The sequence below is a fragment of the Mytilus galloprovincialis genome, chromosome 12 (genome assembly GCF_965363235.1).
Source record: "Mytilus galloprovincialis chromosome 12, xbMytGall1.hap1.1, whole genome shotgun sequence".
NCBI lineage: Eukaryota > Metazoa > Mollusca > Bivalvia > Mytilida > Mytilidae > Mytilus > Mytilus galloprovincialis.
The window spans coordinates 24,219,087-24,291,175 of NC_134849.1; the positions used below are offsets into that span (position 1 = coordinate 24,219,087).

General features: G+C 31.6%; 1 protein-coding gene and 1 non-coding gene across 2 annotated transcripts; both read right to left on the reverse strand.

Moving 5' to 3' along the window:
* Nucleotides 1-6,321: 6,321 nt before the first annotated feature.
* On the reverse strand, nt 6,322-9,434 carry LOC143054159 (uncharacterized). The gene is made up of 2 exons (XM_076227074.1): nt 9,073-9,434; nt 6,322-8,379 (listed from the first exon to the last, which is right to left on the reverse strand). The coding sequence occupies exons 1-2, from the start codon at nt 9,413-9,415 to the stop codon at nt 6,374-6,376; spliced, it is 2,349 nt and encodes a 782-aa protein (XP_076083189.1). The 5' UTR covers nt 9,416-9,434; the 3' UTR covers nt 6,322-6,373.
* Nucleotides 9,435-25,600: 16,166 nt separating this feature from the next.
* Nucleotides 25,601-25,674, reverse strand: Trnaw-cca (transfer RNA tryptophan (anticodon CCA)). Its single transcript has one exon. It is a non-coding gene; the product is annotated as a tRNA-Trp (tRNA).
* Nucleotides 25,675-72,089: the final 46,415 nt, after the last annotated feature.

Sequence of the window (72,089 nt, forward strand, 5' to 3'; positions counted from 1 at the left end):
GACCTTTGGTTAAGTATAGTTTAGACTCGAAAAATAGGTCGAGTACATGTCAAGAATGGGTTAAGACTGTTTCAGACTGGTCGAGTAATAGTTCAGACTATTTTTATTGGCAAAGATAAGGGTCAAGTACGATTCAGTTCAGTCAAGTATGGTTCAGACTGGGGTCGAGTAATGTCAAGTAAAAGTCAGACCAATTCAGACTGGTCGAGTAAAAATCAGTACAGGCGAGTACAGATATAGGCCATTTCAGACTTTAATGGTTTGTATATAGTGTTATTTGGCACAACTTTTTGGAATTTTGGATCCTAATGCTCTTCAACTTTTTACTTGTTTGGCTTTATAAATATTTTGATATGAGCGTCACTGATGAGTCTTATGTAGACGAAAGGCGCGTCTGGCGTACTAAATTATAATTCTGGTACCTTTGATAACTATTCCTGCCATTGACATCTCGATCCAACCTGTTATTAATATTGTGGCGGGTACCAATTTACTAAATGTACTTATAAAACTTACTTTTTCTTAAGTAGTAGTTATTGTTTGTATGCTGTTCATTCGTAAACTTCATCTACTAAAATCATTGTGTTTCTGTTAATGACTATTAATATGATAGCTTTAAATAACAAATAATTGGAAGATTAAACTAAAATGCTGTCATTTTTATCACGGGGTAATATCTACTGTTTACTATTTAGAGTTTTGGGATTATACTTGTTATTGATTAAATGTTGAGACGATCCCCGTATTTATTACTTTAATTGAACGAAGGATGTTTTTGATTATATGTATATTTTTGATTGTGTCATGTGAACTTACTTATCTGTACAGCCTCCTCAAGTTATTTCGGTAAAGGGAATTACAAGATTTTTGTAAGAATATTTTGTTCGAATACGTAACTTGTCGAAATTCGTTGACAGGCGAGCACCTGGCCTTCATTCAGCCCAATTTTCAGCATTGGTTTGTTTGAACAGTTATGGAAGGTCACGATTATTTTTAGCTTATCGTGAAGAACTTTAATTATTATATTCTATTTACGGAGCAAACATTTTAGCAAATATCAAGTTAATTGAGTGTGATTTGGTATAATTATTTAAAAAAAAAACCAAACATTTCATAACGGCCGAAGTTAGTATACCGAAAATAATTTCAATTGGTTTACTGCAAACTCTAACAGTTGCGCGGTTAAAGATCGCACGAAACTTGCATTAACTTTTTTAAGTGCATGTATAAAACCTCAAAACGTGAGTCTGTCGTCATACTGGCCAAAGACGTCAAACACTAAGAGAAAATATTCTTAAAAAGTAAGAATAATAGTATTTAAAATAAAGAAAGCGCTTCGGACGCAATAAATTATTTAACGTGTTGTTTTCTATTTTTTACTTAACTATTTGGTTTTAACATTTCAAAGAAAAAATAATTGTTCTCAGAACAATTTACACAAATTCTACCCAAATTCACGGATGGCTTGAGAAAACTAGCAATATTATGGAAATCCTACATTGTTTAATAATAATGATTTATATATACATGTAACTACCATAGAGATAACGTATACACGTTTTTTCTTGTTGAGAAATAACCTACTTTGGAAATACGTTGCTAAATCACTTTGTGGATTTTTTCAGTACTTGAACCATTTTTAATCCAGTTTCGCGACAATATTCGATATACACAACCACACAAATTTGACATAAGCTTTTATTGTTTATTTAAATGGTAAAGAATGGTCCAGTAAATTAAAGGCAAACACTTTTTGCAGACTATGAGCAACACATAAACAATAGAACACAACATGTCAATCAATTGGTATATTGACAACCTATAAAAGTAATTGTCAGTAAACAAAATGATAGAATCCGGGGTTTTAATTGGTTAATAGCCAGTTTATTTTTCACCAATTTATTATTATCAAATGAATATCGTTCATTTTTAACGCCGCCGGGGTATTTGCTAAAAGGATATGCCTTTTTTACCCTCTCTGCCGTGGTATTTGCCAAAAAAATACTCTATCCGACTGGACGCTTGTAACGTCACGATCATCAATGCGTTTTAGTACATTAACATTCGGTGTAATTAAACAGATATATCATGTTATTGAGGGGTATTTGCGAAAAATACCAGTCTTGAGAATGAATTTCCCTCGCCTTACGGCTCGTGAAATTTAACATTCACTCGACTGGTATTTTTCGCAAATACCCCTCCTTAACATGATATATCTGTTCACAATTTGATACAACCGTTTAAAGCCAAAAGAAACTAAAACATAGGTTCCACAAAGAAGTATGTAATAGAATTTTACTTTGTGTTTTTAGCTTCACTGAAATTCACTTTTAATCGTAGAGGTCAGGTTTGAAAATGATGAGACATACGTTTTTAGTGAGAGGAAACTTATAAAAAAGTCTAAACTAAATTCATATCAAAACTTTTGCTGAATCATTGAACTTTAAATTAGTAAACGTTATAATTACCGAGCTTTGGAAAATTTGGAGAAATTTTAAGCCTGTGGAAGCCATTACACTGTTTTAAAAAATAACCCCTTTTAGTTCTTAAAACCTTAGTATCGTATATATATCCTTAAATTACGTTATTCTATAATTAGTGTGAGGTCAGATGTACTTTCAATACATGAATATTCAATATGTTTATCTGTGAGGTCAGATGTACTTTGGTACATGAGTATATGTTATATTTTTGTCCATGTCTGCTCGTAATCTCAACAAACGAGAGAACATTATATCAGTTAGTGTTTTACTCTTAATGAGTATTTAAATCATCTTCTTTGAGGATACCCTTTGCAACAGTCTAGAAATTCACTGACCTTAGTATTGATAAATTTGCAAGATGTTTTAATTGGTCTTGAGCTTGACTAAATTGAGTTTTCAAATATTTGCCACTGTAATATATATAGTACAAAGATACCAGGATTATAATTTAATACGCCAGACGCGCGTTTCGTCTACGTAAGACTCATCAGTGACGCTCAGATCAAAATAGTTCTATAGCCAAACATGTACAAAGTTGAAGAGCATTGAGGACCAAAAATTCCGAAAAAAAAATGTGCCAAATACGGCTAAGGTAATCTATTCCTGGGATAGGAAAATCCTTTGTTTTTAGAAAATTCAAAGTTTTGTAACAGGAAATTTATAAAATGACCATATAATTGATATTTATGTCAACACTGATATGCTGACTACTGTGCTGGTAATACCCCCGAGGACAAAACGTTCACCAGGAGTGGCATCGACCAAGTGGTGTAAATTGTTTTCAAAGGTACCAGGATTATAATTTAATACGCCAAATGTCTGAAATAAAGTATTTGCAACTGATGAATATTTCATGGTTTGCTGTCAGTAAAAGAAATTCCCTTTTAGTTTGTTATAGAGTTTTAACAGGAGTGTAGGTTTGGTCCTATGACTAAATAAAGAGGTTTGTCATTAGTTTTGCCTATAGATCTAGTTTTAGAATAAGAGGTTTAAGTTACGTCGGAAATTTATATCTGAGGTTTCGGTGTATGTATTTCTGCCTTTTTCTTCATTGACCCATTGCAATATATTGAGCTTATCGTGATTTTTGTATGAAGTATATAAAGTAAGTAGTTACAAATTTCATTGTGCTCTGCAAGTTTTTTTTATAATTTTATTTCTACTTCTGATATTCAGCTCATTTAAAAATGAATAAGAAAAATAAAGGCAACAGTAGTATACCGCTGTTCAAAACTCATAAATCCATGGACAAAAAACAAAATCGGGATAACAAACTAAAACCGAGGGAAACGCATTAAATATAAGAGGAGAACAACGACATAACACTAAAATGTAACACATATAGACAAAATCCCACGAGAATAACAAATATAACATATATATATAACATCAAAACCAAATACATGAATTTGGGATAGACAAGTACCGTGACACGTCTTATCGCAATGTGAATTTACACTAAAAAATAAGAGAAAACAAACGACACAATCAGAAAAGATGTAAAGAAATCAGTTGCCACCACAGCAGTCTGTTCTCATTCCAGACATTACGTTATTATGTCAAAAAGCAATCGAGTTATTTCAAATTCAGTCATTGTCTTCAGCTTTGTCATATTTATTATATATTTTATTTTGAAATTTTGTATTCATGATAAATCTTTAAAAAATGGTATAAGTGAGCCGCAGTTATGAAGCTAAAAGCATAAACTTAGATATTTAAGTGAACAATCGTGTGTTTGTTCTTATTGTAAATGTCATCTTGACATTAAATCTATTGGATTAAAATTAATGGATATGTACTAATTAAAAAAATTTTAAAGTTGTTATTGGCTTTGAACTAACTGTCATTTTCGGCGAGTAGCTTTATATCTTAACTTCAATCTTGTTTTTTTTTTTTAGCTTTGTATCATTCTTATGAGCTATTTTTTAGTGATTTTTATAGTTTCTTCTGATGTATATGTGGAATCCTGAAATTCAATGACTGTCGGTTGCCTGTACCAAGTCAAGAATATGACAGTTCTTGTCCATTCGTTTTTGATGTGTTTTGTGATTTTTGTGATTTTACTTTTTGCTGCTTTATATCTCTGTTCTTTTGTTATTGCATTATATAGATATAGGAAAAAGTGCTATGAGTGCAAATAAGACAACTCTCCATCCAAGTAACAATGTATAAAAGTAAACAATTATAGAACTAACTGTCATTTTCGGCGAGTAGCTTTATATCTTAACTTCAATCTTGTTTTTTTAGCTTTGTATCATTCTTATGAGCTATTTTTTAGGGATTTTTATAGTTTCTTCTGATGTATATGTGGAATCCTGAAATTCAATGACTGTCGGTTGCCTGTACCAAGTCAAGAATATGACAGTTCTTGTCCATTCGTTTTTGATGTGTTTTGTGATTTTTGTGATTTTACTTTTTGCTGCTTTATATCTCTGTTCTTTTGTTATTGCATTATATAGATATAGGAAAAAGTGCTATGAGTGCAAATAAGACAACTCTCCATCCAAGTAACAATGTATAAAAGTAAACCATTATAGGCCAAGGTACGGCCTTCAACATGGAGCGTTTGCTAATACCAAACAGCAAGCTATAAAGGGCTCAACAATTACTAGTGTAAAACCATTTAAACGGGAAAACCAACGGTCTAATCTATATCAAAACGAAAAACACTTATGAACCACCTAAACAGACGACAACCACCGAAAATCAGATAATAGGTGCAAACAACTGCAGCGTAATTAAACGTTTAAATGGTACCAAAATTTCTCCCTTTTCTGAAACAATAGTATAACATAACAACATAGACATTAATAGTATAAAAGGGTCAAGTATAAAAAGCTTTGCGGGATGGGATTTATTTGCTCATTGATGAAGATCGTACGTCGACCTATAATCACTAATTTCTACGTCGTTTGGTCTATAGTGAAGAGTTGCCTTATTGGTCATTATACCCACACTTGTATTAACCATTATAATGATAAGCAAAAGACGTTTTGGTTAATTAAATAGCATGTTTGTGAGAGACAAAATATACCAACAGGGTTACTTAAACTAATCAGTTGAAAACAAACTTAAAATGCCATGACAAAAAAAAAACGAAAAAACGATGAAAACATCAACAAGTTTTCTAAATATAACACAGAAAATCACAGACTGAGCAATATGAACCCGACTAAAACCGGAAGTGATTTCATGTGCTCAAGATGGTTAGACAGATCATGTTCCATATGGGGCACATATCGTGCTTCTCGTTCTAGTACAAATTTGGTAAAATGTCAAATTGTGCAAATACAAATTCGGTAAAATGTCAAATTAGACGATGAGCAATATGAACCCGACTAAAACCGGAAGTGATTTCATGTGCTCAAGATGGTTAGACAGATCATGTTCCATATGGGGCACATATCGTGCTTCTCGTTCTGGTACAAATTTGGTAAAATGTCAAATTGTGCAAATACAAATTCGGTAAAATGTCAAATTAGACGAAATGAAAAACATACTCGTCGTAGTCTGTGAACATACAACTTCCGATTTCCCCAACATGCAAAAAAAAAAAAATCAACCCGAAAATTACAACAAAATTAACAACTAAATCATTTGCAGACATTTTGCTTATTTTGTTAGTAAAAAGTTTTGACAACTTGCAAGACATACTTTAATCGTTGGGTTCGTGTTGTTTATTCTTTAGTTTTCTATGTTGTGTCGTGTGTGCTGTTGTTTGTTTGTCCTTTTCATTTTTAGCCATGGCATTGTCAGTTTGTTTTAGATTTATGAGTTTGACTGTCCCTTCGGTATCTTTCGTCCTTCTTTTAATGTAATAAGATAGTTTTGACGGATTTACCAGACCTTTATTTGTACTTGAAAAATAAGCAATGTACACCTTTGTTGTATTATGCTGTTAAATTATCGACTAAAAATACCTCTACAGGTACCCCATGAATTCGTGATGATATTAATTTTTCTAATCTGAACTTTGCACTTTTGCATAACTCTCCCTCACAACGAACTGCGTTTATATAACTACGGTAAGCTAAATCTGTATTATTTGCTATTTCATAACAAACTCCGAGAAGAGTATAGCAAACAGACATTTCATTTTTAGCTAGGAAATACTCATCTTGTATTGTACGACGCAAGTCCTGTAACGATAGCTTTCTTTTGTAAAAATCATTGAGATGATAATGACACAAGAACTGGAGACAATGACACATAACAACAGGTGGAACTCTCAATTTAAAATCCTGAGCTTCAAACTGCAGTTCTCTCGGTATCAATGGTGAACCCTTTATAAAAATTATATCGCCCATTGTTGCGAGTCTTATCCTGTTCATAAGAGTAATTTGTTGACAGTGCGCTAGACGCTGATACGTGCAAAATGTTTTAGACAGGTAGAATGCACAACCCAAGTACAGCATGTCCGGCGAACAACGAGATAATATATAATCCACGATCCGCAATGATACGTTATAGTTCTTCATTGTGTAAAAGAAGCAAGCACTCAACAACCAGCCCGAACTAGCGTCTGCCATTGTGCCATCGCGTAATATTTTACGATTCAGATAATAGCGGTGTTTGTTCTTACTAAATGATAAAAACAACATTTGTGTCACTTGTTGGTTGAAAAATCCATGATAGAATTTGAATACATCTCTCAAAAACGGTGATGATTCAGACAATGATATATTTTTTAATAGAGCTAATGTAAAGAAATATTTCTTCATATTTGAGCTTGCAATACATGCAATTGCAGTGGAAAAAATCTTGTAAAATAATAATTCAAGTTTGAAAGGCTCATCTCTTTCTACATGGTTAATAAAAGGAGAGAACGTTACAATGTCATTTGAGCTCAACACTTTGTGAACTAAAGCTTCAATTCCGTGATATTTCATATCAGATAGTACAGACAATAAAGTTTTGTTATTAGATAAGTTAATCTTACCTTTAAATAAGTTTTGTTCTGGAATGAAATAGTTCGGTAAATAGCATGCATCAATGCAGTTTGTAAGTTTATCGAGGCACAATTCAAAACATGCAATTAAATTTGAAATTTGAAACTGGTCTATTGAAATCTCTTCGGAAACCCAAAACAAAGAAGTTTTCAGGAAATATGAGCATAGAAGGTCTTTAACGTGATCGTTCTTGTTAATAACGTTTTTCAAGGTCATTTTCAGAAGTGCATAACACAAAAACTGCGTGTAATTAAATGAATGGCATAGCTTTTTTTCTGCCACAGAAAATGATAATCTCCACCACAATTCATCGTTCTCGTTATATTTTGGACCTATTGGTACAAGTAAAATGCCGTATCTTGTAATACTTTCTACTAATCCTCCATATGGCCATTGCCATCGCCTTTGACGATATATCCAGTTCTGAGCTTCATCAGGCCAATCACGTGACCTAAGACAAAATGCTATATCTTCATGTTGATAAGGGTCTGAGAGACACGGACCGTGAATTTGCCCATAATGTTTAGTTCCTCGCAAAAATTGCATAAATCTCTGACTTGAAAAATAAATACCTGTTTTTGTTTGGACTATAAATGAAACACAATCTTTATGCTTTGTTAACAGTTTTAATTTGGCGAATCCGGGATATTTATTGCATTTTTCCATTAGAAAAATGGCATGTCCTGGTCTGTAAACTTCTTTCACATCTTGAACAATATCTACGTTGTGAACTATGAACATGATGTCAATGTCACTTCCTGGTAAATCGAGCCCTTCCGATAGACTTCCACTTGATAACTTTGTGGTACTAAGACCAGCATATTTGTCAACAAAATCATTTAACTTAAACAATCGTTGTCGTAACCTGACTGTTTTCTCTGTACCCACTATTTTTTGTAAACGTTGGTAGCAGCATTTTTCTATTACACAAAATTTAGATATGTGTTCTATAAATAAAGAAAGTACAATTACATGTATTAATGAATTTATACACTGTATAATATTAAAAACTTTTCTGAATTCCTAACAACATTAATGTATTCTTTTAAAAGAAATAACTGCTGTGGATTGTTGTAACTAGTTCTCATTTTGTGTTCTTTTTTCCGTTTTCGATTACAAGGATAATAAATGTTTATTCTCTAATCAGTAAAATATGTCGATTTGTTTGATGTGTTTTATCATTTGATTAGGGACTTTCCGTTTTGAATTTTCCTCGGAGTTCACTATTTTTATGATTTTACTTTTTACATTAGCCAATGAAAAAAAATGTTTTCAAATTTTCAAAGGTATGTATTAATTTGACAAAAACAGAGGATCGTTCTGGGTCTTTTTCGTCATAGATTGGACACAGGGTCGGTATTTTAATAAAGATCTGATAAATATGTAAAACTGAAAATAAAAGGGAGTACATAATAACAAATCAATTTTATCAAAGCCCGCACCAAAATGATTGACGGCATTAAGATCTAATTCTAAGTTTGGAAGTGTATATCACTGCCCTGAACAGATAAAAGTCGATAAATATCTCAAATTGGAATTTCCAAATAACTTTAGATTTTACAGATTTAAGACGTTAAGATCTTATATATAATTTGGAAATTTATATTACTAATTTGGACAATAAACAGCTGTATATTTACCTTCTGATTTAAATTCACGATTCGCTAAATATTCCAGGTACTCATTGCTGGTTTTATCAGGGAATCTAATATTTAAGATCGACTGATCATGTTTCATCCTTCGTTGCAAACAGGATCGGAATTCTCTTTCAAACTGATGAATGGTTAGACCAAAAATATCATTTTTTATAGTTAGGTCGTCGTCATAACCATTGTGTAACCGGCTATCATCACCGTGATCACCATTAAACAGCTCAGCATCTTCACGATCATCGTTTAGGAGTCTATCTGAATCGTGATTATCATTTAGACAACTTTCCATATCGTGATCTTTTGACCATGTATTATCTTTTTTCGTATTCATGTAATGCAATAATTGTTGAATGAACGTATTTCTGAAATAAAATGGTATATGGCTGTACAGTGTCATTCAACCAGCTTTTCCAAATATTTGTATTAAGTTGCTCGTGTTTAAAATAGCAATGAATGTGTTTTCATAATCTAATAAAGAAAGGCGAAAGATAACAAACATGACTAAGGGATAGTCGAACTCAAAAAACAAATTGAATTTTTATTAATACATAATCTTTTAGTCAGTTAACTGCTAGTAGTCTGTTGTTATTTATGTATTATTGTCATTTTGTTTATTTTCTTTGGTTACAATGTACATCTTCTGACATCAGACTCGGACTTCTCTTGAACTGAATTTTAATGTTCGTATTGTTATGCGTTTACTTTTCTACATTGGTTAGAGGTATAGGGGGAGGGTTGAGATCTCACAAACATGTTTCACCCCGCCGCATTTTTGCGCCTGTCCCAAGTCAGGAGCCTCTGGCCTTTGTTAGTCTTGTATTATTTTAATTTTAGTTTCTTGTGTACAATTTGGAAATTAGTATGGCGTTCATTATCACTGGACTAGTATGTATTTGTTTAGGGGCCAGCTGAAGGACGCCTCCGGGTGCGGGAATTTCTCGCTACATTGAAGACCTGTTGGTGACCCTCTGCTGTTGTTTTTTATTTGGTCGGGTTGTTGTCTCTTTGACACATTCCCCATTTCCATTCTCAATTTTATTTGTGATGTTTTTTTCTTATTTCTTAATGTTTTTAAACTTGCCATGATTAACTTTTGCACTAAAATGAAAAACTAAGAATAAATATTCAAATAGAAACTTCTGTAAAAATGCACAAATAAATATTAAATTACACTTACTTTAAGAGAAAAGTAAATTATCATATAATTGAAAAACTTGAAATTTGTGATAAAATTTTACTGGAAAATAGTAAAATCACAAATATACTGAACTCACAGGAAAATTCAAACGGAAAGTCCCCAACCAAATCTCAAAATTAGAAGCTCAAACACATCAAACAAATGGATAACAACTGTCATATTCCTGACTTGACAAACACCATGTGGACATGATAGTATTTGTGTTTTGCGTACTGGTGTTCATCTTTGCGAAAGATACTGGCGAGGCATTCAAACTTGTAGATCGAAAACAAACGTACAACGACATGGCAAAATAGGAACACGTAAAAGAAGACAAATAATTTTTTATTATGGCCTTGTCAGTTTTTTTTTTTTTTTTTAATTTTATGAGTTTGAATATCACTTTGCTATCTCTCTTTGACAAACATTTTGTATTGCTTTATACTTATTTGCTTTACATTATACAACAAAAACATTTTATAACAGTTTTTTTACTCAGCTTTTACCAGAAAAAATTTAATGATTCTATCATGTGTATCATTAGCAGTAGATGACAAGTTTTGTTTCCTATTCCTTAAAATAATTAAATCCACGTCGTTCAATCAATTTTCTATATTGTTGTAACACTAAATACTAAAGCACGTAATACGTCTTTTCTAAACGAATAAATATTCATGGTTAATTGAACTTTTAAAATTGAGGATGGAAATGTGTTGTCTACGATATATTGCGTTCGAATAAAATTTCTTTTGGAAATAATAGAAATCAACTATTTAGTATATTAACTTAAAAAAATGAATGTAATCCTCAGAACTTACATTTATTTTAAAGTTTACTTGTCGACACACGTCCATTAAAATGATATTCCTCTATATTATTCCAAAAGCTAGTTTAATTTATTGATATAGTCTCATACAAGGAAATACATAACGGGTATTTATATTGATTAGAATGTAACTGTGTCGTTATCATATGGTTAACACTGATCAAATAAATTTACATGTAAAAGTTTAAATTGATTTAGGTCATATATGATAATTGTATCTCGATTAAAGTCTTCCTGTTCCTCGTGGAAGTTTTCACCCAGGGTTTTATATTATATTGTTTCATATTCTTCAGTTCCTCGTCTTTGTCTTCCTTATTTAAAGCACACCTGCCCTCATCGTGTATCGTCCGTCGTCTGTTAACTTTATAGAAATCTTCTCTGAAACTAATATGCCAATTGAAACCAAACTTTGCGACAATCATCTTTATTGGATATAGTTTTAAAATTGTTTCCATTGGTCTTGTATTCCACTCAACTGCGTAAACATGGCTAGAAACAGATCATATGGTTGGAATTAATACAAGTTTCGTCCCTCATCATGAAAACTTTTTCAATCTAAAAGTCAGTATGGTGTAAACGACCATGTTCGTTTGTTTCTCTGTCCTATATTTTCTATGTGTGTAACATTTTAAAGTGGTGTTACTGTTGTGTCCTAGTTCTCTTATATTTTTTTTTATATCAGTTTTTGTTTTTACTCTGACATTTCGAAGAGTGGTATACTACTGTTGCCTTTATTTAACATTAAAACTTTCATACAACTTCTTGAAAAACAAATTATTCTTTTATATTTAATTTTAACATTTACAAACGGAAAAACTAAGAAAGGTCTGTGTTTTTCATGTAAGTACCGGAATACTGACCACTGTGTTGATGTTATCCTAATATTGCGAATATTCAGAACGCTTGCATTCAATTTTGCCGAAAGATGATACTAAGATGTACACGAATAAGTAAAAAATGTTAATTTTAAAACGGATATTATTCGGCAAATCTCATTTATCTTTACAATCGTTTTTGTCACGTAAGATCGTTTATGGCAAGTTCAAAGCTTTTCATTTCTCATAAATAGACCGTTTTGACTTTCTATTTCCGACCCCATTTTTACTGATGAAAAGACACCTCTGTTAATTGACGAACGATTACTCTTTCAAAGTACAATAACATAATATGGAATCGTATAAACGTTGTTACTTCTAAACGCTGATATGAGCGATTATTAGATATGAAGTTTATTTTTTATACTCCCATGTAAAGCTGCCAATACTTTGTTTAATAAAAAAAAAGTCAGAAAAAAACCACTTTACAAGCGAAAACCCTTTTATAAATCAGATTCAACAAAGGCCAGTTACATAATGCCCTGTTTTAATCAGCTCAGATTACTTATTTCAGAAAAATAGAGCAGTATAGGATTATCAGTTATAAATAAATAAACTATACGAATCAACCATTAAGTAGCAGTACATTTTTATTTGCAATTTTTCACTCAAAGGATTGGGTTTACTTTCTCCTTATAAAAAAATGAGAACAACACGTTTAATAATTTCATGCGTCGGAAGCGCTTTTCTGTATTTACCTTTATCGGGAACGCTCAAGGCCAAACACTTGAAATCCGACACCCTATATGTTACAGCTTTACTAATGGATTAACTATTTGTGTACTTTGAGTTTTAAAATCACAGAGTGTTTAAATTTATTTCAGCTACTATTTTTTATTGGAACTGTATGATGAAAATAAGGTTAATACCAATACAACATGATATATATATTTAATATGTAGAATCTTTCGTTTGATGTGTTTTATCATTTGATTTTGCCATTGATTTAGGTACTTTCGTTTTGAATTTTCCTCGGAGTTCAGTACTTTTGTGATTTTACTTTTCACTTATAAAATGAATTGTGTTTACACATAACATGTATTTTTCATATTTGATCATTCAGTGCTGTTCTTTCCATTATAAAGTCACAAAACCTTGAAAACGGTAAAATATGTAAGTTAATTCCTTCTATTCATCAGTACATGCATAATTAAAGTCTTTAAAATAATTTTAAACATGCAACCATAAAATTTAAACAAACAACAAGAACAGCAAAAAAAAAAAACATCACCACAACGCTCACTGACTATAAATTATGTGCCTTTCAGATAATTCTCTTCCTTCTTCCTCACATTTTTTACATCAATTAATCAGTTATTTAAAGTTCAATTTTTAATAGTTTTAAAGTTTTAAGGCAAATCAATGAATAACACTGAAACATTATACCGTAATAAAGAATATAAAGTCCAGTCTAACAGTAATTCTTTTCTGTGTGGTAAATTGTGATTTGTCTCATATTGTTTTGCTTACCATTTTTTACCTCATATAACAGACATAACACCTTCCGTTATTGTTCAAAGTTGTAGGCATATATATTTGAACTAATCTCTAGTCAGGGGCAAGTAACGGATTCCTTTCTGTATCCCATCAAAAAATCCATTGATCAGTCCTTTCACGAAGAAACAAAAAAAAACCTGAACAAATGTGAGGTTGGATGAATGGTTTTGACTTGGTTAATAATAATGCCTTAATGTAATAATCTACAGGCACTACATTCAACCATCTTAAGTAGACTTCGGTCAACTTAACACTTTCCCCCTTTCTTCCATTTTGTTTAATTGCACCGTCTCCTCGAGCATTTTGGTTGAAAACGTCGCATTTTCGCACGCTATATTTAATTGGCACGTTTTGACGTCGGGCACTTTCAACTAATTGATTCCCATGTCTCGGCATCTGCCTCGACTAGAAAAACCTCATTATGGACAGAAAAAATAAGTTCCATGCATAGAGATACGAATAACATTTATTTAAACTATATTTGCATACCTTGTGGGCTTAAATACGGCGGATAATCGTGGTGTAAAGTTGTTTTCTGTATCATTTTTTTGGTCAATTTTGACGAATGTCGATTGCGTCGGTGTTTTGTTTGGAAATGTATGTTACCGAATTTATTAGACAACATGGCTGTCTTAATTGAAAACTTTTGATATAAAATCGTACTTTATGTCAATTGATCAAATAACTATACGTGTTCTACGGCTAATTTAAAGAGAAATCAGATTTGTGATAACGTCTTGAAAATGCCGTTGTCATAGTGAACAAAGGGGAATAATCAAAAGAACTTCCTAAAAAAAGGTCGGTCTATTTCGATCCCACACATGCAATGAAATATTACCAGCACTTTGAAAAAACCTAAATCAATTGCAAATTTAACCAAGTAGTTAAATCATGGTTACTGTTGAAGGCTGTATGTTGACCTATAATTGTTTTATTTTATTCATTGTGACTTGGATTGAGACTTGTTTCATTGGCAATCAAACCACATGCTTATATTTAAAATATTTATTGGTTTGTAAGTCTCAATCCAAGTCACAATGAATAAAATAAAACAATTATAGGTCAACATACAGCCTTCAACATAGAGCCAAGGCTTACATTTTGTACACCAAACAGCAAGCTATTTAAAGGAACCAAAAATGTTTAAAAAAAAGTCTTATCTACAACATGAGAAAGGAGAAACACCTATGAACCGCATCTACAAACGACAACCACTGAATAACAGGCCTGTACATAAACAGTGCATAAAAATGCATACATCACATGTACATGTATATACAAATGTATATCAGTTTAATAAAGGGAATTTACTATGCATTTCAATTTAATTTTCTTACTATCAACCAAGCTTACAATAAATCGTACACGTATAACCATTGTTAGTTTGTACAGATATTGTTTTCACTTACCTAAATATGCAGACATTTCAGCAAAATCTGTCTCCGTCCAGTTTGTGTCATTTCGTCCGGCTAGCTGCTGTTTGCGTGTTGCATTTTGGTTGGTCTCTTGGGCATGTTTACTAATCATGTCTGTGCCAGTTCACTAACATCCGCATTCAATAATACTTGAGGTCCGGTACGTTCGTTAAACTGTCGAACATTTATATCTTGATTGGCCTCGCTCCATATTATCTCATTCATGTCAGCATGTCAGTATCATCATTTCCATCCTCCTGATCCTACACGATTTCATCATCAATATCATCTTCCTCCTCGCTAACCAACGGTTCATCTATATCAGATACATTCCCGTTATCCTCACCTTCAATACTTTCGTCGTCTGATATATTTTGAAGGGCTGGTCCAGACACAATTTGTTCCTAAACATCCTACACACTCGGCCTGCCGGAGGCCGCCATATTTGTTATTGTTGTCTGTTATAAAATACATTTGTGTACATGTGAGAATCTCATGAATATTCATCGATTAAGTGTATAATGACCGCCCATTTCCTACGATAAGCACTGTCACTTGTCACATTTATTGATTTTTAAATGGCACAACATTTATTTGTACGTTAAATTTTTACATTAACGTTTTAAAGACAAGATACATGAAAAGCGTAGGAAAGCGTAGTTGCGGGGGAAGGGGATAAGCGTAAAAAGCGTATACGCGGTGTAAAGGGGTAAGCGTAAAAAGCGTATATGCGTGGTAAAGTATTAAAGGTTTTCTGATAACAACCATAATACTGTATGTATTGATCAGTTTTGTCAACACCACCTATATTCTAGGTGTAGTCACAATAGAAGAGGGACATTTCTTGCAAACTGACCATCAATATTCACTGCACTTGTAACTTGACCATATCTTTCATTATGTATAGTTTACAAGGCTGATACATTGTTTGTCCCTCTATGACACGGCCAATAAAGCTCCTTTTTGTCTAAATCAATAGTGTCTACGACTAGATATATTTACTGGCTTTGTTGACACATGCTATCTTTTTGCAGACCCGCATAATTTGTAAATTTGCTCCCTGTACGAACTTTTGTGCCTGGGTGAACATCTATATATTGAATATAGCTGTTGTCGGATTCTGCTAGCATCCAGGTCTTGACGCCTTATTTAAGGGGTTTACATCGTTTACAATGTTTAAGAAATGTTCTTCCTTCAAAAGGTACCATGCACTCGTTAATTGTGATATCATTGTTTTTAATATATTTCAAACAACATTTGTCATTTAAATGGTTTACCACAGGTTTTATCTTGTAGAACGGATCATAAATGGTCAGAGAAATGGAGGTTACGTCATATTTGGGTGTCTTTTGTCTTTATCGATGAAAATATGGGAATGGCCATTATTTAATCTGTTGACCAATACAACTTTATAATTGGTTTACGACTTATTCCCATTGGGTATGTAAAAACAATTTTTTTATAACACAAATCCGTATTTCCATGCTAGTACTGAAGTACTGGGATGGTGATGCCATCGGGGGATATCAGCCCACCAGCAGAGGCATCAAATCATTGGTAGTAATAATATTAACGGTACCAATTTTTCTGCACCATATACGCAATCTCACCTCCTGCTCTCCTTCATCCTCATAATAATCCCAATTATTTCCTTTCCTTTGGTTATGTAAAATAATTCTTTATCTTTCCTCAACGTCTAAGACTATTTATTCAGAATTAAATATATCTGATTCAATAAAAACTTCAAAATGGACGACATTTTTAGACTGTGGTAAAAGCAGACAAGTTTTACTTCCTTAATTAATTTTGTATATTTTCCTGAACATTTCAAACCCGATTATCTTTTCCCCTCGAAATTGGGGGCACAATTGTTCAACCTAGCGAAAAAATTACATGCCCTGTGCCTATTTGTGGGAAAAAAAGAACTAAACAATGATTGCTATTATAATTCTGGAATATATATTGAATCTTTTATTATTATTTTTTTTTCTGTGCCACTGATGCAGCATACCTCACATGTAGACTATGATCCGCTATAAAAATGTGCCTTAGGAGCTTTTGACGCAACACTCTTATTTATTTAAAGAACCACTGCACTGAGTAGTTGGACAACTATTTGCTCTGTTTTTATACCCTTTCATTAGGTCCATAAAAGCGTCTGTTAATGGCTTTTTTATATTTTGATTAAGAGATTTTCTAAGTCTTGCCAGTGTAGTTGTATCATCAGCTGCTATAATTGTACCAACATTGGTTTCTTTGTTTTTTATGCTTTTAACCATTTCTACTACCATGTCCTGCTTCATCGCTTTTGAACTGCCATCCCAGTTTATTCTGCAGTCATGTTATTTTGACTTCACTCTTTTTCTGGTTACTTCAGCAAACATTTTGCAGATGTTGCTTCGATCACTTAACTTTCCCTGTTTCTTTGCAATGAAAAAATAAAACCTTCTGCATTGTACCCATGATTTTGTGTTCTAATATAAGAGGAGTATTTGCTTAGATACTAATTAGATTTGTCTACAACACATGTATGCCTTGTAATTCCTTATTATTAATGGCTGCTTTGTCAAAGTTTTTTCTAAATTTTACATGATAGGCATGTGGTATGCAGGTGTTACAGCTGATCCTTGATAAATAAGTGGAACGTGTGTAACAGTTTAACAGTCCTTCCAATGGACATATACAATTCGTCCATTTCTGTGCTATCTAAAATTCTCCCTCCCTAATATTTTTTTCCCTGTGTGGTGTAAAATGAGTCAACGTGTAGCAATGCCCTTGTATAGACCGACACAGCACATCCTTTCTGTTAGTCAATTATTTCAGTTCATTTCATAGCCATGTAAACAAAAAAAACAAAGATATAAATTAAACAGTTATAAAACAAGTTTATTCCAAAATCTAATTGGTTTATCCATATCAAATTGTCTTATCCCTGAAAATTTATGCTTTGAAGCCACCATTCTTTCATCAGCAAATATTTATCTACTAGGTGGCGGGAAAAACCCAATATTGTCTAGCAGCCACCTTATTCAGGGGAGTTTGTCATCTGTGAAGAAAGTTAATAAAAACAGTTTACTTTTAACATGAAATTTCAGGTATAATAATCAAATAAGGGAATTCATATTAAACTATCTATCAGACAAAGTTTGAACAATTTCTTTCTTCCTGTTACATTGACATTATTGATCGCCTAGTGATAGATGAAATTCAGCGACTCTTTTCACAAAAAATCTTTCGATAGGTTTTACTCTTAATGGCAAATATAAGATTTTATGACTTTCATGAATTTCATAAAAAAAATCTTACGAAAAAGATTGTCGTTACTTTACGTGTGCCATCGCCCTCTCGGAGGTAAAGATTTAACTCTTCAGTGTTTTTAATGAATTATAATTCAGTATCTCTGTAGAAACAAAATGCCTGAATTTATTTAATAGGTTACAATTATTCTCCACATAAAAAAGGAATTTAAATTCTAGTCCGAACTGGGTGAATGTAGAAACAAATTACTGTAGAATATCATTATGTTTAAGCATATTGCCTTAATGTTTAACGGCTGCATCGCATCATAATTATGGAAAATCAAATCAGAAAATTGTCGAAATTATAAGATAATGTGCATCCACTAATCCAATCAATTCTAATTGTGCCAGGTAGGGATGACAATAACCTTCACATGGGCCCCTGTTGATGTGTGCGATTCCAAAGCCTTCTTCAGTAAGATCTTGGTTCTTGATGAAGTATGGTGACATAATCTAGATCTTGTCTTTTGATGATTGTTATTAATTCAGAATAATTTTAATGTAGTATTTGAATCTCAATTTTTTGTTTATGCTTCGATGGATTTTGAAAAGCTTTGTTATTGTACAGCCTTCAACATTGATCCTTAGCTAGAAATGCAACGTAAGCTGAAAATTACCAATATAAAAATATTCAGACAAAAAAAAAACAATGGCCAGGTTATTAAACCAAACAAAGGACAAAATACAAATATGAAATACTGATTTCACGGGACATTCACAAAAATTCCAGTTTCCCTCAAAGACAATATTCTTACAGCACAATATAAGAGCAAACAATAAGACTGTTTAAAATGCTTGCAGATAAATACCGTATAAAATATCAAGTTCTCAATACACAAATAAAAAGGTCTCGTGGCACACAGCATAATTATATTAAATTATAAAACTTTGTTATCAATGAGTATATAGTTCTTCAATTGCTGGAAACTTTTGATTTATGATTCATTATTTTTTATGAGTTATGCCCCATTAAACATATAGTTTGCCCCAAATAATAATAATAGTGATACAATTGTAACTCATTTAAAACAATACAACAGAATTTAATGAAGCTAATAAATAATGAGAACATACAAATGTGCACATAAACAAGATTTGTTGGTGTTAAGAGTCCAGAAATAGGAATCTGGTAATATTGTGAATGCCAGATGACTATTTGGAGACTAGAGTATGTTTTCTTGCTTACAAAGGATTTTTCATTAATTAAAAACATCGGTTATATCAATGGTGTTTTTTTTTTCTTTTCAGCCAGGAGAGAAAAAGTATTATAAACATTGTGCTAAAAGTAGAAAGGAGTCAAACACATACATGTCCATTATATTAGATGGAATGGACCAGCAGAAGACATTTATTCCGTTTTTCATATCTGATTTTTAAAAAAATATTAAAGGATTTAACTCATGTTTTCAAGAGGTTACTGATGTGTAAACCCAGTCAGTTAACTCACAAACTGTAGAGAAGGACTTTTAAAATAAGTTTGTGACTAAGCGACCCAGTTCACACATCAATAATCTGTAGAAAAACATGTGTTTAATCCTTATAATTCTTTTTTTGAACATTATTTATTATTTCTTTTTATTATAACTTTCTTAAAGCCCCCGATTCGATTTATTTGTCGCGCATGAATACTCGTAACGACTCAATCACATTCAAGTATTTGTTGATACAAAACATATAGGAACTATATTTATATAATTTTAGATTTTCTGTCTGGTTGTCCATGTATTCAACTATGACCATGGACCAACTTCTAGAGGAATTTGAAAGCTGTTGAACTTGTCCATGTTTTCAATTTTACAAATTGGTTAGAAAAACATATAGAAAAAAATGAGGAACATCCCAAGCCACACTGCTTTAAGATTAGTTAAGACAAAGATTTAAAAAACAAACTTAACTTTTGCCTATTTAAAATGTAAACTTTGTGTTAAATTAAAAATATGTTAAACATTATCTTCAGCAATTTTGAACAAGACGTTCATCACGAAGAACTCCTCACTAACAAATATGAAAAGAGACCATAACATATAAAATACCAAAGGTCTTTATACAGAAGGAAAAAAACCTCACGAATTAGCGCAAAAAAATTAACACTGGATATACCACCAATGGAGGCCACAACGAAAATTGATTCGAAAAATACACCAATGTTCCGTGTATTACCTTCATCAGACCTTACCAATAAGAGCATATTTGTATATAAGAAGTGATTAAGAAAAGACAAATTCCAACCACAACAGCTACAACACCGGTACCAGAATATACATATACAGTGACAACGTTAGAAACAGCCTTAAAATATCTAAATATTCCAACTATGAGCCAGGAATGATTTCGGCACATTCCAGAACATTCAAACATCGAGATGAATGGCAAAGACACTAACCATATAATTAATTGTTATAAGACAAGGAAACACGAACATTTCCATTTTACAATAACGTCGTCATGAAAACAAGTATTATGACATTTGATTCTGCGACCTATACAAACGCACAATCTGTAATTTACCTATTTTTTTATATTGTAACTGTCCCGAAGACTTGTTGACGAAACATGTAGACCAAATTCAAATCTCTCCATGCGGTAATTGATGGGTGTTGTTGTCTTTATCATCGATTATATCATCAAATGTTTGAATGGAGCATGTTTTAATTAAATTGATATGTGTTTTAAGTCTATCCCAACAGATTAAAAGACTTTTTTGCCGTTCAATGATGAGTGAGAAAAAGAATGTTTTGTGGTGATTATCCTTAGAGAAAAGTATCACTCTTCAATTTCCAAGGATAGAAAGAAACATATTCTAGATGAGTTAAAAAGACTGATAGCAAAATAAGATGTGAAATAACAACCATTGGTTTACGTATGGGTAACGATAACCCGACATTCTTAATGTGGTTCACCGAGAAGTCAGAGGTGCACTAAAATCTAGTTAAAGTAGGTCGTTGTGCACGTGAGGGAAAATTTGGCGAGTCTGTCCATTATGCAGATGCAAAATGTTTGCTACATGACATAATGTCATCAGATGTTTTGGGTGAGAACATGAGCTCTATTACGGGCTTCTTTTTCCAAAAACTGAAGTCACCTCAGTAAATAATATCGTATATTCACGATACTGTTTCACCTGTGACATGGATATCTGGAAACATTGATCAAGTGTAAAAATTGGTTTTATGGGAGGATAAATAGTCATCCCTTATGAGTTTGTGCATTACATTTTCCAAGGAAACTTGTTTGAACAATTATATGTTGGCATCACAACTGCGGTTTCAATTATATTTTCATTTTGATATGACCTTCAAACATCATTTTATAATAATAACTTTCTTTATTGACGCATTTCTTGTAGCACATTCATCGATCATCTTGCGCAATGTGGCCAACTTGTTAAAAGTTTTAAAAAAAAACAGTAAACACACAGAATATAGAGACATTTTTTTATAACTCCCATCATGCATGTTGATTTAACTAAGGCAGTACTATCATCGATATAATTAACTATTAAAATAAACATGTTCCTAAATAACTGGAATAAATTTAATTGAATGTCAAACATAATAGAGCAGAAAAAACTAACTGAAAATTTGATAAAATAAAAAACTAATAATCCAATTTATTTTAAATTGTCAGTACAAGTGAATGTATCAAAAAATATATAACAGTTTTTATAGACTTGATAAATAAAGGCAACAGTAGTATACCGCTGTTCGAAACTTATAACTTATAAATCGATTGAGATAAAAACCAAATCCGGGTTACAAACTGAAAGTTAGGAAAACGCATCAACTATAAGAGAACAACGACACAACATTAAAATGTAACACACACACAGAAACGAACTATAATATAACAACGGCCATTTTCCTGACTTGGTACAGGACATTTTGAGAACAAAATGGTGGGTTTTGTGGCATGCCAAACCTCCTGCTTTTATGGCAATGTTAAATATAAATGATAATATTACATGACAGGACTACAATACAAATAAACGGGAGAATATATAGGACAAAAAAACACACGATCAAAAGGTGCCAGGTTTAAAATTTAAACGCCAGACGTGCGTTTCGTCCACACAAGACTAACAAGTGACGCTCAGATGAAAAAAAAATCGAAAACAACAAGTACAAAGCTAAAGAGCACCGAGGACCAAAAATGCCAAAAGTTGTGCCTGGGATCAGAACATCCTTATTATTTAATAATAATTCATACTTTTGCAAACAGTAAATTTTATACTGGTACCTTTGATACTTTTATAAAACAACTATATAATAGATAAACATGATAAAACCGAAGTGATGACTTGTTCTCCTCTTATATTTAATGCGTTTCCCTCAGTTTTAGTTTGTAACCCGGGTTTGTTTTTTACTATCGATTTTTGAGTTTCGAACAGCGGTATACTACTGTTGCCGTTATTTGCTACAGAAAAAACGGATACATAAAATAAAACACCCTAATCCAGCACATAAAATTACACAGCCGAGCTAGCCAAAGCCTGATCGCAAAAAGTGATGTCACATTTGCAATTCTAAAAAAAAAGCACACTAAGTGACTTCACATTTGAATTTTTAAAATGTTCCCCAAAAATAAAATAGAATTAGGATTGCTCTGGCTATGTCGGTGTTTCTTCGGAATCACTTAAACCAAATATATCGTATAAATTTTGTTGAACCAGCCTAAAATCTAATAAATGAAAGGGGGAATTAATTATCTTTACCATAACACACGAATATAACAGAAAAGACGTTAATAGTGCGGTGACAGAAGTGTAAAAAGTCGTCTAGATCGCGAGTTTAATCTCCCCAAATAACACACGGCTAAAAATGGTCTTAACTTAAAGACAAATATGTCTTCCTTAGTTTTTGCCCTGTCGTCAGAGTTTCGTACGGTCACTTTTTTATAAAAAGTCGTTTTAATGACTGGTAGTATAATGGAGAGTTTCAACCCCCTTTTTCAAAATGAAAAAATGTGTATGTTTGCTTACATTTAATTGAAATAGTTTGTCCTGAAGTTATTTTTATATGTCAAAATATTCCATTCAGTATTTTATTTTCTTCTAATCTATAAAATTTGCGAACTTTAGACTATTTAAAATTGAGGTAATTTTAATTGCAAATTCAGATTCAAACTTTAGTTTTCTCTTCATAGTAGTAATAAAATTATCCCATAACATTTTAAGCATATAATATTTAATAAAACTAATTAGTGATAAAAATTTCGGAGCCAAAATATGAAAAAAACCTTAAGAAATGAAGGAAAAGAATGGAGTTAATATCTTCCATTTCAACACGGAACTCAATCACTTGCCTTCCGTCACATTTTGTGTATAAGTCAATAATTTGCTCTCAAATGATAAATGAAATTACACCTTTTTCGCTATTATATACACATATTTTCAATTAAAGTGCACTGATATATATTATATATATATGTTATATTTGTTATTCTCGTGGGATTTTGTCTATGTGTGTTACATTTTAGTGTTATATCGTTGTTCTCCTCTTATATTTAATGCGTTTCCCTCGGTTTTAGTTTGTTACCCCGATTTGTTTTTTGTCCATGGATTTATGAGTTTTGAACAGCGGTATACTACTGTTGCCTTTATTTATATGCCACATACTTTGTTTGTATATGTTTATATTCGATGTTTTTTCGTTATAAAACATCAAATATACTTTTGTCAGAAAAGTCTTATTGTAAAATCAAAATAATTGACGGATAGTAAATATTCCGTGATATGTCAAGTCCTTTGCAACTTGCTCCATTAAGTTCAAAGAAAAGAAAAAAGTCGTTACATTTATTCAGTGCATAATATGCACACAAAAAAAACAACCTCGATTGAAATTTTGAGTCAATTTACTAGTTTAGGGAAGTCAATTTTTGTATATGCATTGCATAGAAGATTGGATGAGGTGAACATCAAGCTGTTTCATGCAATAGCTGTTAATTTGAAGAACTCCGTGCAGGCAGTTTATCATCGTTCATGCTACAAAACTTACACAAGTAAACATATTTCTTCCCTCTTTTAGAGCGAGGAAGCTTCTAGTCTAATATTTAATGACGACATACAATTACCTGACTGCTGTCCCTCAGTGTCGAGTATTTGTAAACGTTCTAGAATGCAGTCGTTAAACTGGAGCGCTTAATTTAATGGTCATTCCTCATGACACCGTTACTCAATGAATATAGACCATTTCTTCCGGCTGATTCTAATTTAAAATATTCTACATGTAAAATGCAGTCTAAACTAATTTATGTCTATAGAAATTCAGTTGTCAAACAACTTCAACAAGTTCAAGGCAAATATAACATAATATTTAGTAGCAAAATAACTATTTAAGATGCCATATAAGCTTCTAGTAAATTGAAAACTGACCTCAAAATCTCAATGTCAACTGCATAATAGACACAAATAACGGACAGATATTTCATTCCGCTGCAAGTTTACTTAGAAAAGACATCGAAACTCTTAAGAAGACTACCCAACTTCGGATGAATTGTCTCTTCCTTCTTAATTCAGCCAATGCCTTCGTATTTATTGCAATTCATTCTATGTTTACTCAATGAAAATGAATACAGCCAAGACTATTCTCAGGAAATGGCATCAGAGAAATTGTGGAAATGCTAAGCAATTGTTGAGACAATCGTTTTTGTTTTACTCCTTTTCATTTAGGATTGGCTTTACAAATGTACCATGAGTTTGGTTCAAATCACCTTGTTGAAACATTGAATGCCAAGTGATTTTATGCTACTTAAAGTAAAGTGCGACGCTATCTAATGTGTTGCCAACCAAGAAATTGAGCGAATTCAAGATAGTGTGTACGTCTCGTATAATGTTTCCCCAGCATCTTTGCAGACAAGCATATGGATGTCATCACACCTTCCGAAACCCCCCTTTAGATCTCTTTTAAAATCTTGGATGAATTGATAGGGATGGTTTGAAGCTGGTATTTTTTTTAGGAACAAATGTCTTCGGACTTCCTACAATACCTTGTCTGTACTTGTAAAGAAAAACTCAAAATAACGTGTTTGCTTTGAGGAGAACCTTTCATGTGCAGACCTGTGGCCATGAGTGAAATGTGTAGAACTATTAAAACATGTCTTGTGACGGTTGATGAAAATGAAGATGATGGAGATAACGGTTGATTTGGTATAAAGCTTGTTGCACTGGTACACACGGTTAAGTAATAGTACCTGACTATGTCTTCCAAACGGAAGTTACGACTGCGCATGAGCGCAGTCGTTATTCCTTGTTTGGAAGACATAGCTCAGGTACTATTACTTAATAAGAGGGGTGTGGAAAAAAAGGGGGGTCAATTATTTTATTTATAGATATATTTATTTATTTTCACTCTGCATTAGGAACTTGTGACCCGTAATGTTAAATATAACATTAGTTGCATAAAAAAATTTCTTTTTTTTTTTTTTTAAAAGGACTCTGACGTGATTCGAACACGTAACCTTCTGATTTGGAATCAGACGCGCTAGCCAATTGCGCCACAGAGTCTTTTTTTTTTTTTTTTTTTTTATTTAATCTTTTTTTCTTTTTTCTTTTTTTTATTTAATCTTTTTTTCTTTTTTTCTTTTTTTATCATTTTTTTTTTCTTTTTTTGTTATTTCTTTTTTTTTTTAAACAAAATAATAAATAATTAATATTTACAAAAATATAATAACTTTACATACACAATAAAATAATAAAATAATTAATATTTACAAAAATATAATAACTTTACATACACAATAAAATAATAATATTAAAAAAGGTGGAGAGTATACTGCACCAAATGGTTTTAAAATTAAAAAATTTAAAAAGGAAGAATTAATTAATTCTAATATAGCTCTTATTCCTTGTACAGGATATTGTTCTAGAATTAATTTTAGTCAAATTAGTATACAATATTTAGAATGGATACAATATACAACTAAAAAAACAATAAAACATGCTTTAAATAATTTAGGTGAATTTAAAGTAGGGAAATATAGTGTAGATGGTTACTGTGAACAAACTAAGGAAATTTATGAATTTTTTGGTTGTTTTTTCATTCATGTACAATTTGTTATCCTCAAGCTAGAGATAAAATAAAAATTAATAAATTAACTTTTAATCAAAACTACGCAATGACTTTGAATAGAATAAAATATATTGAAAAAAGTGGCTATAAAGTAATTATTAAATGGGAACTGGGTTTCCGCTGAAAAATAATAGTTGTGGCGATAAAAATTCGTCATTTGCGAAAGAATTTGGCGAAAGAAATATATAAACCGATTTTCCTCCATCTTGTTTATTTACTTTTTTTCGAGTTTCTCGGACTTTACCCGATCAGACAATACTCGGAATTCACCTTGACCTCATTAAGACTTAGACAGAAAATCAATAATCAGCTGATTGCATTTTATAGCTATCGACAACAAAGGACTAATTAATAAAGGTGTTGATTAAATTGTTTCAAAACATGATATGGTCAAATGGCTTCCGCTATAAATGTCACATACAGAATTTATTTACATCTTTGCGACGCACGTGTTTGAAGCAAACTTTTGACATCTCTCTCTTTAAAGATAGTTTTGAAAAGAAAGCTGTTGTTGTGACGAAAATTGTTCAAAAGCAAGAAAAATCTCCGATTGAAAACTTTAATTCTTTTATCCTTTGACTTTAATAAAGTCGTTTGAGTGACACATGCACGTGTTTCAAGCATAGTTGTACGTCTCAACTTTTTCATTTACGATGGTCAAGAAAAGAAAACTGTCGTTATGAAAAAATCTATCCAAAAGGCTGGGAACAACACCTCGAATGAGAGTAACCCTTCAATGTAATGACTACACATGAAATGAGGGATCAATTTCATGTGATAAAAGCTTTTGTTTTGTTGTAAAAATTACTTCTTAGTACAAAAGGGCACAACAGGAAAAATATATATTTATTTTACTTGGCGAAAAAAATAATAAAGTGGCGAAAAATATATTGTTTTGGCGAAAGAGGTGGCGAAAAAAATAATTGACCCAGGGGAAACCCTGAATGGGAACATGATTTTTTAAAAGAGAAAGAAAATAACCCTGAAATGCAAGAATTTATAAATAAATTAGAAATATCTACTAGACTTAATATAAGAGATAGTTTTTTTGGAGGTAGAACAGATGCCTTGTGGGATTATAAAGAAGTTAATGATTTTGAGCAAATTCATTATGTGGATTTTACTAGCTTATATCCTTGGGTTATGAAATATATGAAATACCCTATAGGACATCCTAAAATTATTACTGAAAATTTTGATTGTATAACTAATTATTTTGGTTTAGCAAAAATATCTATATTACCTCCTCGTAAATTATTTATACCTGTATTACCTGTAAAATATGATGATGATAAATTAAAATTCCCTCTATGTAATTTTTGTGCTAAAAATGAAATAACTGAAGAAGATTGTAAATGTTCAGATAAAAATAGAATGTTACATGGTACCTGGTGTACTCCTGAAATTGTAAAAGCTGTAGAAAAAGGTTATAAAATTAATAAAATATATGAAATATATCATTTTGAAGAAACAAAACAATATGATACAAATACTAAAACAGGAGGATTATTTACAGAATTTATTAATACTTTTTTAAAACTAAAACAAGAAAGTTCAGGTTGGCCTGAAAATTGTATAACAGATGAAGAAAAAAATAAATATATTGATGATTATTATAAAAATGAAGGAATATTATTAGATAAAGAAAAAATATGTAAAAATCCAGGATTAAGATCAATATGTAAAATAATATTAAATAGTTTATGGGGAAAATTTGGTCAAAAAATGGATTATAATAAAAACATTTTTTTTAATTCTTATGAATTAGATAATATTTTTAATTTAATAAATAATTCCTTATTTGAAATTAGAAATTGGTTTCTAATAAATGAAGATTTATTAATGGTACAATATCATCAAAATTTATTAACCTTAGATATAGATCACATTTCTAATATTTTTATAGCTTCATTTACAACTTCATGGGCTAGATTAAAATTATATAATGAAATGGACAAATTAAAAGAAAGAGTTTTATATCATGATACAGATAGTATAATTTATATCCATAAACCTTTAGAAGAAAATTTAGTTTTAGGAAGTTATTTAGGAGAATTCACAAATGAATTAAATTCTAATGATTACATAACAGAATTTATAGGTTGTGGTCCGAAAAATTATTCTTATAAAACAAAAAAAAATCAAGTTATTACTAAAATAAGAGGTTTTAGTTTAAATTACAGAAACAGTCAAATATTAAACCATATAAAACTGAAAGATATGGTGTTAAATGATTATAATTCTAAAGTTGCAACAAAACATTTTAAAATTTGTAGAGATTTAAATTCTACTAATTTATTTAATTTGAATAAAAAAAAAACATATCAAATTACCTTTACAAAAAGAATATTAAAAAATCATATATCCTACCCTTATACAATATTCTACAATTTCTTTATTAAAATCAAAAATATTATCTTTTTGTTCAGCATACCATTTATAAAAGTCATTTCTATTATCTTCATACATTTCATCAGGACAATAAAATTTTGCCTCTGGATATTTTCCTACATAATTTGAATTTTCAGGAATATTAAATAAATGTGGAAAGTAACCTTTTTTCAAGTTTTCTATTTCAAAAGATTTAGGTAATTTAGAAAGACCCATAGGCAAATAATTATATGAATCTTGAAATTTAATATTTACACTACCTATATGTAAATAAAGACATTTAGTACCATGTATTATTGTATCAGTAGGAGATATACCTTGATTTGCTAAATATTCTAACAAAAAATAAATGTCATAACCTTTCATGTTATGAGCAATAAAAATGAAATCTTTATATCTATCATTTAAAAAATAGCTGAAAAAATTTTCTAAACAATTTAAACCACTAAAAATTATTTCTTTAGAAAAAGTACAATTATTACAGGAAATATGATTAATGTCACAAATTTTTCCACAAGAATTACATTTTTTATCTTTTATATTGCAATTATTACAAATGGTATTAGCCACAACTAAATTTGGTTTATGAAAAAATTTTCCTCATGAAATATTATCACAATGTTTACATTTTGAACAATTTGAACATAAATCTTCTTTAGTACAATAATTGCAACCATTTTCATTTTTTGGTTCATAACCTATATTACAATTTTTTTTAATATTTTGTGTAGCTTCAAAATCATAAAAAACAAAACTTTTTTGATAACATAAATGATTAGGCTCTTGTATTTTATTACAATTTTTACATAATATTTTATAACATTCATGTATTTTTTTTTCCTTTCTTTCCATTAAATAATTACATTTTATACAACGATAAAATGCTTCACATACATTTTCTTTTTTATAAATTGATTTTTTATGTTTTTCTAAGCAAATTTCATTTTTACACATTTGATTATAATTATCACATTTTATTTTATTTATAATTTCACCACATTTTGTTAAACATATGTTACAATTTTCTTTACAATTATGTTTTGTTTTGTGATTATAAGGTTGTAAACAATAATTACAAAAATAATTTGATTTAAAAAATCCTGTTATTGAAATTATTGTATCATAATGGTCATCATGTAAATATAAAAACATGGATTGTAAATAATCATTTCTTGTATATATAAATTTATTTCCAATATTATAAATTGTAAATAATCATTTCTTGTATATATAAATTTATTTCCAATATTATTTATTATAACATTAATTTTTAAAAAATCTTCAAATTTAGATATATCTCCAACATTTAAAGGTTTTTTAAAAGCATGAGATACTTTTTCACATAAACTAATTATAGTATATCTTAATTCATTTCTGGTTCTGGTTTTTGAATTTTGATTTAATAAATTTTTATAAAATCTATAACTACATATTTTATTTACTAATAAATTAACTATCATTGTTAAATTTTCGTTTTTTTTGGAATTATAATCTTCTAAAGACATTTGACATATTTTTGCTAACCCTATTACAATACTTCTATAACCACAAGTATTATCTTTATTAAGGATTTGAATTATTGATTTCTTATTAGGTAAATCTCTTTTTAAATTTATTATATTTTTATATTTATTACCTTCAGGTATATTTACTATACCTATGGTTATATCCATATCTTTGCTTATTTGCATTTCTTGATAAGAGTTTAACTCTTTCAATTTCATTAAAAATAAAATCCGAAGAAATTGAAGAAAGAGGTTGTGGTACTATTACAATATCGTTATTTAAATCTGGATGTCTCAGAATAATTCTAATTAAATCATGTTTTTTTGTGGTTTTTTTTTCATTATTTATAATATTGTCAAATACATTTTTCATTTTTTCATCTGCTTTTAAAATTGTATTATTATTCCAGCTATCCCCGAATTTCAAATTATAATTTGTTTCAATTATAGTTCCTTTTCCGAAATTTGTTTCATCTTTTTTTTTCAAATATGTACTATAAATAAAAATAATAAATTAAATATATAAACTTACACTCAGTTCATCTAAATCATTATCACTATCTTCTGCTTCTTCTCTATTTATCCTACTTGAAGTTGAAGGTATCTATAAAAAATATTTTTTAACTTTTAATTCTTTCAATTTTTTTTTAAGTAATTATAAATTAAAAAATAGGTAATAAAATATTTTTTTTACTTACATCATCTTCATCTATTTCTTCCATGGTATCATTTCTTTTCCTTTTTGCTTTTGCTTTTCCTTTTCCTACTTCTGGCATCTTTAAATCTTGTGTATTATTCTAAAAAATATATATAAATTCATTTAATATATATAAAAAGAAAGAGTTTTTTTAATCTTTAAAATAAAATAAAATATAATCTCTAAATAAAACAAAATACTTACATTCTTAGGTGTTATTTCATCTCCCCATTCATCAAATAAGCCTTCAAGCATCATAATATCCTCATCAGCTTCTTTATCATTATCATTATCCAATATTATAATTTCCTCCAACTCATTATTAGCTATATAGGGTATTAATGATTTTTTTAAATATTCTTTTGTAATAATAGCCTCATCAGCTTCTTCATCATTCTCCAACATTATAATTTCCTCCAATTCATAGGGTATTTGGTCTTCTTTTACCATTACTTCTTCTTTTACTTCTTCTTTTACCATTACTTTTTCTTTTGCTTCTTCTTTTACTTCTTCCAGTACTTTTTTAAATTCCTCACTAAAACTATCCATACTTTCAAAACTACATATAATTTACATTATTATTTGTTAATAATTGTTTATAGTCTTCTAAAAACTAAATATTTATTTTGGTTAAATTTCTTAAATAAGTCTTCACATAAACATACAACTGTTATTTGTTTTCCATAGGAAAAATCGTTGTTTTCATGAATAACGGCCACAACTCTTAAAAAAGTAATATAATCATGAATTTCATTAATTGAATTTTGATAACTTGGCTTGCATCGTATCCAAGCTTTTGTAATAATTTCCATTTCCTGTAAAAAATTAAAAAAAATGAATTATAAAGAATATTTAAAAAAATATGGTATGATCCTAAAAATGTTGTTGCTTTTTCAGGGTTATATGATTTAAATAAATATGTTTTAAAAGATAATAAATTTAAAATAGGTAAAAAAAAAATTCAAGCATGGCTTCAAGATCAAGATTCTTATAGTGTGAGAAGAAAAGTTAGACGTAAAGTTAAAAAAAATAAAATAATTGTGAAAGGTATAAATTATATGTGGGATGGAGATTTAATTGATGTATCTAAAAGAAGAAAATGATGATATTACTTTTATATTAATAATAATAGATGTTTTTTCAAGATATGTATTTGTCAAACCTTTAAAAAATAAAACAGCTTACAAAAGCTTTTAAAGAAATTTTAAATGATTATGGTGATTCTCCTATAATATTAAGAACAGATAGAGGTTCTGAATTTTTAAATGCCTCTTTTCAAAAATTATGTAAAGACAAAAATATCATTTCAATAGGTACAACTAGTAATTATAAAGCTCCTTTTGCAGAATCTTTTATTAGTAAATTAAAAAATATATTATTTCGTTATTTTCATTCAAAATTAAATTACAAATATTTACATGTATTAGATGATATAATTAAAGCTTATAACAGTAGAATACATCCTTCTTTATATGGATTTGCACCTAAAGATTTAACTAAAGAAAATGAAATTGAATTTTTTATTAGAAAATATAATAGAGAAAGAAATACTGCAATAAAAAGAAAAATAAAAAAAAAAATTAAAAAGAGATTTAAAAAACTTAAATAAAAAAAATAAAAAACCATACAAAAAACAAATTTTTAAATTTAAAATTGGAGATAAAGTACGTATTTCATTTAAAAAAAAAAACATTTTTAAGAGGTTATTAACAAAAATGGACTGAATAAATTTTTGTAATTAGTCATAGATATTTAAGAAATAAAATTCCTGTATATAAAGTTAAAGATTGGGATGGAGAACAAATTGAAGGAGGCTTAAGAAATAATGAATTACAAAAAATAAATAAAACTGATGATGATCTTTTTAGAATAGAAAAAATTTTGAAAAAAAAAAGACTTTTACGTAAACAAAAACAAGTTTTTGTACGTTGGTTAGGTTGGCCTAAAAAATTTGATTCTTGGATAGCTGAAGAATATGTCAATGATATGCAAGATAAAAATCTATAAATAGCCTTATACATTTTATTTTTTTTAAATTAATAAAATAAAAAAAATGTTATTTAAAGTCGATAATTTTGTATATGTTACACAATACTTAAAAGAATACAAGGAATATATAAAAGAATATATTTCTAAATATACCTTTACAAAACCTATAACAAGTAATAGTTATCATAGATTAGCCTGAAGAGAATTTTATAAATAATTAATATTTACAAAAATATAATAACTTTATATCACATAGATGTCAAAGTCATAGGTAAGTTTTCTTTTCAACCCCAAATATCTTCTTTTTCTGATTTGTTGTTTCTGTAATTTTTATTTTATATACATTTTATCAATAAAATTATAATTGTGGAAGACATAGTCAGGTACTATTACTTACGGTTCCAGTCCCGAGGTTAGGGGAGTGTTGGCGTGCCCTTAAAAAAGTTAAGCCCCGCCAATATCTGTATTTGTCTGTTTCAAGTCACGAGACGGTAATGCAGTGTTTGTCGTTTGTTTCTATATACTATATTTGTTTGTTTCTTATTTTAGTATGTACATTAATCAGGTCGTTATATTTTTTGTTTGTTTTACATTATTCATTTCGGGAATTGAAGACTATGCAGTATGAATTTTACTCATTGTTGAAGTCCGTACGGGACCTATAATTGTTTTATGTTTCATTTGGAGAGTTGTCTCATTTGCAATCATATCACATCTTCTTTTTTTATATGGAATACTTTTGAAGTTTGGGGTACGTTGCAAGGGATAAAAGGGGGGATATAGTTACAAAACCTATAATGTAATAGATATTAACCAGAGTTAAAATACACAACAAAAGATAATACTATGGTAGCAGTAATAATTGTGAAAAAAACCAAAAGCAACGAGTAGTCTATAAAAAAAAACAACTGAAGTATCCGCAAATTCAATTTGAGGTCATATTTGACTGTGTGCTATGGCTTTGGTTTGATGACTCACCCACTATGATAGTTTAAAAAATAATTTTAAAGTATTGTCCTGCATGACACTTGATTTTTACCTGAAATTGATATCTTTCATAAGGTTAAGGTGCTTTAAACATTTTATAGGTTGAAAACTTGATTTTTGAAGTTTTGTTTATAAAACGTCGTTTTAGGATTTTTTTTGATAAAAAAATGTCAATGATTAAGGTTTATGTATAAAAACAAACATTACTAAAGCCAAAAAAGTATCATTTGTATATAGGTAGAGTTTAGAAATAGAAAAAAATGTCAAAATTGAAACCCTCCCAAACTTTCACAGATTTTTACATATGACCGTTGACCTCAATTTTAAAAAATGTGACCATATCAAGTCCTAACGACAGGCATATTATTATAGTACACGATTTCCTCTTTCCAATGATATATTATGTAGGTGTGTGTTTGGTGGGGAGATTAAATTCCAAAAAATCTGCCTTCAGTCACTGCACTATAAGACATTTGACAAAATCCGATGAAATAACAAATATTACATAAAAACTGAATACATGAATTTGGGATAGAAAAGTACCGTGACACGTCTTATAGTAATGCGAATTCACACTCAGCAAAACAGTCACAATCGGGAATAAGTCACGTTCGATAATTAATAGATCAGACAACGTAATGACAACCGCAATCTAACACGTGCTAAAACGTCCTTAGTTAGTTTGGACAAAGACACATCGTATGGATCAACCAATTCGTGATGGTGTCCGTAAAATTTCCGGAGTATCATTTTTAATCTGTCCCCTCATAACTTTGTTTGTTAACTGACAAATACCAGTTTCATGAATCAAAGACAAAATATACATTTCAATCCCTACATGTAAGGATTGTGTGATTGTTTAGAAAGGTCACATATTTGAGCTTAATAAAATATTTTGTTCACAATTTTTCCATTAAATCGTTATCAAAGGTACCAGAATATGTGTTCCATTTTTTAAATAGTCAATATTGAGCCGAAATTTTCACTTTAAAGATACTTAAAACTTTAAATTACATAAACATAAGTGTTTGAGAAAATGTTCTTTTCAAAAAAAAATGTCTGCGATTCCCCACATTTCTACTGACGCTTAAAATAAACACAATGATATAACAGTGAATAGTTGAATATGGAAATGTGCAGCAGTTTTTCGTCCAGTTTCTTTTTTAAATTAAAATGGTGTGTTTATCTTACACTGTACACGTGTGAAATAAAGTAATGGGTATGGATCACAAGTCTGCTGTCAATATTTTAAACAATGCATGTATGATAAAATTATTGGCTTTTTATGGCATGGAAAGATTATTTCATGTCCTTATTTTTTTTTTCTTCAACCAGTAATTCGATAGTTATCGTCTGTTGCTGTGTTTCATAAAAACAGCTTAGAAAGCAGTCTTGGGAAACCTCGGAGGATTTCTAGACATCCTTCAAGAGTTACTGTGGGACCTTTCAGAAAGCAAGGACCAGGGCAAATTGGAACTGCTCAAAGAAAAAGAAATTTAAAAAATCGAAAGATATAGCAAGTATGTTATATGATGATAATGCTTTGATGAATTTTGTGAACTTATTAAAGGATAGACAACAAAAGACACTCAACGTTTGAAAAATAAAGACCAATCGGAAGATTGTAAAAATTTAAGAAAACATAAGATTATCATAAAGGATGAGTCCGGTCCTGCTTCATGAACCAGCACACATGTACTTTACTGTTTCAACAGTAGACTTATTTTTGATAATCAAATCTTAAACTTTTGAGTTGCTCCTAAACTTTCAAATGCAATCTGTACTAATTGAAGTAAAAATAATCTGCAGATTCAGACCTTGAATTGGGGCTATTACTTTAAACATTGCCAAATTAATTGTCCTTAAAATGTTACTGTAGACATAACTGCTTTAACATCGATGTCAATATGGAAGCAGAAAATTCTATTGAAAATATTAACTAAGATTTATTCCATAACAATATATAATGAGTAATCATATGTAATTGATTCATTACTTAAACGGCACAATCATGTGGAAATAAATTTTATTTGGAAATAACATTTTTATAAAACTAACAATTTAAGTAATTTTACTAACACATTTTGTATATTGTATGGGATGTCAAGGAGGAGACAATCGGAAACTTTTGAACTATAGTGCAAGTTCCTGATAGAAACGGTATTTGTGTATCAATAACAGTATTATGTAAAAATGGTTCTTTTCGTTCTGTTATGATTGAAATGTTTCAAACGATAGAAAATACAAGCTTTCCTGGACCAAATCCTCGCGTTTTAAATGAAGCTTTAGCAATTCAAGTTATTGAGACAAAATGCGGAGCAAGTGACATTGTTTTCTTTTTGTCTTGTCTGAATATTCAACCACCATCTCTTACTCTTATTCAACGCAAGTTTAGCAAGATCTGTGACAAATTGCTTTCATTAAAAAGTTCATGGTTAAAAATCAGATATTTGGGAGAGAAAAAAATGTTAACGATATGCTTGGTCACGACGGGGAAAGAGATGCTTCATATAACAATAGGACACAAGCTGGTGGTGAAGCAGGTACACAATCTTTTTCTCCCACTAGTCGAGCTAAACACTACAAAGAAGCTACCGATAGCGATAGCTGTACATGTAATACAGAAAATGTGTCGAAAAAGGAAATGTAACCACAAAAATGAAAATTGTAAAAACAATTATTCTACCGAGTAGTCTTTTTCTTCAAGTGAAGCTAAATCTGACAAAATACATCTACAGAAGGTAAGTTCAGGGGGCTACTATGAATAAATTTTGTCACTGTGATGCAAGCGCTCAACATTAAAAAAACATGGGAAAACTTCTGACAATTTTGGTTACACCATATGGCATTATACATAATTTATTCACAAGATGCGAAACCATACAGAAAATGTAAAATTTTAAAATTGATTGTACTCCCGTTCATACAAACAGACATTGGCTACATGTGTTCGTGCAAAAGTGCGTTTAGAATAATAGCACATCAAGAAAAACTTTCCTTTTGCAATACATTGCGCATGAAGAGATTGCAGCAACAGAAAATATTTTTTCATGTTTTAGTGGTAGGCATACAAATTGTAAAAGAAATTCAATGGACTGCATCGCACAATTGGCTGCATTTCAAAATATTTGCCGTATTTGAGACACTTAGAATTTAGCTCAGAAGATGAGAGCAGAAATTGAAAATTGAAACACAAAAGTGTCTGTCTTTTATAATCTTACAGAAAACTTTATCAAATGAAGCAAGACATAATTGCAAAAGAAATGGAGAATGTATTGGCCATCGAAGCTATAGAAAATGCATTTTATTGATGAACATTTTGTTTTAAGGAAAGTTTTATTGTTTATCAAGTGCTTATTTCATTTGGCAAAGGCGAAAACATCAACGGTTAGTTCCATGCGAACTGCTGGTCCAGTCGTTTAAGAATTACAAGGAAGCAGGGTAACGACACACATACTTACAATAAAGGGGGAAAAAGGGTAAGCTCAAGAGACTTATCTCCAATAGATTAATACTAAGGGCCAGAATACAATTTACTGAAGGATTAAAAACCAAAGTATGCCAAAACCAAAAACATTGAAACCAACCAAAGAGGATATTGGAAGAAAGTTATCATCTGGCTTTCAGATAGCAGAAAAAACATGCAGTTTTCTGCTTGAAAAATGCCATCATGGTTCATCGACAAGGTTTATTAAACATGTTAAAGTTCAATCCATTACGGACATGCTGTATCAACTTCTTGTGTTCTACATCGACCACGAGTTTAAGCTAAAACATTCCTACAAAAAAAAAGTTAAAGTCCAAGCAAAAGGAGAACGATCTAAACTACATCTTTTCAGTCAGGAAGCTGAGACATTTCCAGTCAGTTTTCAATTTTTGCAGATTTACCAGTTCTTGTTTGAAAATGTTTGGCTTAGGCACTTTGTTATAATTAGATTTTTGATAAAAAAAAATATCTTGTTGCAAGCCAGGAAATAGTTTTAATTAAAATATTTTGTTATATGTTCACTTGTTATAAGTTCAGAGATAATCTTGTTTGTTGTTTTCTTTTCATAAATTTCATAACTTTAAAATCATACTCAAGTAAATGTGGTAGAACTTCCACTACTGCTTTTATTTTTGTAAAGTAATCATTACATGTTTAGACTAAGAAGTAAACAGACATACTGACTCCCATTCGATCGTTATCAATTACCATGTCAACAAAGTAACATAACCGTCTAGACGTCTAGGAATTCGTCTGCAATGTATGTTTGCATGATCAGTAAACGTTGAAGCAAATATTACAAATATTGATTATTTTCCAATTATAATTATGTATCTATAAGTGATATGAATGTTCTGCCCTTGTGTTATTTATGCACTTATCCTGTTTACAGCGTGAATGCGTCATAGCCACATCTGGGCAAGCAAGGTGCTGGGTAAGCAAGGTGCTGGGCAGCACCTGCATACGGGGTATACATCTCCCAATTAATACGATATTCCCGTGCTTGCATTTCCTATCATGATTTTCTTGATAGAGGGTTGCTGCTCACAAGGAAGCTATTAAACCAAGAGTTCCAAATAGTGAAGTTGAAATCATCCCTTCGTAAATTTTACGGACGCCATCACGAGTTGGTTGACCGTTATGGAATAACCGTTTCACAAATGATATCGGATATGTTCCTTACGTCGTAACTACAATCCCCTTCCCTTTCATGAATGTGACCTACCGAATTAGACTATTTACCGGATTTGTAATCACATAAGCAACACGACGGGTGCCACATGTGGAGCAGGATCTGCTTACCCTTCCGGAGCACCTGAGATCACCCCTAGTTTTTGGTGGGGTTCGTGTTGTTTATTCTTTAGTTTTCTATGTTGTGTCATGTGTACTATTGTTTTTCTGTTTGTCTTTTTCATTTTTAGCCATGGCGTTGTCAGTTTGTTTTAGATTTATGAGTTTGACTGTACCTTTGGTATCTTTCGTCCCTCTTCTATTAACTCTTTAATATCTCCAAAATACTGAAAGTTCAGGCAATGCCTGGAACCTGACATTTGAAACGCCAAATCAGTAATAAAGCAAATAGCTGCAGTGGCGGGTAATACCAAATATAATATAATAATTAATATTTGCAAGAACAAAACAACACAGTAGAGGTATTGATATTTCTCATAAATGTTATACAATTTAAGACTCAGAACATGAACGTACAGAATTTAAATGGGAAATAAGAATAAAAACCGACTACCAGTTTCTATTTTGTTCAGTTGCCCATGAGTTTTTATTAGTGTTACCATGCAGTTATTCCCCACCGGAACGGCACTTCGGACCAAGGATTCTAAGGAAGGCTCGCGGGTATAAGATTTTCAGAAAGAAAAAAACCTTTAGTTTTCATTACAAATTTTATTAATTACCTTTAGAAGTTGTTACTTTATCATATGGTAGAAAAATCATTCCAAAAAATCAATTCGTGTTGGCCCCAGGTGACTTTTAAAATGTAGATATCATTGAAAAACTCCTAATTAACTCCCTTTGGTGCAAAAAGCCATTTTTTGGCATTTAAATTGTAATATCTTTTTTAACTCATCGGTGACCTATATTTTTTATTGTTGTTTTCGAATAAGCTGTACATAAACTAAATAATTGTAAAATTTAAGCGACTTCTGTAATTGGGTTCTTTTTTTATTTTGATATTACCGCTTTTTCTCCTATTAGTTCAACCGAAAAAAAGGACATTGAGAAAAATGTATGCTTCTTTCAAAGTCAGATTGAGAGCGTAAATGAACGGTGACCCCATGTTTTTATTTCATTTTTCTATAAAGTATAAGATAAAGTTCATTTATAGAAAAATATAGCGAAATCCTATATTAAATAAAAAAATTAATTTAGACCCGCGAGCCCCCTTAACTAGGATTTCACTAGAAATAAAACCGTCCAATTGTTTGGCACTTGGATGTTCCAGTCCCAATTTGGATGTGCCATCACAATATTTACAGAGGTTCTTCCTCACTAAAATATGTAAATGCTCCATCATCAGGCTTAATTAAGAGTGGCAAGTTATACAAACCTAGAAGAATGTATTTCATTCCTCATTTTACAATGTTATTATATTTAAGTGTTAATAAATATTTTGTGCTGTTAATTGTGGATTATAGTTAAGAGAAATATGATTGCCAAGTAAATTGTAAATCAATCAATATAACAGTCCGGACTGATAATTGATCCTTCTGTTGGCTGAAGCACTTAAACTTTATGAGATAAAAAGATTATACATGTTGGGTTAGGTATCCTGTAGACGAACAATAATGTATGTCTCTTAATAAGAATAGATTCAGTGATCACTTATATTTAATATATCCAAGTGAACTTGAAATAAAAGATACTACCGACACAGATAAATCTGCTTCATATTTAGACCTTTTTCTCGAAATGACTACTGATGGTAGGTTGAGTAACAAAATTTAGGACAAACGCGATGATTTTAATTTTCCTATAGTCAACTTTCCATATGGAGTATATCTGTCTCAACTGATACGTTCTCTAGCTCAAAGTACGTTGATTTTGTTGAACGAGGAATACTGCTTTTTTTCAAAAGTTGCTAAGACAGGGCTATCAATCAATCAAATTAAGGTCATCACTCAAAAAATATTACGGTCGCCATCATGACCACATTGGACATTATGACAAAAGTGTGTAAGAAATCATATCTGATATTCTTCCTCAGTCATAATAACCTTCCATCATTACCGAACTGAACAAAGAAATAACACGACGGGTGCCGTATACGGTGCAGGAAATGCTTACCCTTGCGGAGCACCTGATTTCACTCCCGGTTTTTAGTGGAGTTCGTGTTGTTACTTAATTATTATTTATAACTGTTGATGTAAATGTCCTTTGGTTTTGTGAGTCTTTGAATACTCTTGGTTTTGATTGTTATTGTCTGCTGTTACATGCAGGCACATATTTTCCAGCCGTTAAATATATGTATACACTTAACATTTGTTATTACTGCAACCTTCATAGAGTTTAATCCAAATGTTATAATTGTAATGAATAAACTCATCATAGATACTAGGATTATTTTTTATTTATTTAAGCCAGATGCGTGTTTCGTCTACAGAAGACTCATCAGTGATGCTCGAATCCAAATAAAAGCTAAAAAGGTCAAATAAACTACGTAGTTTACGAGCATTGAGGACCAAAATTCCAAAAAAAATTCTGCCAATTACAGCTTCGGTTATCTACTCCTGAGGAGTTTCGAAACTTTTCAAAAGTTTTGTAAACAGATAATTTATAAATATGACCATACCAATGATAATTCATGTCTCGAAGGCTAACCCAGGTCCCTGAGAATATCCATCTGTCGTGGCTCGGTACTTATGCATCCTAGTAACGTGAAATTTTGGTATGATCATTATTTTTACTTATGAACTTTGTCTAACGTCACAGTGCCCAAATTGCACCGATTTTGCACAAATAGCAGCGGGAAACTAACCAGATTTCCTAGAGACTAGACCATTTGTATATTAAGATTTGATACTATACACGTCTTTCAACACAGCTTAAAATATGTAGGTATACACAAAAAGTTTACAGTATTTATCAACAGATGAAGTGTTTACTAAAAAAGCAAAATGTACGGAAACGTCGCCATCAAAACGTCATCTTTTTTTTTAAATAAGAAAATGCAATATGTTACAAGTATCCATTTCTTAAAAAATAAAAAGTAAGCATGGACTAATATCCAATTGTCCAAAATATTTGAAGAAAGAAATTAAACAAAAGCTCTGTAATTCGACTTTTAACGATACGACCTTAAGCATGGATGCAATTTGGGTACTCCTCATTACAGAATCATTGATGTTTTGTAGGTCAGTTCCAACCAATTTTTTTATGATTCCATATGAATTGAAAATTAAATTGGTGAAACATAGTGAACAATGAAACATCTACAAAATAAACACATAATGAAAACTTTTTTCCGAAGCATAACAAAACGTAGGTTAAAAAACTTTCAAAATAGGTGCAATGTGGGTACCCTCGCGTTATATTCCATTTTGTTTTCTTTGTTGATATATTTGTTCAGTTTTTATATTGATTATGATTATAACACAATGTTGACTGATGTAACCCTATTTTTAATTTTTTTTACCTATTGTAAACATACTAGAGTTTTTAGGGAAGAGCTATTTTGCAGGTTGCGGGTTGCAGGTCATCCATAAATATTATATGTATTTTCACGGTTCATTGCTCAGTGTTAAGTTTTTGTGTTTTGTCTGTTTTTTAGCTCACCTGGCCCACAGGGCAAAGTGAGCTTTTCTCATCACTTGGCGTCCGTCGTCGTTAACACTTACAAAAATCTTCTCCTCTGAAACTACTGGGCCAAATTAAACCAAACTTGGCCACATACATTATTGGGGTATCCAGTTTAAAAAATGTGTGGCGTGACCCCGCCAACCAGCCAAGATGGCCGCCATGGCTAAAAATAGAACATGGGGGTAAAATGCAGTTTTTGGCTTATAACTCAAAAACCAAAGCAATTAGAGCAAATCTGACATGGGGTAAAATTGTTAATCAGGTGAAGATCTATCTGCCCTGAAATTTTCAGATGAATCGTACAACCGTTTGTTGGGTTGCTGCCCCTGAATTGGTAATTTTAAGGAAATTTTGCTGTTTTTGGTTATTATCTTGAATATTATGATATAGATAGAGATAAACTGTAAACAGCAATAAGTTCAGCAAAGTAAGATTTACAAATAAGTCAACATGACCGAAATGGTTAGTTGACCCCTTTAGGAGTTATTGCCCTTTATAGTCAATTTTTGACCATTTTTCGTAAATCTTAGTAATCTATTACAAAAATCTTCTCCTCTGAAACTACTTGGCTAAATTAATACAAACCTGGCCACAATCATCTTTGGGGTATCTAGTTTAAAAAATGTGTGGCGTGACCCAGCCAACCAACCAAGATGTACATATATATCTAGTTTAAAGGCAAAAAGTCTTTAATTTACCTCTTAAAATTAAAACCGTGTCAAGTCTTGATGCTTAATATGTATTAGTAAGTGGTGAGAATCTACGCGTTTGTTGAAGGTTTTACCCAAATGTTTGTTAAGCTTTCTTTTTTCATACGAAAATGTGTGTATAATATTACATAAACCCATCAAGATATTGTAATTAATGTAAATTGATAGATTTCTATTTTTAGGTGTAAGATTATTTACATAAGAATGATGTGTATTGTAATTAAAAATTGTTATAACAAGTGAAACAAGTAAAATTATGTAGATTACACCATTCCATGCTTATACCCTTGTGGCAACCCGCAACCTGCATTTTAGACAATTTCGAGTTTTATACAACATACAAGATACGAATTTACATAGCTATAGACAAGTTTGAGAGAATATATTTGGCACGACACGGGAGTTTGGGTTGGAGATAAACTCATCATAGGAAGGAATCAATAAATGAGACAACAAGATTCCAGTTGTATCCCCTCTTTATCTTTAAATATATTTATTTTCTATTGAAAACATGTAATAGGTTCTTCTTGCACAATGGTCTACATATAGATTTGTGGGTTTTTTTTTCTCAACTTTATCATAAATTGGTGTCCTATCATTTCAGGAAACACTTAGCCGTATTTGGCACAACTTTTAGGAATTTTGAAACCTCACTTTTCACTTATTTGGTTGTATAAATATTTGAGCGTCACTGATGAGTCTTATGTAGACGAAACGCATGTCTGGCGTATTAAATTAAAATTCTGGTACCTTTGATAACTATTAGCACTGAAACGTAAGAGGATTGTAAAAGCATATGCTTCATTGCTGTATGAGATGACAATATGTTTCATCATCCATTTCAAAACGCTAATCCTGAACTTCATCAGTAAAAAATAACGCTTGAAACAAACAGCGTTGTGTTAAATAAAGGCAACAGTAGTATACCGCTGTTCAAAACTCATAAATCCAGGGACAAAAAACAAAATCGGGGTAACAAACTAAAACCGAGGGAAACGCATTAAATATAAGAGGAGAACAACGACATAACACCGAAACGTAACACACACAGAAACGGACCAAGCATCAGACAAAACACCACGAGAATAACAAATATAACAAGAAAACCAAATACATGAATTTGGGATAGACAAGTATCGTGCCACGTCTGATCTCAATATCTCAAAAATAAGAGAAAACACAAACGACTCAACGTTAAAATGCAACACACACAGAAACGAACAATAATATAACAATGGCCATCTTCCTGACTTGGTACAGGACACTTTTAAAGGGGAATAAAAGTGGTGGGTTGAACCTGATTTTGTGGCATGCCAAACATCGCACTTTAATGGCAAAGTTAAATATAACATTGATATGACAACATAATATTACAGGACTACAATACAAATAAATAGGAGAACATATTAGACAAAGAAAAACATGATTAATAGATAACAAAAAGCATCAGGTTTAAAATTCAATACGCCAAAAACGCGCCTTGTCCACACAGGACTTACAAGTGACGCCCAGATATAAAAGATCGAAAGTGAAAAAAGTACAAAGTTGTACAGCACTGGAGATAAAAAGTTGAAAAGGTTTCGCCAAATACGGCATTGTTTTTATGCCCGGGATAAGAACATCCTTATTATATAGAACAATTCATGCTATTGCAAACAGTAAATTTTATCAAATGAATATGAAAGAGATATACATAAAGAAACTGAAGTATTAACTAATTACAGAAAACTAAACCCGAATACATAACGCCCAGATATAAAAGATCGAAAGTGAAAAAGGTACAAAGTTGTACAGCACTGAAGATCAAAAGTTGAAAAGGTTTTGCCAAATACGGCATTGTTTTTATGCCCGGGATAAGAACATCCTTATTATACAGAACAATTCATGCAATTGCAAACAGTACATTTTAACAAATGAATATGAAAGAGATATACATAATGAAACTGAAGTATTAACTAATTACAGAAAACTAAACCCGAATACATAATGCAGACAAAAAACAGAATAGACACACCCGAATCAGTCCAGGCGTCAACGTAATTACAAAAATGTGACGTCACATACGATGGCGAAAAGGTACAAACGTTATGCCACATTTGAATTTATGAAATTTAGAAACAGCATGACGTCACATATGAAAAACTATCAAAGTGAGATTAAAACAGTCATTTATTATATTGATTGTTCTTCTAACCTGTTCCAATTCTTTTAAGTCTTTTCACACATAAACAAAACTGAATTTGCTAAAAGGTTTGTGACCATGCAGCTCAGTTCCAACTGGTACCAATATTCAGGAACGGGTCTCTTTGGTACATTTATATTGATCCATGTCATCCATGTCAATCTCATATGACAGAAAATACGACCGCTTGACGTTTGTGACGTGACAGCCAAACAATGTAATGACCGTTTCATTTTGAGAGCCACTGTAGAAACATATAATACTTTTTATTTTAGGTCTTTTATTTTAAAAAGAGGTACGGCAATGATGAGAAGCTTGCATAAATCCAAACATCGAATTATGTGTCCCTCCGGCACAGTCTGACGTATCAAATAAAAAGACTGATACATTTGATAACTATTTGTACAAGCATTTTCTGTGATAGGTGGAAAGTAAAATCACAAAAATACTGAAATCAGAGGAAAATTCAAAACGGGAATCTCTAATCACATGACGAAATCGAAACCTAGAACACATCAAACGACAATTAACAGATATGTATGTTTGTAGACTTCTCACTTTAAAAAATGAAAGTCCCTTATTCAATTATATTGACAACAAATTTTGAAATAAACAAACCGACATAAGTAAAAATCTCATATAGACTCTATAGGAGGAATTCAGTCAACTTTGTGTTATATTATTTATAAATATAAAAAAAATTAAACAAAAATGGAAAAAAATATAACAACATATAAAGGGCTTATAGACCAAGCAAATTAGCAAAATCTACAATTATAAAATGACAGGATGTATAAGTACCGAGCAACGTCAAATTAAAATTGCACAATAGTTATCAAAGGTACCAGGCTAACAATGTAATACGCCAGACATGCGTTTTGTTTGCATATGACTCATTTGTGACTCTCAGATCAATATAATTAAAAGCAAAATAATTACAAAAGTTTAGCATTGAGGACCCAAAGTTCTGAAAAGTTATGCCAAATACGGCTGAGGTAATATATGTTTGTGGTTTTTGAATAGAAGTTTAGTTGTTTTTTTGTCCAGTAGTTTCCACTACGGGTAGCCTACTACTATTGCGATTTTGGTATTTTGGAATAAAGTACGATATTGAGAAAAAAAAATCCCGTTTAGTTCATTTTGAAAATTTCAAAATGCGAGTTACTTATTGGAATTATAAACCTTTGCATTTTTCGCAAATACAGAAATATTGCATTAATTTCTGAATTTACAGTATTTAAAATACTAAGTACCTTCAACCTCAGGAATAAATGTATTTTCACTATTGGTATTAACGAGTTCTGTTGCCACTAAAGTGTGAGGTTTGGCATGCCACAAAACCAGGTTCAACCCACCATTTTTTCCTTTAAAAATGTCCTGTAACAAGTCAGGAATATGGCCATTGTTATATTATAGTTCGTTTCTATGTGTGTTACAATTTAACGTTGCGTCGTTTGTTTTCTTTTATTTTTGAGTGTAAATTGACATTGCGATAAGACGTGTCACGGTACTTGTCTATCCCGAATTCATGTATTTGGCTTTGATGTTATATTTGTTATTCTCGTGGGATTTTGTCTGATGCTTGGTCCGTTTCTGTGTGTGTTACATTGTAGTGTTGTGTCGTTGTTCTCTTATATTTATGCGTTTCCCTTAGTTTTAGTTTGTTACCCCGATTTTGTTTTTTGTCCATAGATTTATGAGTTTGAACAGCGGTATACTACTGTTGCCTTTCTTTATCTGTGGCATAGGCCCAATAAATTGGCCTCGGTACAGCCCTTGGATGTTGTAAACTTCCCAAAAAAACGTGTATGGTGTCATAGTTTAAGGTGTATGGTGTAAGGGGAATGGTGTATGAGGAATGGTGTACGACAGTTCATTAGTTGAAAACCAAAGTTCTTTTTATTCTAATTTTTCGGATTTTAAAAATAAACAATAATAATTATCTTAATATTTGAAATTTTATTGAATAATGAGTAATTTCGGATCGTGTAGATAGAATGGGTAATGGTGTATGTGTAAGGTGTATGGTGCAAACGTGTATGGTGTTAGTGGGAAGTTTACACCATCCAAGGACTGTAACATCTGAAAAATGCCACAAGGCCAATATTTTGGCCCTTTTTTGGTAAAAATATTTATCATATTTTTTTTAACATACGACGTTATTTATGTCTTTAAAAAATGTCGGAAAAGAAGTTGGTTTGATAATTACTACAGTTAAAATTAAATAATTTAACGGTTTTATTTCATATACTGTAAACAATAGTTTGACGTTGACGTTTATTACGTCACATTCAAAACAAAAACAACAGGTACCCGCGCTGGAACAATCAAAACGTTAGAATACTGTCAAATCTTGACAATTGTAGTCATATAAAGGCAAGTAGTAGTATACCGTTGTTCAAAACTCTTAACCCCATGGACTAAAAACTTTTTTTTTAATTACCGCTGCCATATTTTCACAGCAATACTGACCGATTGAAAAAAAATTGACGATTATACGAAATTTATGCGAAAAAAAATGATAAAATCGTGCACAGAAGACTAAGTTTATGAAGTTGGTATGCATTGGGTCAAGAATTGGAAAAACATTATTTTTCACCGGTCACTCGTTTCATATGACTTTAAATACTATAGGTTTTAATGTAAAACAAAGTGTAAGAAAATCCTTCATACTATCAAAATCTTGGTACGTGTTTTGCTATCAAATGATTATCTATATGTTATAAAGTCATGAAAAGAAAAGTAGGATTATCCTGCAAAAATTGATAAAAACGAAGAGTAACGAATTACTTCTCGTTGAAACTGCATATTGCAAGTGTAAGGGACAATCCGTGACGGACGAATGTAAACAAACGTACACTGCAATGAAAATAAAAATAAAAGACTTTGAAGGAACAAACTAAATACACACAATCATTGAACAATTTATTAAAAGGGAAAGAGTCTGATATAACACATGGAAACACATAAAAAATATTTTAAAAAATATGGCTCTTTTTATTCATTTATTTTTCATATGCTCCACGTGCTATGTGTTGATTGTTTATCAATGCCAGAAACCAGTAACCTTCGGCAACACATCCGAAAGTTTATAAACTTGCAAATATCAAGCACTGAATGAAATATTTGTAGTCGAAAATACGTTATAGATTTGTAAAAAAAACGTGTATACATGAATTATTTCCTAATATATATGCATTCAATTATTTTTACAACCCTGTAAATGTAAAGCCTCGGTCACACTTTATCGGATAGCTTGAACGAACGCCTAACGGATAACGTTTTTATTCAATCCGTTCATGTCCGTTAAACATCCGTTAGATGTCCGTTAAGCGTACGTTTTATCCGTCGACGTCCGTTCTGTCCGGTGGAAAATTTTAAGCATGTTCAAAACTTTGAACGGACGTCCAACGGATAAAATGTCCGTTGGGCGTCAGTTTTGTACGGTACTCGTCCGTTTGGTTTTCGTTTTGTATCCGTTACGTGTCCGTTATACATCCGTTGGACGTCTGAAAATAATTTCACAAACCGACTTCTACCGTACGTTTAACGGATCAAACAGATGTTGAACGAATTAGAAACGGACTTCTACCGGACGGATAAAACGGTTCTGAAACGGATAAATGCCAATTGAAAATTTCGCGTTAGAAATGACAATTATTGGTATGTCAGATTTCTAAAGGTTTATGAATTCTTATTATTCATAATCGGTCTTAGAGTAAGGGCACGCCTTCACAATCATGCAGCTCTTATTCGAATTCAGGCCAGACATTGTCCTTTGGCGGCATTTTGAAGAAAACACCAAAACCATTTACACACAAACATTTTGAATATTAATGCGATTTACATGTTTTATTATTGTCGCCTTTAATTTTTCCGTATATCTTGTTCATCCGTTTTTTCCGGTACGCTTCCGTTAGGTGTCCGTTGTATGCGGTACTCGTCCGTTGGATGTACGTTCGACATCCGTTCTGTCCAGTACGTTTCCGTTTCTCGTACATTGCATTTCCTGTGTGTGTCCGTTAGGCATTCGTTACACGTCCGTTTTATTCGGTCAGTACATCAACGGATAACAATTTGGTCAACGGACATTTATTTTCATCCGTAAGGCGTCCGTTCCTGCTATCGGGTAGGGTGTGACCGAGGCTTAATAAATACACTCGTTTCATGTAAAATGCAATATCAAGACTAAAAAATACACTGATACGGTTTATAGCATTAATGTGTTTGTTTTTTTTTCAATTGAAATGTTTACTGATATGAATATAAATATTTTGATATGAGCGTCACTGATGAGTCTTATGTAGACGAAACGCGCGTCTGGCGTACTAAATTATAATCTTGGTACCCTTGATAACTATTGCATAGTTAAAAAATATATGACCGGCATTTACTACTTCTATTAGCTATATATTTCTGTGCATTTTCCCCAAATACCATTAACATTGTGAAATAGGAAAAGCACGGGAAAATGCACGAATAAGAATGTCGACTAAGAATTTATGACGACAAATGGAAAGTTGCTTAATATTGCAAACATAGCATTGGTTCCGGTTTTTTTTCCACCGTAAGAAATTGCTGAAGACCCCGAATTTATTGGCGAAAGTGGTGTAAAGAATATGCCAGACAAAAGAGCTTCTTCAATAGCATACTTTAATTTATGCTCATGTATACAACTAATATTATGAAGAAGATTGTAAACATATTAGCTTTTCTGGCAGTTCTGTTTTCATGAAACTGATACATATTATTGATAGAGTATATTTATTTTTTCATACTTGAACATGGAATCTATTTTGTCATACTTAAACATGGAAGTAATTGAGTTGGCTCATGGCTTTGATTATCATATATATATCTATAGATATCAGTACAAATTTAACAGAAACAGTTTAATAAAATTCCGTCTTCATGTGAATTTCCTTATCTTATATAATATTAATTTCACATCAACCTAACCAATCCCCACATTAAAAATAAGAAAGAAATATAAGCACAATTTCTCCGATGTTCAAACGAACTAATGTAGTCAATGTACAACCTATAGAAGAAAAGCGGTCAAAAGGCTGCCGAAAATAATGTTATACTATAAACATCTCAGGAATTTAATATTTCTTTTTGAATTAACAAAAATCATTTATTTGAATGCAAAAACATAATTTTTTTTCATTTCTCTTAATGAATTAAGTGGAAAGAACGGGTTTCAACCCTTTATATTTAAAACATTAAGTACAGTCCAGTAAAACTAAGATTTAACCTCAAACTAATTGCAACAGAAAATGTTTTAGTTCTAATCTATAGCATAATGCCCTTTATATACACAGAAAAAAAAATCCCATAAAATTCTAACTTAAGAAAAACTCAAAAACAGCATTTATAATTTCCTATAGAAATTAACATTGAAAGGGAGGATACTTGCAAAGATTAGTCTTTATTGGTCAGTTTTTGGTTGTTTTTCTTGAAATTTATGTAAACTATGATAATTTGATGCGGTTATAAGTTTGTATTTGACTCAATTATATAATCTTCTGCTCATGAAATGTACAAAACCGAAGTGTTATGGGTAGTTTAATTTTTTCGTGCATTTTTCATTGAAGAAATTGCAAATTTGAAGCTTTGTAACCATTTTGAAAAAATAATGTGAAAATTTAATTTGGTATTGTTTATATCTGTATATTATATTTTTTCAGCAACTAACCTATCTAAAGGAACTTTAAACCACAAAAAGACGAATACATGCTTAATTATTTTTTATTAAATTTGAGATTATTCACCTTGACATGTTGAAAAGTTCAATAAATGGTCAACTAATGAATTACGAAATCTAGATTATAAGCTTGATACAATATATGAAAACACCTTTAGAGTTGTTTGTTATACTCTAAAGACCGCTAAAAAATCAAGAATCGATACATTCTGATGAATAGAAGCGGTAAAGCTATAATTTTGTATCAATTTTTATTGAAATTTCTGCCTTTTTTTGCAAGAGTTATCTCCCTTTTCAATGCAAATCTACATAGAAATTTTAAATGGTGATTTTTTTTAATCTTCCTCAAGTTAGATTTTATGGGAGTTTTTTCTGTGTATATTTGAGGTATAATCCTTAAGATTAAAACTTAAAAATCTTCTGTTCCAATTACTTTCGGGTTAGGGTCAAATTTATGCTAGATAGACTGGACTAGTATGAATTATTTATACATACCTATGCACGATTCCCGCTCCAAGTAGAATAAAACAACACAAAAACACCACAAAATTATTTAACAAAAAAATCATCAAAATTTCATAAACATAACATAAACGGACCGGAATGTTTACAGACCACTGAATATCTAACTTCGGATATTTTTTCTCGAACTTATTGATTAAGTCGACTTTTGATTGATTTCTTGTTGTATACGTATATTGAAATATCTACAACACGGTACTACAAAAACGGAAAGTTTCAGGCAGAAACGATCCTATTTAGACCCATCGGCAAAGTTTAAGCCAATTCTTGATTCATTAAACATGCGATCTAAATATCTGTATACACCTGAAAGAAATCTATCGATTGATGTCAGAGTCTTTGGTTGAAGCACGTGCACGCTCTGTAGCGACACAATATCTATAATACTTAAATTACGAGGTCCAATTTGTCAGCCGTCATCGGGTAAAAAACGACAAATCAAAGAATTCAACTCTATATATAACTAATATAGGACAATGGTGTAGATTAAAAATTACACCACTCCAGACCCTTTTGTTTTCCACATAATTAATATTGCCAATAATTAACAAGTTCCGAGTATAATCCGATACCGATACCAATAGTATATTCACCTGTTAGCTATTACCTTATCTGTACGTTCCGCATTTGACAGGCGCACCACCAAACGGTGTATTTAGGATTTTGCTATATACACGGGTCATAATCAAAGGGCTGACACTACTAAATTCAATCATTGTCAAATTGTTCCCTATTGTAGCTTTATTCAGCAATCAGCAAGACTTTCTAAGATAACTAATATAGCAAATATAGGACAATGCTGTTGATTAAAAATACCCCATTCCTGGATAGCCTGGACCTTTTGTTTTCCAAATAATTAATAATTCCAATAATTGACAAGTTCCAGGTCGACGGGTTCAAACAGAAAGATTTGAAAGCAGAGAAATATAATCTTATAATCGACATGACTTTATCAGATGACAATACCAATTACTAAAATAAGGCTTTGGCATAGTTATTTACTTTAATTCAGTCACGGACCCGCGATATCACGGGTGTGTACTTGTATACCATAAAAAAGCCTCAAATTTGGCATTAAACTTTGGAAGCTGCATGGTTGAATTTATTTCCGGTTGTCTCATACATAGTAATGTTTACAGAGGCCGTAGTTTTGATCCTGTGCCTGATGGGGAACTGCAAGGCCGTTAGTTTTCTCGTTTGAATTGTTTTACATTGTCATATGGGGTCTTTTTTATAGCTGACTATGCGGTATGGGCTTTGCTCATTGTTGAAGGCCGTATGGTGACCTTTAGTTGTTAATGTGTCATTTTGGTCTCTTGTGGACAGTTTTCTCATTGGCAATCATACCATATCTTTTTTATATTCAAAGAAGTTGTAAGTCTCTGATTGCTCGTGGTTTATTTGATAAAGAAAGGCGACAATAGTATACCGCTGTTCAAACTCACAAATCCATGGACAAAAAACAAAATCGGGGTAACAAACTAAAACTGAGGGAAACGCATTAAATATAAGAGGAGAACAACGACACAACACTACAATGTAACACACACAAAAACGGACCAAGCATCAGACCAACTGTTTTGCGATATGTTTTCCCTAGTCTACCGCTAGCATTTAAACTGCTTGTAAGTATGACATTTATGACAGGAACTTTGAGAAGAAGCATGCCACAAAGAATTAAAGGAAAACCATCAAAATGTGGAAAAAATTTATTGTTAACCGAGTATTTTTTTTCAAAGATTTATGATAGATTCGTATATTTTTTATATAAAAAAAAATCCCTCAAACAACACTAGTCACTATGACGCTTCCAGTTTATTCATGTGATAGTTGAATTATTATCAACAGAATACCCAAGATATTGATTCCCGGGTGAGTTAAACAATAAGCAAAAACTTCGAACCCTAGCTAACGGCAAATTGAAAGATTGTGTTTTATGTTCTAGTCAAAATAACGGAAAAAGAAAACGATCAAGACTTCAATGTGGTAGTCTGTGTTTCAACCGACATTTAGTTCTATTCGAACAGTAACATTAACATTTTGACATTTACAAATAACAAAGATCGTCACATGTTATTTATTTTAATTCATTATTTAAAATAATGATTTCTAAAATAAACAAGTGCTATTAGTTGTCAAGAAACTGACCCTCCTAAAAAGATGCAATTATCTTTCTTAAATAACATTTTTTTTTAATTTAATGCAAGATTTCCCGCGGAAGGTCGGTGGTCCTAATTAGTTACCAAAAACAATTAAAATGCAAGACGAAGAATAAATAGAACGTAACTATGCAATGTCTTATAATCAGAGAACGAAATTATATTTTACGGCGAATTCAAAGCATTATGTTACTGATACATCTATATAAATGAGTTTTATCAGCTGTTGCATAATGTAACTATATTTATCATTACTTAAGACTAAATAACATATGATTTTTACTGTATGATAATAGCATTAAATTAACGAAAATTCCATATTTTTCGAAATGGTGCTTAGCGGGCTGATATGAAAAGTTCATCACATGCTTCGACTGTTCCCGAAAAAACAAAACTAAATATTGTATGACGGCAGATCGTAAAATTACGACGTAACTTTAGAGTGCCGACTTTCCGTAACGTTATCGCATGGCATTCCGGTGATACTCGGCAAAATTCCGGAAAATACTATGCTACGTTTTCAGTAAAAAACATTACAAAGTATGGTACAAAACAATTATTTGGATACTGGAAAGTATATTGTGTAAATAATTTTAAAAAAATACAAACAAACAAATTATTCAATAAATGCATTTTTTAACAGTTTCAAACATATTTTAGAAAATTACTTTAAAAAAGTTGACTCTTCCAAACAGTGTTCATTATGTATATTGTTGAATAATTTTTTTGGGTCGATTCGTCCATATTAAAATGTTTTTTCTTCTCTGTTGAGGCATATGACAGAAAGATTTCATATCGAATGTACTGAATTTCGGGTCCAACGTCCGTAAACTTTCACTCTTTAAACTTCTATTTGGAAACCACGTAAAAAGATCAATATACACGAATCTGTTATTTTTCTCAATTGTTGAAGCATATGATAAAAAAACCATAACATGTCATTTTTCATATCGCATGTATTATCAGCCCTCAAGCCATGCGGCTCTTGTGCAGATATTGTAACTAGGGCTGATAATACATGCGATATGAAAAATGCCATGTAATAAGCTGATAATAACACGAGTGAAAATGAAGACCACAGTAAAGAAAAAAGTACAAAACAAGAAATTCAAAATATACTAAAGACAAGATAGATATTCATCCCATTCCAGTAGAATTTTACATTTCTTTGAATTTCAAACTAATTCTTCATAAATTTACTACGTGGATATCATCTTTTTTCCTTGTGGATTTTATTAGCTTACAATCATGTAAAAACAAAGTAGTAAAAAATAAAACGAGATGTGGTAAACACGTCAAACATGAATAAAAGGAGATGCGGTAAATACGTCAATTCTGAATAAAAGGAGATGCGGTAAATACGTCAATTCTGAATAAAAGGAGATGCGGTAAATACGTCAATTCTGAATAAAAGGAGATACGGTAAATACGTCAATACTGAATAAAAGGAGATGTAGTAAAATCCAATGATGAATAATGGAAAATGTGGAAAATCCAATGATGAATAGAAAATGTGGTTGATACGTAAATGGTGAATAAAAGGAGATGTGGTAAATACGTCAATTATGAATAAAAGAAAATGTGGTAAATACGTCAATGACGAATAAAAGGAGATGTGGTATACCGTCAATGATGAATAAAAGTAGATGCGGTAAAAACGTCAATACTGAATAAAAGGAGCAGTGGAAAATCCAATGATGAATAATAGAAAATGTGGTTGATACGTAAATGATGAATAAAAGGAGTTGTGGTAAATACGTCAATTATGAATAAAAGAAAATGTGGTAAATACGTCAATGACGAATAAAAGGAGATGTGGTAAATACGTCAATTATGAATAAAAAAAAATGTGGTAAATACGTCAATTATGAATCAAAGAAAATGTGGTTAATACGTCAATTATGAATAAAGGGAAATGTGGTAAATACGTCAATGACGAATAAAAGGAGATATGGTAAAATCGTCAATGATGAATAAAAGGAGATGTTGTAAATACGCCACAGATGAATAAAAGCAGATGTGGTTCATGGTCAATGATGAATAAAAGGAGATGTGGTAAATACGTCAATGATGAATAAAAGCAGATGTGGTTCATGGTCAATGATGAATAAAAGGAGATGTTGTAAATACGTCTATGAAAGGACCATCAAATGGTTAGGCACCTTCTCCATTATCCTGTATTTTTTTAAACTATCGATTTTTTTAACCTGCATTTTTTTTTATTTTACTATTGTTTTTTGCAATTGTTTCTTTTTCTTCTATTTTGGTTGCGAAATTCAACTAATTTCTATACTTCTCATGATTATTGCTCCTCTCCCTAAATATACGCAACCATTCTCAACCGCCACAGCGTGCAATGAATAAATAGTATGGAGAAAGATGTAACAATAGCTGATGAAAGCAGAAGAAACATTGGAAATTATCGATGACGTCGTAATATATTGTTACGTTTTTGACGTTTTGGCAATTTTGAAATTTGGTCTTGGCATTGAAAGGGTTAAAGAGGTTCGTGAGTTCAAATTTTTGCGCCTTCTGCGCACAATGTTGCGCATCACATCCGTTACAAAGGAAATTGGTCGTAAATAACAAGCAATTGTCAAATGACCAATAAATTAATTGAATGAGAACAGTGCAGATAACTACCTATCTACAATCATTGTTTTCAATATCTTGTTTTTAGTACCCTTCAGACGAAGTCGATGGGGACTTTAGGTTTGCACTCCATCTATCAGTCCGGTATACAAAATGTATCAGTTTTCCAGACTTATTTTCTTCATGCGTGAAAAGATATTAATTTGATATTTGGTGCTGTATTTTTTTTATCAAGGGTTACAGATCAAGTTCAAATTTCACGATTTTAACTTTTCTCTTTGTACAGTTAGTCCTTTCCTAACATTAAATTTTTGTCAAAATACTTATTTATTACAAGATTTCTGTTAAAGGAAATAACTTATTTTTAAAAAGATAATTCTATTGATGAATATTGACATTTTGAATGCGTTCCCTTTTCTTTGGTAAATTGTTTGAAGAATGTTAACACGATATTTTGTCACGTTAGAGTTATAACATAATTTTTTGGGGGACTTTTTGTTGTTAAATAAAAACATAAACATGTAAACTGTATACATGCAATCTATAAACTGTATTGAATAATATTAAGGAACAAAAAACTTTTTTGTGGAGATGGAAAACTAATATCTGAAATAATTACACATATTATTTCGCATTAATTAGTTGTTATGTCTAACAAAAACCTGATACTGGTAATAATAATAGTTAGATATCATTAGTAATTTGTTAGCATTGTCATTTAAGGTCAAGGATCAGTAGATGACCAGTCCATAGATTTTTTTTATAATTTTGATCTCAATTAGGTATTGAAAATATACATCCGAAAATTTAAAAAAAAAAGTATGTCACCGAATTCGTTTTCGAAAAAAATCAATTTTTATTAAAATGGTCCGGGAAGTTACTAAATCACATTAAATATGTAGGGAAACTCCTTGTTTTTCTTCTACATTTTTCGGTTTCCTGAATAAATTACACGATCACTCTATTTTTTTAATAAATAATATTTTCTTCTTCCTTGTCTTACCAATTAGATGATATAAAAAAATATGGTCACCGACTTCGTTTTCCCTGTAGAAGCGACGCATTCTCAACATTTTGACCAAAAAAAAAAAACCATCAAAAATCGTGACGTCGTCATTTTATTACATAACGTCAAGTTATCATTTTATGAATTTCCAACGGCTTGGTGTTGATTATGCATGATTATTATATGTTTTGTATCGATAGGTTCTTTATATCCTAAGGGTCCGTCATTTATACATTTTAATTTTGTATTACCAATATTTTTTATATTTAAGCACCCCATAATTCTTTGTTATTTATTTTTTGCTTATCGTTCTGCAAGTTTTGCCTTTTTTTCTTTGTTCCGTAAACCCAAATCAGACCCTCTTTTATGAAAAAAGTATTTTAAATGAAACCATTAGTTGTAAAAATAATATGACATGTTCATTATCAGTATACATGTTTAAACAATTTACTGCATCAGACGAAAATACTTTATAATTATAGCATCGCAAAAGTACGATAATAACATAAAAAAAAATTGTCTTTTGTGACTGGGTTTTCCGGGGGGAAAATCCGATAAGAGATTGGCTACACCATCACTCCCTTCGCGTTTATTTGCCAATATTAGATGACGTTGTTTCAGTCCAGATTTCGCCATTTTTCGCACCATCCCTTTGGATAAAACTGACGCCGGTATAGTGAAAGAAGTCCGTCCCTATTCAACGAAATCAAATGTCGGACAGATTGTGAAACATATTCCTGGCTGAGCAGGAATGTGGTGCAAATTTCTCATCGGTGAACGAGAAATGTTCTACCAGTTGCTGTAGGGATTGGACACCTCCCACGGCATAATGACATACTACATATGAAATACTTCCGAGACTACATTGTTTTTCGTCATCACAATTATGTAGAAATAGTGGTGAGCAGTTTTTACACTGATTTAGCTGGTCGTCAAAATACCCAAGCTCTACCATTCTACTAGCCAGAATCCGCTAGACGGTGTTCATTTACTGTCACTTGTTAAATAAGTTACAGGACTAACATCACTTTGATTTTTATCTATTTCTTACAAGTCGGTCCCTATTAAACATTCCAGCAAGCTTTAATATTAACTAATCACATTTGACATATGTTTAGTTTCATATTTATATTTTGCAACAAATTGTAATGTGTGTTCACATGCTTCTGTGTTGAGGTTTCAGAATTGTTCATCTGTGTAGGGATTGACTTTACGTCGACACCATTGTTCTTCATGGTTGGCAAAAATGCATATTGTCCACAACTATTCTCAATGCTGTTAGAAATTGCGACTACTAGCTTTCATTTACTCTAATTGGATTTATGATAATTTTTTTTAAATGGCAAGCATCATCATATGCCAACAGGTCAGGGGAATGTACTAATTCCTTTGCAAACCAAGAGTTTGTATTTTTCAAAAGATAAATATATTATTTATCAAATAACCGCAGCTTTATGGTCGTGCATGTGTAAACTTTTGTGGTCCTGCCAAGACATTGAACCTTTGCATGGAATTTTTCAACGACCCATTTTAACTGTTCCTAACTCTTCAGATTCTACATATCGTACTCTTCTTGCTGCACATACTGATCTAGTATCTTTCATATAACCATCTATAAAAATAGCTTTACTACATTCGAAAAATATAAAAAATGTTTTACTAAATATTTTTCATTGAACTGAACAAGTGTGTTCACATAAGTGTTCATCTATTCTTGTAATATTTATTATTTTCATGGTTTGTTTTAAGAACTGAAAACAATATGGTTGATATATGATATGAGTGATTTTGATATAAATTGAGTTTCTTTTAAATTAAAAACCTGTATGTGTACAGTTATCAGTATGGACAGATGATGAAAATTCTTGGAAAAGTCCTTCCATACTTTTTCTACGTGAATTCTTCTATTTCATCTAATTATCAGTCAGGGGCGTTACTTAAACAAGTTATTTTTTTTAATTACTTATATAAGTAATTTTTTATTTTAAAAATAATAAAATTACTTAATAGAGTTATTTTAATTTTCAATAGAAACATAGACTTAATGTAGTTTTCATGATTTTAAACAACATTTTATATCATAAAATAAAGAATTTATCAGATTTGAAAGGAGTATAGAGATTAAGGGTTACTTTGAAAATAATGACAAAACTATTACTTGAATAAGTTATTTTAAACATTTTTGAAAAAAATAGCAATTACACTTATCTAAGGCACATATGTAATTGATTTAGGTTACAAATTATAAATAACTTCAGGTCTAAATTAATTCACAAATATCTATCTATTTAAATCAGTCTACCTTCAAGATTTTAGAGGAAAATGATAATTTGATAGTCCCAAGAGACCAATCTTTGACCCAGAAGCGTCGGTATGAAAGATAAGTGCGTCGGAAAGTTAATCAGTATTTCTGAACAATTAGTTTTTATATATCAAAGGAAAAATAACCAGATAACTGTGAAAATTTTTTAAAGCTAGTAAAATCTGTATTCTTGGACACCTATAAAAATAATATTCTGAAAAATAACTTATATAAGTTATATTTAAATTAGCCTCGTTTTCAACATTACTTGTATAGGTAATTTTAATTGTTACTTGTTTAAGTAATGCCCCTGACTGATTATATAAACTCAATGTTGTCAACAATTTTATACTCGGTAAACGGTTCTGAATCAATGATTGTCTTTTTATACCAAGCTTCACTCAAGCATCGTCTGCCAAGAATTGCAGTTGTATTTGACGAGTCCATTCATTCACTGCCTAAAAGTTCATCATTATAAGGCAGCAACCATTCGATTTTCGGGGGTGGGGGGGGATGAAAAAAAAATGGTTTGTTTCACCCTCAGCTGCCACTATATTTAATGTTAAAATTGAAAGAAAAAAATTGTTTTCAAATTGTCGCGAAAAATATAGATTGTTTTTCGGTGGAAAAAAAAATGTGTCCAGAAAAAAAAACCATAGCCACCCCCCTCCCCGATGTGAACGATGTATACAGAAAGGTATAGACTCTGCATATACAATATCAACACAATCACGACACTATTATGTTGACATTACGGTGTTGAAAATATTGACATAGTTCACAATTTTAAGAAAAAATAGTTTTATGAACAACCGAGGGCTTGACCTCTTTTTGATGTACACAAAACTTATTATTAAAAATTCAACATAACAAAACAACAGCTTCTCATTCCTCGAAAGAAAAGTTATTTAAACTTAAAATATAACTCAAAACACTTGAAATACCTAAAAGTAATTACAATACAAAAAATAAACAACAGTTATATCATCTTACAATATAATTTCAGAGTCTTGACCAAACTTTTCCTTTTTCTTGGATGGTGGCGAACTAAGTCTCTTTATTTTCTTTAGCTACATTTCCCCTCCTCCAATCCTCTCGTCCTATCTCTCAGTTCCTTCTTTTCTCTAACCTGATCCTCCCACATTTCATTGAACCCTTGGATGAAAGGTTCATTACTTTTTAATTGTCTTTTTAATTCAGTGTCCTGGTCTTAAGCTGAAAACTTCTCTTCTAGTCTTACCGTATTATCTAATAAGTTGTTCATTACTCTTTTGTGCTTTATCTTTAATTTCTCGGTGTTCTCATGGTTATCATTTGATTGAGATGCTGTAGATTCTATTACAGTTTCGTTGTAAACAGTATATTCTTCATTAACTTCTAATAGAACTGGAACAATTGTTGGTTCAGGGTATATATATTTCGGATTCCTAAAGGTCAAGTTCCAGTTTCGGTTTCTCTTTATTACATTGTAAGATTCCCCTGATATATATAGTTAGTCTTGAGTCTGTTAATTTTCGGTTTCTCACAAAATGTGTAGACGAAAAGTAGCAATATGTCTTTCAAACGCTATTAAATTGGTGACTCTGAATTTACATCAATTGCAGAAATAGGGTACATTCACTAAGGGAGCATGTTATATGATATCGTAGACCATTCAAACTTGCAATTTTATACTGCAACTAGTTGTGTTTATTTCCTAAATAATTTTTTTTAAATTAATTTTGTTATTACTTCACTGACAACACAAGGTCACTGGACCTTCCCCAAGAATTATAAAAAGTCTGCAGTTCTTGTTATTTACAGTCCAAGCTGGAACGTCTTCAGAAAAATAAAGTTTCAACTTTTCATAATGTATTATTTCTATCATTATTATTTATTACAAATGGACCTAATCAAATTGAGAATGGAAACTGGGAATCTGTCAAAGAGACAACAACAAGACCATAGAACAGCCATCAGCAGAAGCTTACCAAAAGGTCTTCAATGCAGCGAGAAATTCCCGCAGCCGTTGGCGTTCCTCGGCTGGCCCCAAACAAACATACACTAGCTCAGTGATAATGAACGCCCAACCTAAACTCCAAAATTTAGTCCTGGTATCTATGGTGAGTTTTTATTTATACACAAGAAACTAAAATTAAAACAAACAAAGAATCCTGACTTGGGACAGGCGCAAAAATGTTCATTTCTTACAAAATTGAAACTACCCAGTAATTACTAATTTATACACTACTTTTTGGAATTTTGAATCCTCAATGCTCTTCAACTTTGTACTTGTTTGGCTTTATAAATATTTTGATATGAGCGTCACTGATGAGTCTTATGTAGACGAAACGCGCGTCTGGCGTACTAAATTATAATCCTGGTACCTTTGATAACTAATTGTACATGAATTTTCTACCTAATTACTATCTGTTAAAACAATGTAATATTGTCAGCGGATCAATATTAGGGTAAATAAAGGCAACAGTAGTATACCGCTGTTCAAAACTCATAAATCCATGGACAAAAAACAAAATCGGGGTAACAAACTAAAACCGAGGGAAACGCATTAAATATAAGAGGAGACACAAACGCAACACACACAGAAACGGACCAAGCAATAGACAAAACACCACGAGAATAACAAATATAACATCAAAACCAAATACATGAATTTGGGATAGACAAGTACCGTGCCACGTCTTATCTAAAAAAATAAGAGAAAACACAAACGACTCAACGTTAAAATGCAACACACACACAGAAACGAACAATATTATAACAATGGCCATCTTCCTGACTTGGTACAGGACACTTTTAAAGGGGAATAAAAGTGGTGGGTTGAACCTGGTTTTATGGCATGCCAAACCTCGCACTTTAATGGCAAAGTTAAATATAACATTGAAATGACAACATAATATTACAGGACTACAATACAAATAAAAAGGAGACCATATTAGACAAAGAAAAGCATGATTAATAGATAACAAAAAGCATCAGGTTTAAAATGATCAGATCAGTTTTTTTTTTTTTTTTGTTGTAAAATAACATTATAATCGTTTTTTTGCAGAAAAATTGGACATTTTTATCAAAAATGAGCTAAGAAAAGTTGGTGATGAGTAATTCATTTTAAAGTAAATAATTCAACCCATTGAATAATTCGACCACATTGAATCCGTATAAATGTGACCTTCAATATAACCGTCTAGTTCGTCGGATAGAGTGCAGTCGATCTGGTGCCACGAAGTTTTCATGAGTTCGAATCCCGGCGAGCGAAGAACCAAACAATTGTGAAAGATTTACAGATCTAACATTGTTGGGCTGATGTTTAGACGAATAACATGTACAGAATGTTGGATAAAATCTGTTCTTTTGTAATTTATAGATTACCTAACCTGGATTTGGCAAAACTTTCAGGAATTTTTGTACTCAATGCTCTTCAACTTCGTACTTTATTTGGCCTTTTTAACTTTTTTGTATTCGGGCGTCACTGATGAGTCTTTTGTAGACGAAAAGCGCGTCTGGCATATATACAAAATTTAGTGCTGGTATCTATGCAAGATTATTTGTAGAGTTGTCACTGGTTCAGACGTACTTATAATATAATTATTTCTGTGACTGCATCTTGCATTAATTAGTAGGAACCTTAAAAATAGATAGTCTGATCAGATCTGTAACAATTCTATCTTCATGCTGTATATATATTGTACTGTATTACGACGCTAGATTAAAACTGACGTGGAATGTAACACACGGCCATCGAAAGCTTTATTATAGTAAAGCCTAAGTGGTCGAGTGGTCTAGCGCGTCGGATACATTGCAGGCGATTAGGTGCCACGATGTCTCAGTAGCATGAGTCCCAATCCAGGCGAAAGCAACCTAAACCTATACAAATCTAACATTGTTGGGCTGAGGTTAAGACGAATTATCCGATAGCCCGAGGGATGCTATTGGTGGAGGGTGTTTTATACGCTTTATCATATATTTCAACAGGATAATATATGTGGAGTGCTTTCTGACCCCTAGCACCAGGGTTACTTTAATTTCTTCTTTTGTCTTATTTTAAAAGCTTTTAAAGAACTGCCCAATTACTCATCCGAAACACATGGGCTACTTTACAATTTGCGTGCTGTTGTTTTAAAGATATTTTGTTTGTGTGTTTTTGTAAGGTATTTCATTGAGATCTTTTTTTTTATAGCTGCATTTCGTGTCAGAAATATGAATACTCGACGTTTGTGACGTCACATGCCATACAATGACGTCATTCAATAAATTGCGACATGCCCGATTCACCATTCATTTAGGACACATTTTGAGAAAACATTTCTGAAAAAGCTTGCATAAATTAAAAATGAGTGTAAAAATGGAAAACAATTAGTTGGGGTGTGATACAGGGTGTGGTAAGGGGTATGGTCCGAGACCACAATTATTTCGTAGTGCATTTCTTTTAGAACATAAATGAAAATAAAAATAATCCCACCTGCGCTTTCTCAAAGAAATTTTTACAGTAAGTTGTACTACTTTTGGGACCAATTATATCAGACTTCATCGTCTCAAACTCAAAATATGGACAATTTTATGTTTAGGGCGTCTTGAAATCTTTTGACAGATTCCGAAGTGCTTATTTTTAACCTTTTTCAGCTGGACCAAATCACTACTTTCCTTTAAAATTCTAGACCCAAATTTTTTTACAGTGTAATTTCTCCATGTTTTATGCCTCAAATTGCAAGTAGGGGGTACTTGCAATTTAAGGCATTAAACATGGAGAAATAAATTTGGAAGGGGTATACAAATCAATGGCAAGTAACCCACTGTCAACACTAGGGACTATATTCGTAATCAAGGGTCTCGGACCTAATAGATAAAGGGTGCGCATCCAAAATGCGCGATATGGATTAAACAGCAGGCTATTTATCAAATATTCAATGAATTACGGGTTCCTGACTTCGGACAGGCACATACATACAGAATGTGGCAGGGTTAAACATGTAAGCAGTATCCCAACTATCTCCCTGACCTGGGACAGTACAAATAAGAATTTGTAAACGAACTTAGATCAATACAAATAGATTGGTTACTAACAGGTAGTTCAAACCCCAAAACAACTAATAAAAAATCATGCATCTAAGACTAAATATTAATACAATAAACTTGCAAAAAAAATAAGGGCTTTTTATCACAAATTTGAATGCAGTAATATCATTTATTTTATGTTTCCAGAGAGAACCTCTGATATAATACAATTGGCAACCTATTCTCCAAATAAAGTTCTCCAGCTACACAATGCAAACTAGATGCTATAGCAAGTGAGGCATCAGAGATTACAAAGATATCAGTCATTGGCAGTCAAATGTATCGTGATTTACAAGCTGTACCATCAAAACTTCAAAACGAAGCATTTACAGATTTAAATGATTATCGGAAGAGTTTTCCTGTCAAACCGCTTCTTGTAGGCCACTACATGAAACGCTTTGATTACCATGTGTTGTATAATGCCCTTAGTTGTCATAATATGTGGAATGAATTTTCATCAAACATAAATGGCTTTTTGGACACTTTGGAACTGTTTAAACTATTATACCCAAAAATACCATAATGTAGTTAAACAGCCTTGGTCGATGAACTGTTAGGAGAAACCCATTCGGCCCATAACGCAGTAGATGATACTGAAGTTTTGTACAGACTAGGTCAATCCAAGGGAAATATCAAAGTCAACATGCAGGCTTTCGATTTTTTTTTTTCAGAAAGTTTACCCCAAGAATTCAGTCGTCAACAAAACAACCTCAAAACTATCACTGAAGCCATTATTTGCAAAGCAATTTCTTGTTATCGCCATGGAGTGTCGCCAAGATCCATGATGTTGTGAGGAACCGGCTTTTAAAAATAGATAAACAAAAGCTATGCTTTGAATTGACAGGTACCAAGACCTATCAACCGGTTGAGGATGTCAGGCTAAGAAAGCACAGAAAATATAAAGGGAAAAAGCCCAACATTACAATGTAAATGAATAGTCCCCTTACCATTATTTATGGAATTTCTGATGAACAAGTTCAACTAGGACCAAAAACTCAACCAAAGAGTCATATAAAAGAGGGACGAAAGATACCAAAGGGACAGTCAAACTCATAAATCTAAAACAAACTGACAACGCCATGGCTACAAATGAAAAAGACAAACAGAAAAACAATAGTACACATGACACAACATAGAAAACTAAAGAATAAACAACACGAACCCCACCAAAAACTAGGGGTGATCTCAGGTGCTCAGGAAGGGTAAGCAGATCCTACTCCACATGTGGCACCCGTTGACCGGTTAAAATCATATAGATTAACATGAGTAACATATTCAATATTTCAATAATGTCTTGATTTCACAAGAATTCCTGGGAATAAATTATAGATGTAGGTATTCGTGGCATTTGTACAAACTATTCAAAAGAGTAACAATTTAGGTCTTTTAAATAAAGGCAACAGTAGTATACCGATGTTCAAACTCATAAATCCATGGACAAAAAACAAAATCGGGGTAACAAACTAAAACTGAGGGAAACGCATTGAATATAAGAGGAGAACAACGACACTAACACTACAATGTAACACACACAGAAGCGGACCAAGCAACAGACAAAATCCCACGTGAATAACAAATATAACATCATAACCAAATACATGAATTTGGGATAGACAAGTACCGTGACACGTCTTATCGCAAATTTACACTAAAAAATAAGAGAAAACAAACGACGCAACGTTAAAACGTAACACATACAGAAACGAACTATAATATAACAATGGCCATATTCCTGACTTGGTACAGGACATTTTTTAAGAACTTAAACAGTGATAAAAATTCATATACTTTATTTATAAGTATTTTTAGATTCAGAAAACCTTAAACAAAATAAGTTTTTTTAGATTCAGAAAACCTTAAACAAGGCCGATTTTACAAGGACAGATATTCAAGATCTTAGAGAAGACTTAAGAGCATATCATCAGCTTGCACTTCAACATGCACCTGAACACAAGAAAAAGACAAAAACACATCTTCTCTTGCAAGGGGTAGGTTTCAGATATGGAGAAAAAAAATCATTTTTTAAAAAAAATGTGTATTAAGTTATTATTTTTGTGTAAATTCTTAGGAATTCCAGTTCAGAATAGATGAATAAACTTATCATAGATACCAGGATTAAATTTTGTATTGATGCCAGACGCACGTTCCGTCTACCGTAGCTGTATTTGGAAAAACCTTTCAGAATGTTTCGAAACCCAATGCTTCATGCTTTAATCTTTTTTTCAAGTGTCACTGACAAGTCTTTTGTAGACAAAAATCATGGTACAATTCGCAGTTTCATATAACGCTCTTCAACTTTGTACTTGTTTGGCTGTATGAATATTTTGATATTAGCGTCACTGATGAGTCTTATGTAGACGAAACGCGCGTCTGGCGTATTAATTTATAATCCTGGTACCTTTGATAACTATTTTGCAGATACAGAAAGCGAGATGAAGAGATACCAGCATTAAATTTGAAAAGCACTTTGTTGCTAAGCGTATTTTGACTGGAGCGTTTTTTGAGAACCATGAGACCATGGTAAGTAACGACATTTAAGGAAGAGGAAAGTAGACTTGGTTTTTTCGATCGTTGTATGGTTTTCATGATTTTACACTAATATTTTTAAGAGGCCTTTATATCTACCTGTTCAGTGTGAGCTAAGGCTCCGTGTGGAAGACCGTATCTCGACTTGTAATGATTTCCTTTTAAAAATTGTGACTTGGATGGAGAGTTGTTTCACCGACACTCATACCACATCTTCCTATATCTATTCCTTTATTTATAAGTAAAATCCAAACTGAATCTGAAAAATGGTGAAATGGTTATTATAATATACAGTCACTCCTGCAGTATTGAAATTTATATTACCGACCGTTAAGCGATATTTCCGTTGGCCTTCTACTTTCTCTTTAAATTGTAATCCGCCATAATTTATTAAATATGCATATAATGTAAACTACTGACCCGAGATTGGACGAATGGCGATGTGCAGCTTCCAACAAAGGAAAATGGTTTCTCTCAGAGTCTTACAGATTTTGATGGGACTGTTGTATAAAACGGCAATTAACGGGTTCTGCGTTTAGACTGGTCCCGATACCAGGGTATATTCATTACTTCACCTGACTTCTCATTTACCGAGCACAACCCAGCCACAGTCGTCTCAACTTTGTATCATAATGATTGTTATAAAAGTATTGTATTTAAACCAGAAAAGAAGACATTATTAATAGTGAAATGGTCAAAACTGCTAATGACATTTTTAAGGCGATGGTTCAGATGAAAAAAGGAAGAAAATCTACTATACACCACATTGAGCCTTTTCGTCTTACACAAATTGTATAAGGTTGAACATTTGTCTTTGTCCATACAAAAGACTATTTTTTAATAATTATATTACTTTTGTAATAGAGGAATATAAGTAATCACGTTTTGCTCCAAGAGATGATTTTGAGATGAAAAAAAGATGCAAAAGGGCTGCGATGTGTTGCAGTGAATGTGATGTGGCACTTTAAAAATCACTGATGTTGATGATGAAGATGGCAGAATGTATGGAATTCCAGGTAAAAAAAAAGTATTGGCAATAAATAAATAAATTTCAACTGCTTAAACCTAACTCTCTTGTTCATTAAATGGCATTTTTTTCCCTTGCTGACATCATGTTTCATCACAATTTATCAAGCAGTTCAAATTTTAAATTCATAACTCGGATATTTAAATAAAGAAAAAACAATCATTACAAGAAAGTAGCTGTAAATTGTAAATTTAAAGTACATTTTACTTGACTCACTGATGAGACACCCTTATACGACCACATGTACCTTTTTAAATCAGTAATAGTTATCAAAAGTACCAGGATTATAATTTAGTACGCCAGACGCGCGTTTCGTCTACATAAGACTCATCAGTGACGCTCAAATCGAAATATTTATAAAGTCAAACAAGTACAAAGTTGAAGACCATTGAGGATCCAAAATTCCAAAAAGTTGTGTCAAATACGGCTAAGCTAATCTATGCCTGGAATAAGAAAATAAGAAAATCCTTAGTTTTTCGAAAAGTTTTGTATACAGGAAATTTATAAAAATGACCACATGATTGATATTAACACTGTTTAACCAAAGGTCAAGCGACGTAAATGAATGATGCGATCTAGCAGTTTGTTCTAACTGTAAATAATACTGTAACATATCTGTTGTGACAGACTTACGAACTTACGGGAGAGTGCACAGATTTGAAAGATGAATATTTCTTTTAACTGAAATATAATTAAAAAAAAACAAAAGTGCAGGAACAATGCACAAAAATCTCTAGAACACACATAAAGACAGTTATCTGAAAAATATAAATGATGGAACAAAAGCATCTATGTTTGTTTTGTTTTGTTTTTTTTTTTTATTTCAGGGAGTGTCAATTGAATCTTTAACCAAGTAGTAAAGTAAGCTGCATCTAGATAGAACAGTTTTTTTGGCAACTGCATTAACCAAGTAGTGAAGTGAGCTGCATCTAGATAGAACAGTTTTTTGGCAACTGCATTAACCAAGTAGTGAAGTGAGCTGCATCTAGATAGAACAGTTTTTTGGCAACTGCATTAACCAAGTAGTGAAGTGAGCTGCATCTAGATAGAACAGTTTTTTGGCAACTGCAAAAACTTGCATCTTCAACTTTGTGAAAAATCATAGTCAAGGAAAAAATATACCGACGAGGATATCACTGCCATGCTGGACTTTTTAATTGACAATATATTTGTTGAATTTGTAGGTTTGGTCTTCCAACAAACTATTGGAATCCAAATAGGTACCAATTGCGCTCCTTTACTTGCAGATTTGTTTTTATATTCCTATGAAGCAGAATTTATCCAAGGGCTAGTACAGAAAGGAGAAAAGAAATTAGCCCCGTCTTTTAATTTCACCTTTCGGTATATTGATGATGTACTGTCTCTAAATAATAATAGATTCAGTGATCACTTACATTTAATATACCCAAGTGAACTTGAAATTAAAGATACTGTAATACCGGCATTTCCTCCTTTTTATAGTAAACCTATGTCTGTATAGTTTCTTGAAATTATTGAGAATAAACTATAGATGTTAGTGAGATGTATAATGTTGCAAGTAATGTAAGACTTGTAATTTACTATTTTTACTGTTGTTTCCATGATACGACAGATTTGTGTATGTTAGTTTGTTAAGAAGTTTTATTTCACGTACTGATTCCGTATTTTCGCGGTAGTTACCTTATTACACTCTAAACTCAAATAAAACTGTTCTTATGATCTACTAATAGATTTAAAGTCAAAACCCATCTTTATTGATGAAGATCAATCCATGTTTACAAATAATATCAACATTACGGGAATTTCCCGTGTGTGATCTATGGTTGTCGATTGGTAAACAATATGTAACAAGCTCTGCCATTGGTCAGTCGAAAGTATAAATACAAAAACAACAACAGAAACGACGGAGTGTTGGGTTGACAATGAATGGGTAGTGACGAACTTAAATAGAAGCTGAAATATGTTTGAGAAATACAGACAAGCGTTAAAATTAACAACTTTGTTTTAAAATCAGGTTGTCGGTGTTGTGGGCGCTGGTGCTATATAAGGTTGTCGGTGACGGTGCTAAGGTTGCCGGTGACGGTGCTAAGGTTGTGGGTGCTGGTGCCAAATCAGGTTGCCGGTGACGGTGCTAAGGTTGTGGGTGCTGGTGCCAAATCAGGTTGCCGGTGACGGTGCTAAGGTTGTGGCTCAGGGTGCTAAAGTTGTTGGTCTCGGTACTTAATATTTTTATTATACCAAGTTGGTGTGGTATAAGGTGGAATATGGTAGTAAAATCTTTATATAGGGAGATTATAGAAATAGTCTAAATAAGTGACAACTTTGAGACTTGACTGTTGAATTATATACATGTACTAGTTTTGTGTGTCTACGTAAGATCAACCTTTACCGGGGACCTGACCAGACCAGTGACGGAACCTACAAGACCCATTATCTCCGGCGTGGATTATTTTTGATATAAATAAAATATGAAACTTTATTTTATTCAGATATTTTATTTCATAACTGAGAATTATATAAACACAAGTATACGATCTCCCTTTCTGTAACGTGTTTGGTCCGACGGTAAACAGTGGACGTCGAACCTTACACTTTATAGATTCTTTTACCCTCTTTTTCTTTGTGACCCTGTGTTCTCTGGTGGCCGACTTTAGCACCAGAGAGGCGGCGTTACAATTTGGTGGCAGCGGTGGGATTGATATATAGTCTGTTAGTGTTTGTACATTAAGCAAATTAATTATATAAAATGGATGATTCAAACGTTTTGACGTTTGGCCCACATCTCAATGAGATTGGTGATGAAGCTGATGCAACTATGCATGACAATTTATTAGAGAAACAAAGTTCTGAAATTTTTAGTACAACGGAGAGAATGGTGGCAGAAGCACGTTCAGAAATGAAACTTCGGATGGACAAATGTTTTTCCGATTTTTCAAAAGATATGAATCAGTTGTTTGCCAAATTTGAAGGGCAAGCTATGGAAAGTATGTCCACTCCAATTTTAGGAAAGGGAATAGAAACTCCAGCAAGTAGTCTTGAACACATAACCAGGCAAGACAGAACTGATAAAAATAACAGTCATATTCCAAACATCCAACGGTCAAAATCTGATATTTCTTGCAAAATAAAACCACAAATATATGACGGCTCGGATGATTTGGAGGAGTATTTGACCCAATTTAATTTATTGGCAGAAATAAATGATTGGGACCCTAAGACTAAGGCCTTACTATACTACCGACACAGATAAATCTGCTTCATATTTAGACCTTTTTCTCGAAATGAATATTGATGGTAGGTTGAACACCAAAATTTATGACAAACGCGATGATTTTTATTTTCCTATAGCCAACTTTCCATTTCTGTGTAGCAACATCCCAGCAGCACCAGCATATGGAATATGTGTCTCAATTGATACGTTACTATAGAGCTAGCTCAAAGTACGTTGATTTTGTTGAACGAGGAATACTATTTTCTCAAAAGTTGCTAAGACATGGCTATGAATCAATCAAATTAAGGTCATCACTCAAGAAATATTACGGTCGCCATTCTGACAAAAGTGTGTCATGACTTATCAGATCATAATTACCTTCCATCATTACCGAACTGAACAAAGAAATAACACGACGGGTGCCGTATACGGTGCAGGAAATTCTTACCCTCCGGAGCACCTGATTTCATTCCCAGTTTTTACTGGAGTTCGTGTTGCTTATTATTATTTATAACTGTTGGTGTAAATGTCTTTTGGTTTTTTGAGTCTTTGTTTACTCCTTGGTTTTGATTGTTATTGTCAGAATCAGCTGATTTACAGAAATTAATGAATGAATGAATGAGGTTGCTACATTCGATATATGCATCTTTGTTAAATATTAGTCTGTTTTTATTGGTATTTAGATACAAATTTAGCATAGTGCAATGACGGGATATATAAGTACAGAGCCACGTCATATTTGTACCAAAGAAACATATAAAGGCATATGAACAAAGTTTTGAAAGTTACACCTTAAGGCATATAGACAAAGCACATTATTTAGCAAAATGAAAGACAAGAATTTGAGAATATCATAAACAATAATAGTTATCAAAGGTACCAGGATTAAAACAATGACAGAATGTTAAAGAACCACAAGTATCTAAATACCAATTAAAACAGACTAATATTTAACAAAGATGCATGTATCGAATGTAGCAACCTCATTCATTCATTCATTTTAGTTT

Bases quoted from the DNA above. Each gene is read 5' to 3' on its own strand.
- LOC143054159 (XM_076227074.1), bottom strand. From the start codon at position 9,415: ATGAATACGAAAAAAGATAATACATGGTCAAAAGATCACGATATGGAA. The intron at 8,380-9,072 runs GTAAATATACAG...CTTTATTTATAG, and splicing joins TCGTGAATTTAAATCAGAAG to AACACATATCTAAATTTTGT.